Genomic DNA, 72,089 nt, shown 5'->3' with positions numbered 1-72,089 from the left:
GAAACGTTTTCTGAGTTCTTTGCATGCATGTTATAGAATTGTACAATATTTTCAATGATAATATTGTTAGTAAATGATTTACCAAAAAATATGGGACATGTAAGTGTCAAAAAGTCAGCCAATGGAGGTTGGTACGTGACAATAAAGCTAAAAGGCAAAATATAGTGTAGAAATCCACCCAATTGCAGAAAATGTAGTCTTGGTTTTCAACATTTACTTTCGGGGCTTGTGTGGCAGCACTTCTTGCCGATAGAAATTGTCCCCTTTTTTTCTCAAAGGTTGCTCACATGCTGAATCCTACATTTTGTTTTATCCTCTTGTAGGGTCTAAAAGCAGGCTCTCTACATTTTCCTGGCACAGCTGCTACCTACAAAGGAGAGATAGTGAAAGTGAGGAAGGTGGAACCTCGTTTCTATGACTATTCAAACGAGACAGAATGGAGGCGTAACATCGACAAGGTTATCGGAGAGTGGTTCCACCAACAGGACCTGGACTTTGTCTCCTTGTATTTTGGGGAACCAGATATGGTTGGCCACAAATATGGACCTGATTCCCCAGAACGCCGGGAGATGGTCCAGCAAGTGGATCGTACTGTGGGGTACATCCGAGATGAGATCTATTACCATGGTCTGGCTGACCGACTCAACATCATCATCACTGCTGACCACGGGATGACTAATGTCTTTCGGGGAGGACAAGTTCAGGAGATCATCTTGTCTCAGATCCCAGGTTTTAGCTTCAGGGATATCAAATTTCATCTTGTGGATTATGGCCCTGCTGGAATGCTGCTTCCGAAAGAAGGGATGCTGGAGAAAGTCTATCAAGCTCTGAAGGGAGGACACCCTCGCCTTCACGTGTACAAAAAGGAGGACATGCCAGAGAGACTACACTACAGTAATCACCCACGACTTCTTCCCATCATCCTCTTTGCTGATCCTGGATATGTCATCAATGGGGTGAGAAAATGTATTTATTTTGAAAATAGTTTTATACTTTTTGAAATCAAACTTGATTTCAATTTGATGCATGTTTTGTACAAAAGAAAATTCATGAGAATGTTTTTCATCATTAAAACATATGCAAACCTTCCTAACATAACTCTGACTGGGGATCAAACCCAGTAGGACTGCTTACAAGACCAGCACTAACACTGCCCGCCAGTGGTAAGATAATATGAGAAAAATGTGCCATTACTGTATATTATTATCCGTGATGGAGCAGAAACAGACTGGGAATATGTTAAAATTTCATACGAAGCACCTTAGTGTGTATTAATTTACATTTTATATGCACAAAAAACAGGGCCACTCACGCATCGCAGGGCCCTTTGCACAGTGCGTGATCTGCTCTGAATGAGAAAGTTGTTGGCTTAGTTAAAGTTAAAGTACCACTGATAGTCACACACACTAGGTGCTCTGCGTTTGACCCATCCCCTTATTCCACTCCATGGGAGGTGAGGGGAGCAGTGAGCAGCAGCGGTGGCCGCGATCGGGAATCAATTTGGTGATTTAACGCCCAATTCCAACCCTTGATGCTAAGTGTCAAGCAGGGAGGTAAATGGTCCCATTTTTATAGTCTTTGGTATTACTCGGCCAGGGTTTGAACTCACGACCTACCGATCTCAAAGCGGACACACTAACCATTAGTGATTCCTGTTCATAGTTATGCACTTTTATAACAATATGCCATAACATCATTGATTTATTGAAAAAGAAAGTCATGGACCCCTAAAAAGCCCTGGTATAATGAATATATAAATACATAAAATATTGTTGAATAATAAGGAATTATACATACAGGTGTAAAAATTGCCACACATGAAAGTATATTGTATAAATACATGCAGACTTTATGATTAGTTAAATTGTCCGACATTGAATTAATGAATTCAGGATAAATGATATCAGACACAATCTTCTCAGCATTTGACCTGATTTTCAATATACAATATGTGACACAATCAATGAATAGTCCAGCTGCACTTTGTTGGTGATATACACACAATCTTAAAACTGTTGGACCATTACAAGTATTTGCACGGGATTATGTTTCAAAATCATCTTGGTGAGTATTGCCCTCTACTGATCATTGTTGTTTTCTCTGCTTTTTCCCCAAATCTAGTTGTTTCCTGTCCAGTTTCACAAAGGAGAGCACGGCTTTGACAATGAAGGGTTAGACATGAAGCCCTTCTTCAGGGCAGTTGGGCCTGACTTCAAGAAAAATGTGGTCGTTGAACCCTTTGAGACGGTCAATGTTTACACACTGATGTGCTATCTACTTGGCATAGAGCCAGAGGTCAATGATGGGCACCTAGACAACACTAAACATCTGCTGATGCCAAAGAAAAACACAGGAGGAGACAATGACGGTAATAAATCTGACATGGCAGAATGCAATAGGTCGGTTATACTGTAATGTTACTGTTATACTGTATACCTGCATTAGGCAAGGCACATTTATTCATATAGAGCACAATTCGTACACAAGGCAATTCAAAGTACTTTACAGAAAATTACAAGAAGGCAATATTTTGAAAAAATCGTAAAAGTAATCATAATTCAAATCAAAAACCTACAATAAAATCATCATAAAAACTATTATAATTCAGATTAATATCAAAGAGTGTAGATAAAATATTTTCAGTTGTCATATGTATAATTAGATAAAAGTGTTTTAGGCTGGTTTTGAAAATTGCCAATTTTGAGGCCTGTCTTACATCTTCTGGAAGACTATTCCAGATTTTAGGGGGGGAAAACTGAAACACAGTTTCACCATTTTTGGTCCTGACTCTGGGCACCAGCAGAGGTTCTCAGAGCTCAAGATGGTTCATATGGTTCTAACATGTTTAGAGATGTACTTTGGCACAATACAATAAAAATACCTGTACACAAGCAGAGCTGTTTTAAAGTCTATTCTTTGAGCAACAGGAAGCCAGTGCAGTGACCTAAGCACTGAATTAATATGGTCATATTTCCTGGTTCTAGTCAGGACTCGAGCAGCAGCATCTTGGATGTACTACAACTGCCTTACAGCTCTTTTAGAGAGCCCAGCGAGAAGGCCCTTACAGTGGTCTAACCTGCTGGAGACAAAGTCTTTCTAAGTCTGATTTAGACATTAAAATCTTGACTGTTGAGGATCTTGCCAAAGTACACTTTCACAAAGTTTTGGCACGTGATCATGTTTATGTTGTCGTTTGTCCATCAAGGAACTACACAGAAAGATCTCCATAACCAAAAGTTACCAAAAGGCCGGTTTTCTTTTTATAAATGTTTTTGAATGATAATACACAATTAGTGAATGGAGAAAGAGAGTGTCTGATGGTCTCAAAAGTGTTCTTGCTCTTTACGACTGTTTCTTCAAAATATGACTGTTAAACATTTTTAAAATAGCAAAAACACAAGGCCAGCATGTGCCAATATTCTTGTCATGCAGGATTAGCATTTAAAAAGCTGATTTTCCCACTAACTTAAATAGATTGTCAAAACCTTCAGGGGCATACCACTTTAGAGATTGGTCTGTAATAGCGCTGTAATAGCAAATAACGTGGCCTTAAAAAGCTGCACATTTTGGATTAGATTTGAAGCTGCTGAAGTCAAGTAGATGCCAAACATCTCTTGAAAAACAAAACCAAAAATATGAGTCCTGTATTGTGCCGGGAAAAAAATTGTTTGTAAAACGTCAAATGACGAATGACAAGGTTTTGATGCCTCTGTCACTATTCAGAATAGAATGGCAAATTTCCCCAGACATGATCATTGTCCTGTGTGGTGCGCAATGTTAATGCTGGTCTTGTTAACAGTTCTACTGGGATTGAATCCTCAAAATAAAACTCTGTTTAGGGCCTTAGTTTAGCTGCTGGCAATGCAATGAAATGGAACATTTTGAGGCAGAGGGTGTGGTTTTCATCACTTGCCAGGGTTGTTGTGTCAGACCGGGTAACCAGTTGTTAATATTCTTATTTTTCACACAAAATTGTTTATTGATGAACCACAACATTTTCCATATATTCATATAACTCCAAAACATGTGTCTAATGAAATTCAGGTTTGAGTCAAATAGTATGAACATTTTTTCACACAAATTTGAAAAAAGTAGGGATAAAGATAATGGGGTCAGCTTGCTCTGACGGGTGTCCCTTATTTACTTTTCAGAGATTTGGCAACCATAATGATGTGAACATATTTATTGGGCAGCTCAACCTTTTTATCTGTATGAGATAAAAGCTTAATTTCTGTGTGTCTGGCCAATTCACATCATTTATTGTCTCCTTGAATGTGTTTCTTCTGCCTTTTTGCAGGTCAGAAACAGGATACTTTGTCACCGCTTGTGATTGGTTTATCAACAGTGACTGGGTTTCTGGCACTGGTGTTTATAGCAGTGACTTCCCATACTTTCTGGAAAAGGAGGCCAGCAGAAGAGAGGTAAGAAGAGGGAAGCAAATTCAAAATCCATCTCTTATTAGTTGGATTTTATAGATTCATGTTCATAATTAAATTTGATTACATTACGGTTTTAGTGCATTCATTAGATATATTAACTTGGCACCAAAAAAAAATGCTAATACCATTTGTTAATATTCCAAATATTTTGTGTTTACACCCAAACAGACAAATATTTTATTTGAGAACTGCATTCAAATTCTCACTTTCTGTGGCTTGTTTTCTTTTATTTCAGTTTTGAACAGAAGTACAGTGCTGATGAGAACACCACACACGACAAGCAAACCAGTTTTTGAGAGCTCACAAAAATATTATCCTTGAATGCAAATTGGCACTTTCCGTTCCTTTACATTGCACCAATTATATGATATACATGAGGTATTATCAATCATTCTTACCATAGAGTCAATGATTTGGTTGGTTTGTTCGTATAGGGAATGTTAAATTAAATGCCTCAATTGGGATTAGATTTTTTTTTTTAAGTATTAAAACATTGTGGGCAGTTTAATCATCTCAAGACAATTGTGTTTATTGACCATGATCATATGTGACATATGATCAATACGTCCTGCATTGTTCTGCTTTAGTGTAACTTCAACGCGTTCCTTTTATAACCACTTGGCAACGTCTTACCTAGATGAACCTTATCAAGCTTGAAATAAATCCTACATTTGAATCGCAAAGTCCAGTCTTTATTAAACCCATGTGAGAAAAGGTTGTTGTTTTTTTACTGGTCACAAGCTGTTTATGACAGCAAAATTTAAAATATGCACTCACTGACATTTCTCTATTACCTGCACACTTGTACAATAATTCCGCATGTGTGTGGATTGCATTTGTTAGTGACTAACTCTGGAATTACACTGCAAGTCTGAGAGTCTAATTCCTGTACATTATTCACCTACAGTATGAAAGGGGTGTCCAAAGTGGGTTCCTTTAAAAAAAAAAAAAAAAAAAAAAAGTACGAAATTAAAATAACTGCAAAAGTGTAAAAAAAAAAAAAAAAAAGAGCAAACAATTATATATAAATATATCTGTGCTGGCCCTGCGATGAGATGGCGACTTGTCCGGGGTGTACCCCGCCTTCCGCCCGAGTGCAGCTGAGATAGGCTCCAGCAGCCCCCGCGACACCGAAACGGACAAGCGGTAGAAAATGGATGGATGGATGGATACCACATTAGAGTAAGTACACACTATTAATCAATAATAAAGCAACAGTAAATTCAGAATTAATGATTTGGAAAGCATATTTCTGACATGAATACTAATTACTATGCCGTTTACAAACACAGTTATAGATACAACCATAAGAACATGCCTGAATACTGCATGTAGAATGTAAATGTATATATGTCTCGAGAGAATTTTAAAAGCAAAATGTCATGACGGGTTGTGAAGGTCATGTCGTGTGTTGTTTTTGTTGTTATTCTTCCTAATGTTAGTGATTTGTTCTTGTCTAGCGCTGCTGTTTTGGTTTCCTCTTCCTGTGTGTGTCATCTTGCTGTGACGTGGCCACTTATTGAGCGCTGTTCTTAACACCTGCCTTTGTTTATTGATTAGTGTCCCCACCTTCTGTCTACACTAATCATGCCCCCTTATATACGGCCTCGCCATTCACTTGGTTCGAGTACATTGTTCGCCACTGTGATGTTTGTTTCACGCTATGCTAATATAACTTGTCCATGCTACCCTTTTGCTACCTTCTTAGTTCCTGCTACTCATTTTGCTATGTTAAAATAGCGCTTGAAAGTGTGATCTGGAAACACATTGCATTGTGGGTCTTGCTCGACTCTGAATCGCCTATTTACACGGCTGAATGCAGGACTCTGCTTAAGTATTGTTGTTTTTTGAAAGTTTGAAACGTGCAGCATCATTAACTGCCACAATCGTGGTCATAATCGTTTCAGGGAATAAAAGGATTTTGTGAAATTTTTCTCATTTCCAGCGTGAACGCAAAAACGACACGGTCAAACATAACTTTTAATGTCATCACCTGGTACATGTTTGCGTTCACGGCATTTTAAGACTGGTAAGTTTGAATCAAAGCATGTTTTATTCAGTTACACACGTAGCATTTAGTAAGATCTTAGCGTTAGCCAAGATAGCTGTGGGCTAAAAACAATGTACAGTACGTTGAAAAAAAACATGTCTGTTTACTTTTTGTCTTGGGTAAGCACAAAAATATATGAGTATTATTTACAGAGCAGTAGCAGAGTGATCAAAGTATTTAAATGTATGGGCTTGTTTATTCAAGGAAACCTGCTCACTCCATCTCAAACACAGTAAGAGATGAAAGCCGTAGATTACGCGCAATTTGAATGGGGGCCTTAACGGACTTTGCATTTTGAAATTCTTCACCGGTAAAAAAAAAACTGACTGCGTTGATGAAATATAGACAAGTTGGGCTCCAACAATGGCGGCATCTTACTCAAATCTTTTGTGAATTGGACGTGCGCATTTGGATCAATTTCACCAATTTTGCTTTTTTTCGAGGTAGGAAGCCTTGGGTATAGGCAACAGTTTGTCTCGGTGTGGTCTCTTGACTTTTTTTTTGTTGTACGATCCATTTTAATCCAATTTGTTGCTCTCTCCCACATTACTGCAAGTGCAGTACAGCTATGTACACAAAACCTAAGTCCTGTTACGTGTGTACAGGGGAAGAAGACGGCACAGACAGCAGAGGCGTCGTTTTAGCTCTATATCTATTTATATAAATATATATACAATAGAATGGAGTGCGACTAATCCAGAATATGTGTGGTGTGCGACTATGTGTAGAACTGTAGTGTGTGACCAGTAGTGTTGAGCAAGAGGCGGAAGTCCAAGAGGGGCAAGGCTGGCTCGGAGGTCTGTGAACAGGCAGGAAGTCGGGGGCAATAGAGAGGCGTCAAAGTCCGTGTCCAGGGGGGAGGTCGAGATCCAAAAGGGGCAGCCAGAAAACCAGAGGGGAACACAGGGAGACAAGACACACTGATCGTAACGCGGGAACGGAGGAATGCTGCTGGAAGACGACAAGGGGGACACGAGAGAGAGTATGCATATAGCTTGGAGAATTTCGGCTTACTGTACAGGAATAGGTCGCTATGTTCTGGCCCAGGATAGCAGGCTGTGCTGGCTTAAGAAGGCAAGAGAGCTCATCAGCGACAGGTGTGTAGATTGCTGATTGGTGATTGAATGCAGCCGCTTGCTGCAGCCGGAGTGGCGCTGGCGCGCTCTTGGAGGTGCGCACAGCGCAGCGCACAGATGCATCCCAGGCCGTGACAAGTCCAGCAAAAACTGCTACCCGGCACCCACAATGCATTGCAAAATCACGTGCCCTCTCAAGCGTTATGGCCTTAAGTTTCCCATGCACTTCTCTGCGGCACGACCCTGTTGTTGTATTTTGTCTTGCTTAAAGGATTAAATAATCTATTTTGGGCTCTGGGAATCACTAATAAGCCGGAGTTCATAGAATTCAGATTTCTGGCCGGGACATATGATACAATGCAATCAGCAAGATAAGATGGAACCGACCTTTTAGTATTTTATACTTAAGTGAAAAAAACCTTGAAGTCGCACCTTAAGGGCACAGGAAGCCGGTGCAGGTGAGCCAGTATAGGCGTAATATGATCAAACGTTCTTGTCCTAGCAGCCGCATTTTATACAAACTGTAATCTTTTAATGCTAGACATTGGGAGACCCAAAAATAATATGTTACAGTAATCGAGAAAAGATGTAACAAAGTTACTGGAAGAATAAGTCCCTTGTTGGGTTAGAGCACTGGTCTCCTCACCTGTTCCTGTTTGCCAATCAGGAGGCAAGACAAGTTTATTTATGCTTGGCAATTCAAAGTACTTTACAGATGCATACAATTGCAAGAAGGCACATAGAATCATAAATAAATAGTGAAGTAATCATAAAATTCATCATAATTCAATTAAAATCAAAACGATGTAGGTAAAATACTTCAGTAGACGTATGCACAGTTTTAAAAAAGTGCAGCGTAGATTTCAACATTGCCAAAATTGAAGCCTGTTTCACATCTTCTGGAAGACCATTCCAGATTTGAAGGACATAAAACTAAAATGCAGCCTCCCCATGTTTAGCTTAGAGCAGGGCTATTCAACTACATAATGAAGAGGGCCGAAGTTTCAAGAGTCCAGGGGGTGAGGGGCCAGACATCGAAATGTGGACGTTTCGTCAATAAGTGCCTCCTCAGGTTGAATTTCTTTTGAGACTGCCTATACTTAATTGCAAAATAAACACATCGGCTTTCACACTGCACTGTCAATAAATTCATTATTCTGCCCTCGCTACTCGTTTCCTGCGTGTGCAGATAGTTAAAAGCATGAAGAAACAAAAGCTGCAGAAGTTTTGTTGAGGATTGATGTTCCTTCTTTTGAATTAGAATTGAATTATTTTCCTTTTTCAGTTTTATTCCTTTACAATTCTCCCTTCATTTATGTTTGTAAGCCTGAAAATATAAACATAAAATAAACATTACAATAGTATAACGTCCATTATGTATTTTACATAAGTAAAATAGAAGTTGTATTGTTAATATAGTCACACAATAAACTACAAATGTTTACGCATATAGAAATTATTCAACATCCTCATCAAACATTGCACACAATGAATGTGACTCATCACAATTAAACCTAAGGTGTAGTGTTATCGCCCTCTACTGGTCAAATGTAGCATTAGTATTAAACAAGCTTTGATCAGCAGAGTTACTCTCAGACAAATATCAACACGACCACGAATACAAAAGACACCACAAAGTCAGCAATTTCAATACAAAATAAACTAAATATCTTTATACACAATATCGCTTACAAATGTTTGACCAACTTTGGTGATGAAGCTTACAGGCTGGGATTTCTACCATTGTTGCTGCTTGTCTGGATCAATGTGTTAGTCGCTTAAAATGAAAACAATGACTCGAGAACTTGCTTGGGGCAGAACATTCATGCTTTGTTTTCCAGTCGTTGTTAAAAGTCCGATTTTTCCAATTTATTTAGATTTTTTTTCAGGGTTGAATGAGTAGTCTTCTTCTACTCATCCCACTGCTGCTTCATTGTGACACTTATGCCTCGCTGTCGCCACCTGCAGGGTGGCAGGTTTTTTTGATTGAGACTTTTATTAGTAGATTGCACAGTACAGTACATATTCCGTACAATTGACCACTAAATGGTAACACCCAAATATGTTTTTCAACTTGTTTAAGTCCACTTAGTACTGCATACTTGATCAATCCTAGTTTTAATGGTTTCATCAATTCTATTCGGGTGATGTTTGGCGGGCCAAATGAAAAGCTTTGGTGGCCTGAGGGCTGCCAGTTGAATAGGACTGACTTAGAGGGCTCTGATGTTGCTGAATAATTTCTTTGCTTCATGTTAAATTCTGCATGTTTGCTGTTTTCCACAAGCGAGTAAGTTCATGCCTTGCTCTGCATTTTCTTATTTATTTTCCGTTTCATGGTGCATTTTTTTTCTCCTTGCTACGCACAACCACTTTCTGTTGTAGCTTATTCACAAGATGAACCGAAATAACAGTGTTTACATGCACGCTTCTGTCTCTGCATCCTGGGGCCACGCCACAAGCTAAAGTATGTGCCCACCATGATAAACAAAAAGATAAGATGGAAAGCACACAATTTTCCTGGTAGACAGTGACACCATAAGAAAACAAGGTAAAACAATAATAGAGAAGATTAAGAGCAGCTCTTATCACAAGTCAATGATCATACTGCATCTGTTTAGTACAGCCATTATTACTTGAATCCCAAAAAGAGCTGTACCATTTTACAAGACATCTGGGCTCAACACAAAGGGATAGCTATACTCAGAACTTGTTGTATATATTTCATTATCTCCCTATATCAGTGGATTACATTGTAAAATTATAAAGTGTCTTTGCAGAGCGCTAACTGATATGCTAACCGACTGATTATGTAAATGGTGCAGCAGGGGTGTGTCCATCACAAAACCTAAAAGTGTTTACTCCTTAATCGTTAAGAGAACACACATTAGGGGTTTATACCAACCAGATACATGCTAATCGTATGCCTGGAGAGACTCTAAATGTATTTCAAACCAGCAGATTTTTAGTCTGAAAATGTCAAACGCCTTCCTTTGCCTTGTTATCACATACCACATTATCTGCCCAGCCTGTAATGCTGCTCCAGCAGGGACTTTAAGTGGGTCTCCAAGGAACAAGTTGCTGCTCATCTCCTTTGATGGCTTCCGTTGGGATTATGACCGGGATCTTGAAACCCCCAACCTGGATAAGATGGCCATGGATGGAGTGAAAGCGATCTATGTCACACCACCCTTTCTCACCATTACTAGCCCTGCTCACTTCTCGCTGCTAACAGGTAAAATGCAATCTCTTAAAACCATATATATATATACATATATATATAGGGCTGTGAAGTTATTTTTTTTTCCAGATTAATCACACTCTTGAACTGTGATTAATTATTTGCTTGCATACATAAAATTTGCTTATGAAAATACCTCAATATATGGATACAAATGTAAACGTTTTTTTTAAATGTTTTACTAAACTGCAAGTCATTGATTCACTCAAAACTTGGTGACAGTTAGTAAAGTAACAATTAAGTGCACATTATGAAAGCTTGGTACAGATGTACAGTAAATTAAAGGGGAACTGCACTTTTTTGAAATTTTGCTTGTCATTCACAATAGAAAAGAACACATTTATTTTTATTTTTTTGATGCATTCTAAATAGTAAATAAATGTGACTGATAGAATCGTGTTGAAGTCCTGTTTAGATGAAGAATGACTCATTATCCTCGCAAGGAAAAAAGGGGGTGGTACCAAGCGTCTTTTCATGTCGTTCTCACTATTCTCGGGTTTAAATTGGCTGTCAAAGTATACCAACTCGTCGGATTACCTCCTCATCCTTCTACTATCAAGGTGAGAGACATGTATCTGATCTAGAATAAACTTTCATCTGAATCGAGGCGAGGAAGCACCTCACCAGCCAGTATTCTAGGGAGTAATCACGGCGCTGCTATAAATCATTTACTGCTATAAATCATTAGGTATTACTGTAAATGGTAAGTTTTAGAGTCACACATATAAAGGCACACATATCAAAGCCCTGACATTAGGGTGCGAGGTATTTGCGAGCGGCAATAATCATCAAGAAAAGCCTGCAGAGAAACAGTAACCATGGAAACCGGAGTCAGAGGGGACAAAGACAACCCAACCCCCCTTTGGAAAAGAAGATATCAATCCTTGGGAGGAAAGAGAAGACAGACATTTTGCGATGAGCCAGAAGTGACAGGATGTCTCCCTGATTTGTATTTTTTTGCTTCAAACAATCACATTTTAAAATAAATCTAAGATGGTGAATCTGAAAATTGACAACGACTTGGTGAGCTTTATTACAGGTTTAACGAATATGCGTAGGAGAAAAACTTATCCTTCTTTCACTGTCCATTTCGAAAAAACATTGTTTCATTTATCTGTGGTAAACTCAGCCAGAGGAGTTTGTTGTCCTCTGTTTGCAGTCCATGTAGCCTTCATGCTAGCGACACCATCCTAATGTTTCGATCTTTGACCATCTGCCAAAGTGCTGGCCAGATACTGGCCAAAATTCCAGTCTTCTAAAATTGTTCTTTGACTGCAAAAATAAGTGTATGTTTAATGTATCATAAGATTTTCTGGTACATTAAAGCCAAAAAGTTTTGGGGTCCCCTTCAAATAAATTTTAGTACCTGTGCCGTTACCAAATTTTTGACATCAAGTCAACCCTAATACACACATGTCCTGAATGGTCCTCTTTTGTGGCCAGTAAGGGTACAAAATGGCCCAAACTGTCTCGGACTGGTTTTTGAACACTATCTCCCCGGCAATTTCATGTATTGTTACCAAAGTTACAGGGTGTTATTAGTACGTGCTTCTGAACCTACTGTAAAATTTGGGGCTTTTTTTAACAAAGGGGAGGCTGTTACAGTCTTGAAAAGGATCGCATGTCCCAAAAAGTCCCATGTCTTGCCCCAAAAGACCTGAACTGGTTTTGACACAGCGGGCCCTTTCTCTGAAATGATTTCCTTCTTTTGTTTTGGGACTTTTTTTGGTGTTTGGCTTTGCCACAAATGCTGACGCCACAAAGACTGGGCTTGCTTGTCCACCTAGCTTCATCAGAAACAGAATAAAATCATTAAAGGGGAACATTATCACAATTTCAGAAGGGTTAAAACCATTAAAAATCAGTTCCCAGTGGCTTATTTTATTTTTTGAAGTTTTTTTCAAAATTTTACCCATCACGCAATATCCCTAAAAAAAGCTTCAAAGTGCCTGATTTTAACCATCGTTATAAACACCCGTCCATTTTCCTGTGACGTCACATAGTGATGCCAACACAAACAAACATGGCGCATAGAACAGCAAGCTATAGCGACATTAGCTCGGATTCAGACTCGGATTTCAGCGGCTTAAGCGATTCAACAGATTACGCATGTATTGAAACGGATGGTTGTAGTGTGGAGGCAGGTAGTGAAAACGGAATTGAAGAAGAAACTGAAGCTATTGAGTCATATCGGTTTGAACCGTATGCAAGCGAAACCGACGAAAACGACACGACAGCCAGCGACACGGGAGAAAGCGAGGACGAATTCGGCGATCGCCTTCTAACCAACGATTGGTATGTGTTTGTTTGGCATTAAAGGAAACTAACAACTATGAACTAGGTTTACAGCATATGAAATACATTTGGCAACAACATGCACTTTGAGAGTGCAGACAGCCCAATTTTCATCAATTAATATATTCTGTAGACATACCCTCATTCGCTCTCTTTTCCTGAAAGCTGATCTGTCCAGTTTTGGAGTTGATGTCAGCAGGCCAGGGAAGCTAGGGTCGATATTCTTCTCTTGATCATCTTCGGTGGCATAAGGGACGGTGTGAGCCAAGACATCCAGGGGGTTTAGCTCGCTCGTCTGCGGGAACAAACCGCCGCCATTGCTTGCCGTGCTACCGAGGTCCTTTGTCCCTGAATTGCTCACACACTCCGGCAGATTCAATGGGGGTCTGGCGGCAGATTTCTTTGACTTTATCGTTGGAAATGCATCTGCTTTGAGTGTCGCAGGATATCCACACATTCTTGCCATCTCTGTCGTAGCATAGCTTTCGTCGGTAAAGTGTGCGGAACAAACGTCCAATTTCTTGCCACTTTCGCATCTTTGGGCCACTGGTGCAACTTGAATCCGTCCCTGTTCGTGTTGTTACACCCTCCGACAACACACCGACGAGGCATGATGTCTCCAAGGTACGGAAAACAGTCGAAAAAACGGAAAATAACAGAGCTGATTTGACTCGGTGTTTGAGAAAATGGCGGATTGCTTCCCGATGTGACATCATGTTGTGACGTCATCGCTCCGAGAGCGAATAATAGAAAGGCGTTTAGTTCGCCAAAATTCACCCATTTAGAGTTCGGAAATCGGTTAAAAAAATATATGGTCTTTTTTCTGCAACATCAAGGTATATATTGATGCTTACATAGGTCTGGTGATAATATTCCCCTTTAAATCCAAGGAAGATACGAGACAGGTCAGAGATAAAAGTGTGGAGAAGTCTAACCTAGGCTTAACAACCTAGGCTACAAAAATATTTCCCACGCTTTGCTCATCCTACGGAGCACTGTTCAAAGCATCATCCTGAAGTGGAAGAAGCTTGGCACAACTACAAACATACCAAGACAAGGACGTACAAATAAACTTACAGCCCGAACAAGGATGGCCCTGATTAGACATGCAGGCACTGGGACCATGGTGACTTTGGACAAACTGCAAAATCTACTGACCTACTCAGTGGCCTAGTGGTTAGAGTGTCCACCCTGAGATCGGTAGGTTGTGAGTTCAAACCCCGGCCGAGTCATACCAAAGACTATAAAAATGGGACCCATTACCTCCCTGCTTGGCGCTCAGCATCAAGGTTGGAATTGGGGGTTAAATCACCAAAAATGATTCCCAGGCGCAGCACCGCTGCTGCTCACTGCTCCCCTCACCTCCCAGGGGGTGAACAAGGGGATGGGTCAAATGCAGAGGTCAAATTTCACCACACCTAGTGTGTGTGTGACAATCATTGGCACTTTAACTCAGATAGGGCAATCTGTCTACCTGATGACTAAGAGTCGTGCACTGCACAAATGTAGTCTCTACGGGAAAAAAAATAAAACCATAACAAATCCTATTTGCAGTTTACCAGAAGCCATGAGCACACCACCCCCGCTGTCAAATATGGTGGTGGTAGCAGCATGCTCTGGGGCTGCTTTTGTGCAGCAGGGACAGGGAAGAGCGTCCGGATTGATGGGAAGATGGATGGAGCAAAGTACAGGGCAATCCTGTCGAGAAACCTGCTGAAGTCTGCCCAAAACTTTAAAACTGGGATACACCTTTCAGCAGGATAACGACCATAAACATAAAGCAAGGCTACAATTAAATGGCTAAAAAACAAACATAAATGTGTCCATCTAATCTGACTCAGCTTGAACTTTTTTGAATGATGCAAACAAGGCTTGGGAAAATGTGATGTGGTCAGATAAGACCAAAATTGAGCTCTTTGGCATCAACATTGACTCGATGTATTTGGAGGCAGAAAAGTGTCACCCAGAAAGATTTGTATTTGACTACCTCTACATGAGTAAATCCAGAGGTGCATTGGTTGAATGACAGTAAATTGCTCCGTGATATTTGACGTGAAAGTAGTCCTAATTATAGAGTTCAAAATACCGGTACTTCTTTTTAAAAAAAATCAGATTTGGATTAAACTTTCTTTCAGGTATCCTGGCATGAGTTTGTAAATCCCAGAGGTAGAATAGCTGAATGATCGCTGGTAATTTTTTGATAATTGCTTTCTGATGGTAACGACATGAATGGTCTTTTTGGCAGAGTTCAGAAGATTTTTTTTAATTCTAAAATGCTACATAGAATATGGATGAAACTTCTTAGGTGAAGTCCTGGAATGGTCTGTAGTACACATCAAATCTCAGAGGTGGAATGGCTGGAATTGTTATGATTTCATAACTTTATAAAGGTACCTGAGGGCCCTTTTTTAGTTACTGACATCAGTGACAGGCACTTGAGCTAATATTGAATGATGAAGAGATTATGATTATAGGCCCATCAAGTTGCTGGCAGGATGGCAGCAGTAAATATTATTCCATGTCTTCAAGAATGGCCATTTCCATTCATCTGACATTTTTTTTAAACTTCCCAGCTGATTCTCCCTCCAGTCCTTGATATCTGTAAATCCAATGACAAACATGAATTCATTCACCTCAGGGCATTCAACTGATCGCAAGTGGACTGTTTGGTTTGACTTAGAAGACGTTTTGCCGCTCATCCAAGTAGGCTTCATCAGTTCGTTCATAGGCTTAGATTGGTCGGATCTAGTCTTCTATGACAAACCAAATAGTCCAGTTGCGATCGATTGAATGCCCTGAGATGACAATGACCTGGATGAACGAGAACCTTTATAGACATGGATGGATTCAATTATTATGGTCAAAGGAAGACCATGGATGTGACTTCTTCTTCCAATGAGGCATTTTCCAACACAGACTCTGTCTTGACTTTATATGAGTGGTCAAAGATTTTCAAACTTTAGGTAACTGTGGATCGATAAGTAAATTATTCCTTCAAACAAAACAAACTAAACTCAGAGTTTTGTCACGTACATGCCTACATGAGACTTGTAATTCTGGCTGGTGTTTATTAACTTCAATGTTGAGGCTCTGCCTACTCCGGAACAAAGAGAGGAGAATAATAGAAAAAAATTTCAAGCCATGTCCCCGGAAATGTTCCGTATTATATCAGCAGTGCTCCAATTTGACAATTGTTAGACAAGACATTTAATGTCTGGGAAAAGTGGGTGTCTGCCTCTCAGGTACAATCCTGAGTTGGGAAGTTGTTATGTCTCATGTAAAACAGGACACTGTGGAATTGTAAAATATTTTCTCCAAAAACAACCTAAAAAGTAGACTGAGTGGTCTCTTTAAGGCACTAAATTGTGATGCTACACAAAATGTTGAGACCTTGACCATATCTTGGCTTGAAGATTATTTTTAAATAACGACCCCTGCTTTCAATACAGCTCAATACTGTATAATATTGTTTATCATAATTCAATTTCCGCATTTTGTTTGTTTACATTTCAGTTTGCAATCGCCCATCATATTGCATTTTAAATGCACCAGGCTCGGACTGAAACAGAGGATATTATTAGCGCAATACAGAGTGCTGCTGTGACCCATTCCTACATTTCACACAGAAATCAGGCATACATTAATGTTTATATTCATGTAAATAGCAATCTGTTCTCATTTCTTGTGTATTTTTGCCCCTTTCTCAACCCAGGAAATTTCGTAGAGAATCACGGGGTAATCCACAACATTTGGTTCAACACAACCACTCAGGAGAAGAAGCAGTACCATGCAGCTCAGTTTGTCGATTCCTATTGGGACAATGGCAGCTTACCCATCTGGATAACGGCACAAAGACAGGTTCATCCAGATATGTTTATGTTTCTTTAATACCTCATACAAAAGGTTGGATTTTTGTCTGATGAATTCCATTGGTTTTCTTCCAGAGAGTCAATGAAAGTAGGTTTGTGCCATTGCTGGTTCGTCACATTTGTCTTGTGTCATCAAAAAAAAAAAGTGAAGATAAGTTTTAGAGTTTACATTTGCAAGATACTGCATGATAACAGTTATACCTCTGAGGCATTTGAATTTCAATATACTCCGGATATTCAAACTGGTCGGTTCGGTTTGTCTTAGAACACATTTCAGTAGTTTTCATCAGTTTATGCTCATAGATTTAGATTGGTGAGATCTAGTCTATGAGCATGAACTAATGAGCAGCGAAACGTCTTCTAAGACCAACTGACTGATTGAATGCTCTGAGAATTAGGGATGGTAATCAAAAAACGGTTGTTTCATAGAACTGGCTCCCAGGGTTTCAATGCCTGGGAATGATTTGACAGTTTTGTTAATGATTCCCTTGTCGATTCCTGTGGGCACGCATGACATTACCGTGCACGGCACAAAAGTGGCACAAAGGCTGGAGTTATTTAACTTGACTTGCTTGTATTTGTCACTATTTGACTTAGTTTTACTTTTGAGCACTCAGCTCATACATCATTTAAACAAAATCATGTTACATAATATTGTGTTTATTTCTACCGTAGACAGTTAATTTTATTACTCTACTATAATAATTTTCAAAAAGTTTTTTTTCTGGGGAACCCCGGAGTCCTGACCATGGCACCCCATAGAGGTTGTCGGCCACTTAAGACCTGTACGTGTCCATGACCTAAATTAGTCCGATTTCTCAAATAGTTGGACTCGAAATCAGCCTCCTACATCTTATGATCGTGTTCAGTTTTTGAAAAGTCGGACTAACACACCTGGATTTTGCGATCGGAAACCAGATCTCTAGGGGGCGGAGGGTAGAAAGTACATCGATGGTAGAAAAAAGAAACATAGATTTATTTAAGAAGGTAGCTAAGAAAATGTAGAATACCGGCTTAATTCAGACTCTCTAACGAGATACGAATGAGATGAAATAGAATGAAGCAGGTAGATTAAAGGCGAATAAAAAAGCGTACACAAATCTCTTCACGCTGCATTTGTGCAAGCCAACTGATTCACTTTCAGCACAACTGGCAAGATAGTCCAGAACAATAGCAACCTTCATCTGGATATCAGTCAGGGCAGAAACGGTCTTTTCCTTCAGATTTAGAACTCCTTCTATCCGTCCCGATACATTCTTGGTAGTAGCCTTATGCTCATTTCTTGATACTGTCTGCTATTTAACATCAACATAGCCATTCAAGATGTAATGTTTGTAATCTGTGCCAATATTACAGCGGACATCACTTAAAACAAGTTGTATGGATCCGCAGACGGCTAGTGTGTCGTCATAGGTCAACCGGAAAAGGAATTCCTTTATCTGCGCTAGAAAGAAATAGCGCCCCCCCAGTGCACATGGCATATGACGAATAGTCGCATTAGAGAGTGTGCATGGACACTTGGACTCCATACGTAGATAACCGATAATGACCGGAATCGTTAAGCTGAATCAAAAGTGGAATTTTATCAATTCCCATCCATAATAAGAATAAAATTACCTGGATGAATGGAAATATCTGTAGATACATTTCACAACCCTTTCGTCCTCCAACAATAAGCCTACAACAAGGAAGGTATTTGTCCATACACTGTACTTCCAATCTTTTAGTTTCCCACGACTCTCTTCTTTCATTGTGTTCATTCTATTTAACAACACTAAAATTTAAAAAAAAATGTATTCTTTGTTTATTGGAGCATGGGAACATATGGCTATGTTAAACACAGGAAGTGAACAATAACAGTCATTGCTGAGACACGGAGGTCTAATGTATTAACCTGTTAAGCATGTTGGAAACAAAACTATGGCTAATTACATGTTATGGGCAAATTCTAATTGATTCACCCTCCAAAGAGTGTCTGCTCCTGGTGCCCCAACAAAATTTCAGGTGTGAAACATGTTGAATATCATTCCACCCGGAATAAAGAATGGTTCAAATAAATAAATAAAATCCAAAAATCAATTATTGCCTATGACGTCTGGACTAAAAAACACTGTACTGTGTGGTTCATGCTCTTGGAACCAAACAAGAACTACAAGTTAAGCACTGTTGTTTGTGTTTGAACTTTTAGGGTTTAAGAACAGGGTCTCTGCATTTTCCTGGCACAGCTGCTACCTACAAAGGAGAAACAGTGAATGTGAAGCAGGTGGAACCTCCTATCTATAATCATGGAAACGAGACAGAATGGAGACTAAACATCGATAAGGTGATTGGAGAGTGGTTCCACCAACAGGACCTGGACTTTGTCTCCTTGTACTTTGGAGAACCAGATTTAGTTGGGCACAAATATGGACCTGATTCCCCTGAATGCCAGAAAATGGTCCAGCAAGTGGATCGTACTGTAGGCTACATCCGGGACAAGATCTTTTTTCACGGTTTAACTGACAGACTCAACATAATCATTACTGCTGACCACGGGATGACTAAAATCTTACCTGAAGGACAAATTCAGAGGATCGTCTTGTCTAAGATTCCGGGCTTCAGCTTCAAGGATATCCAGTTCCAACTTTTAGATTATGGGCCTGTTGGAATGCTGCTTCCAAAAGAAGGGAAGCTGGAGAAAGTCTATCAAGCTCTGAAGGGAGGACACCCTCACCTCCATGTGTACAAAAAGGAGGACATGCCAGAACGACTACACTACAGTTCTCATCCACGACTTCTTCCCATCATCCTCTTGTCTGACCCTGGATACGTCATCAGTGGGGTGAGACTTTCCAGTGTGCATGTATTCAATTTTTTTTACATTTTGATGGTTAAGACCTTGAAGCATGTCAAAGAATTACAGTATATAAAAATAATAGACTGAAAACCGACTGAGATATTTGCCTAATTGTGGAGCGCTGTAATTTGTGTTCAATATTAGCAACCATTCCCGCAATCAGAAGCCTGTGCTCTGACAATAATGAGTACCTATACATTAGGGCTATTCATGGGTCAAATTCAGCTCGCGAATGACACCATATCGGCCCCAAAGTACAATTTAAAACTTGGTGGATAAACATTTTTGTGGAAAATTTGTAAAAACACTATAGTTATCCTGTTGTATGGGGAACTTGGACCACAGTAAACACATTGGAAGATCCTTGCATTGACATTTTTACACTTTTTTGGGGGTTTTGTTTTTTAACATCCGAGCAGGTAAAAATAAGACTATCACGAATCAAAACAAAGATACGTTGATTAAGACGACAACACAATTATCGGACATGTTAGTTAACGTGTAAAAACATCACAAAAATGTTGACGGACACAAAATCCGATCATATCTAATTTTGTCTTGTCGATGGGTGGAACAAGTTCGGAATATAACCAATCACAGCTCTTAAATGGCGACATTGAAAGAGGGGTGGGGGTTAGTTATGAAGGACAGCCAATCAGATGCTTTTCATTGCGAGATTAGGAAGTCGCCGATAAAAACCAAAATGTGTTGATTTTAACATGTTCCACATTGTAACATGTGTACAACCGGAATAAAGTGAAGAGGATACATTTCCTTGTTACTGCTATGATGCCATCAGCAGGCAAGTCATCTATCGTGACATCGACACAACTGTAAATTAAATCTAGTATTTTCTGCTTCTGTGTTTTGCCAAAAACTGATTCCCACCACGTGAGTGTGCATCGCTCGATAAAACTGCACTGCTGGGGCTTGGTCTGTCCACAACTGATTACTACATGTAAGACAAACACTTATATTTGTGGTTATTGTAAGGATACATGTTTGAAATTATTTAAGCCTTTATCGGGTCCGAAAAATTAAAGAGTTGGCCAATTTTATGGTATTAATTAGATTGTAAAGGACTGTTATTGATCAAATGCTACATAAAATAATAACTGTTATTCATTCATGCACATAATATATATTAATAAAGTGTTTGAATGTATTAATGCTTGCCAAAAATATATTCATTGTAATACTTTGACACATCCTATCTGTGCATACTTTATTAGTTTACCCCAAGACAGTTACATGTATGATAATAAAGTACGTTATGTACTAATAGTGTGTTGAACTACCCTTTAACCTTTGCCAAAGTGATTCAAAGTAATATTTTGATATTGACACATCGAATCTGTAAATCTTCTAAGGTTAGTCTAGTAAATGTATGCACATATGAGATGTGTCATTATCAAAAGATTACTTTGAATCCCTTTTTGCAGGCAAGAATACATTGATTTAATAAATACATCCAAACACTTTATTAATATTGATTATGTGCTTGCACAAATAACAGTTAATATTGTATGTAGCTTCTAAACAAGAAAGATATTTTAGCACATCAACATTGTATCAATAACAGTCCTTTACAATCTCATTAAATACCATAGAAATGGCCAATCTTTAATTTTTTGGACAGGATAAAGGCTTAAATAATTTCAAACGCGTATCGTTACAATAACCACACATATAAGTGTTTGTCTTACATGTCGTAATCAGTTGTGGACAGATGAAGTCCCAGCAGTGCAGCTTTAACAAGCGTGCACGCTCACACGGCGGGATTCATTTTTTGGCAAGGCTCCCCCCTGAAAAAAAGGTAATGCTGCCCCTTAAATATTTTTCTGCATGTGACTAAGGTGTTACTGTAGTCTGTTTACTTCAGATGCGGTCAGTAGTCATTTGTTCAACTTCTTTGGTTATACTAGTGGTGTTCCTCAAGGTTCCGTTTTAGGTCCTCTCTTTTCCATCGTTTGGGCTTTTCAACTGGCGACCTGCGAATTCACTTCAAAAAAATGGTGAGAGTCTCACATTTTTGCAGAAGGTCCTGCAACGTTGACAAAATAAATACACCAAAATCTAATGTCTACTGTAGCTGGTTCTCTGGAATTTACAAAATAAAAGTAATAGTGAAGGGAGATGTCTGGCCTCCCGATGTTTAGCTTTCTGGAAATGTGACCCTCAAAACACTTTGGTTGAATATTCCTGCTATACGGCATTGAATTTGCTTTTATTGTGAAGACGCAATAAAAAAATGCAAATATGACCCCTTGGCATGCTTCAGAGCAAACTGTCTGTTTGATAACTGCATTAGTCAAATGTTTCATTGGTGTAATTTTAATGCATTATTGCTACACTATTTGTTTGACTGACATTCTGTCAAAATTAAAAAAGTAAATCTTACGTTTCCTGACTAGTCGATCCAAAACAGTAGTTGTTTCCTGCTTCTACGTCTTATCTTCCCTTGGTTAGAGCAAGTAAAACTGCAATGTTTGTCATAACACTTCTCATTTTTGTGTCCATCCAGTTTGCACCATTGCAATTCAACAAAGGAGATCATGGCTTTGACAACGAAGTCATGGATATGAAAGCCTTTTTCAGGGCGGTGGGGCCCAATTTTCAGAAAAACCTGATTGTCGATCCGTTTGACCTGGTTAACGTGTACCCACTAATGTGCCATCTCCTTGGGATACAACCGGAGCACAATGATGGACACTTGGACAATACCAAACACATGCTGACTCCCAAGAAAAACACAGGAAGTGACCATGAAGGTAAGTTTATTAGGAAGCACAAACCTTTAACAATGACCTTCACACCTATGATGGCCTTCTTCACATTGAAGCGCAAAATAGTTTAAATGTTGGATGTGTTTGGAGAGCACTCAAACTACAACATATGTTATATTTAGGGCTACAGCTGTCGATTATTTTAGTAATTGAGTAATCTATCCATTAGTTTGTTCGATTAATCAAGTAATCTGATTAAACACTTTATGGCCTCAATGTGTACCGTATTTTTCGGACTATAAGTCGCAGTTTTTTTCATAGTTTGGCCGGGCTCCAGTGCGACTTATATATGTTTTTTTCCTTCTTTATTATGCATTTTCGGCAGGTGCGACTTATACTCCGGTGCGACTTATACTCCGAAAAATACGGTATTTTAGGGGAAATAGTTGAAATAAACAAAGATTTTTCTGCTTGCCAAAACCTTCATTCTTTTAATTAATGCACTTGAAATTCAAATTGCACTTTTAATATGTGCGCATGAAGAAAAATGTTAAATAAAAACCTGTCAATTGTGTATGAGGGGGCGTTAGGGACATTATTCAGAATTACCTCTAATACACACTACTGAAATGCTCTGACATAAACAACTGAAATGTTTTTCTCTCACACACACTACTGAAACACTCTCATTCCATGCGGTCTGGATTTGATACATTTTTATTAGTTATTGAAGCAACAGAATATGGATCAAAAGTTTTTTTCTCATCAAATTAATCGATTAGTCTATGCAGCGCTAATTGTATTTTGTAATAAACAGAAGAAGTGAATGTTGCCATTTGCAGCTGCTGTATGATAATGCTGTTTCGAACACAAATAGATTAGTTGTTTCATGTTCAAACTGAATCATTTATTTATTTCAGTATGGCATGGAGCGGCTGCATTAATGTGACACTTTTTTATTTGAAGGAGCGGACCATGAGTTTTGTGGAGAGTCATTTTCAATGTGCACCATGTGCGAAATTGATACACCTCTGTCCTGAACCAAGGATTTCTTAATCAGTCCAGTACTTTCTGTCCAGTGCAGAGAAACTCACATAGACGTAAACAACCACGAGCAAAAACACGTACGGATAACTTATAACACGCCTGACATCACACAGCACGTTAATTTATATAGCAGCTGTAAATCCATATCTTATCGTCATGGTGAAAGGTTGCAAGCTGTGTGGTGTTTAGTCTATGAACCCATCAACACTTTTTTTTTTTACTTACACTGTATTTTCTTGTCTGTCCTTCCAGGTGCAGAGGGCAACACTCAAACGGAGGCGCTGATAGGACTGATATCCGTGACAGGGTTTCTTGTCCTTGTGTTTATCGTCACCGTCTCCTACAACACGTGCAAAAGGACAAAAGCATGAGGTGTTATAGAAGTCCGATATAAATTATATTTAGGCATAAACCTTATCTGGAAGCCGCAGCACCCGCATGAAAAACGTGCCTTTCCGGGAGTCAAAGAAAAGGTATTTGCCGTGAATCCATCAAGTGTCTCTCTGCAGTGCAATGTTTCAGTCTTCCATAAAGTCAAGTTCATTCAAATTAATATGAAGGTATCTATACCGCATCTTCTCTCAGGTCTGGATCTCGTATTAAACATTTTGAAACATTTACAACAGCTACTATACATTTTAAATTAGGACTCTATAAAATGACATGATTGTTATTATCATACAGGTAATATTGTGAATAAATGAACTCGTGCACCAAACAGTACATGGAGGTAAATGATACATGAACTGGGGTCAATTATTAATAACTACTAGTCATTACTATACAGAGGAACCCGCGTAGGTGCTGGCCTAAGTCGACTTTGTCATACATGGTTCTGTTCAGTGGCTTTTGTCGACATAAACATGGAGAACCAAATGAATAATTCCTATGGACATTGTTCCAAATTAACTGTATTGTATATATGTTATAGACATAATATAATATATCTGTATATATATATATATTATTCTGTACACATATTATGTATATATTCGTATATTTGTTAGATTTTGTATCGCTATAGTAGTCTATTTATACCTGCATTGTCCTTTCCATCCTTACACTTTCCATCATTGTAACTGAGCTACTGTGTTGAACAATTTCTCTTGTGGATCATTAATGTTTGTCTAAGTCTAAGTCTAGTACTGTAAACGTCCTCATGATCACTTTAGCCACAACATATACTTTCTACTTACATAGCGGTAAAACATGAACACTATGACAAACTCTTTTTTTTATTTTATTTTTTTTTAAACTTTGCCACCTAATTTACAAAAGTTTTGCACATGTATGAATGTTTATTTTAGTCAAAAAAGGCTAAAACTAATTAGCCTTGTTATTGGCATCTACAAAATATGCAAGCCTTACTTCTTGGGCTTAACTCCTACTTGCGGGCAAACATCACTGCCTCCTATAGCCCAACACCTGAATCACAGGTAACCACAATAATCCCGTCCATAAGCACGGTGGTTTTCAAACTTTTTTTTCACCTCAGAAAACACTTGGCTCTCCAAGTACCACCATAATGACCAACATTAAAATACAACAGAGTAGTGGGCCTACTGTAAGTATTCAGAAGTTTTATTTAACAAGTGTATTGAATATTTTGGCCATCGTAACAGTACACACAGTTTGAACAGTAACACTGTGTTTGAAATTGAATATAGAAAAAGATGAAGCCAGCGTATCATTAGTCAGGATATAGGGGGAGTATGGACAAGCCGGTTTCAAACTTGGTCCCACAGATGGCGCCCTGTAGTCACGCGAGGGGCTTTTGACCAATCATTTAAGAGATAGTCTGGCCATACTTTCTCTGAATGGTCAAAAGCCCCTCACGTGACTACAAGGCGCCGTCTGTGGGACCAAATCTGAAACTGGGTGGTCCATACTCTATACACAGCTCTGACTGGTAGTACACTTACCACAGTTTAGGGATCACTGCAACAGCGTATGAAAACAGCAATATCTAAATACAAATAGTCACAAGTGAGAAAAATGATATCAACCAACTAGGTTAAAAAATCCTTTATTTCATCATTAATTCTCATATTTCTGGCAAAAGTCACGAGTAAATGCGCAAGCAATGGCTAATTTCTGTTGCAATATTGGCGATATTGACAATCATTAGTTAATTAGAGAAAATAATATTCATGCTGTGTGGTTTAACCACAATTTTTTTATAATTCGGATGCCTTTTCTATACTTTTTGTTTGATAAACTCACCACACATGTACAGGAAGGATGCAGCCATTTTTGTTATCCCTCTAATTATTTTTTTTTAGTCAATTCCTAGCATTTTTTGATGGGCCATTGGGCTCCTTGTGCTGACCTTGCTGCTCCTATGTGGCCAGGATTCTGATCAATGAGACAGTGCTGTTGCTATTATTGTTAATTTTGATCCAAAAGAAACCATTTTAGTTGAAGATATTCTCTGGTAATAAAACTTGACATATTTAGATGAGTGACTATGTGGGAGGGTAAGGGTTATTTTGGAGTGTACAAAAGGTTTTGGAGGATATTGTATATTTATGAAAATGAATACAAAGACCTCTGAAAGAAAGACAACCGCTTGTGTCGACGCCAGTCCAAGCAGTATCTGCTTAATACACTCTTAACATATAAATAATTAGACAAATACATGTGCTTGTATATGTATATGTATGTATATATTTGTTATACTGTATACTAGGGTTGTACGGTATACCGGTATTAGTATAGTACCGCGACACTAATGAATCATATTCAGTAGTATACCGCCTCTAAAAAGTACCGGTTCCAAACCGGTAAACAAATGCCATTGGTGGATCTACACCTGACATCCACTGTAATGATACCAAGTACAGGTGCGTATCTAGACGATACTTCTATGATTAGGTCGATATTTTTTGGCATCACAACATCTTCTTTTGTTTTTTTAAAATGTATATTATGTTTATAAACTCAGGAAATACGTCCATGGACACATGAGAACTTTGAATATGACCAATGTATGATCCTGTAACGACTTGGTATCGGATTGATACCCAAATTTGTGGTATCATCCAAAACTAATGTCAAGTATCAAACAACAGAAGAATAAGTGATTATTACATTTTAACAGAAGTATAGATAGAACATGTTAAAAGAGAAAGTAAGCAGATATTAACAGTAAATGAACAAGTAGATTAATAATTAATTTTCTACCACTTGTCCTTAATAATTTTGACAAAATAATAGAATGGAAAATGACACAATATGTTACTGCATATGTCAGCAGACTAAATTAGGAGCTTTTGTTTGCTTACTTACTAATAAAAGACAAGATGTCTTGTATGTTCACTATTTTATTTAAGGACAAGAGTGCAATGGGACAACACTACTGTATACATATATATAAGTATATATATATATAATTTTGTATATATATATTTATTTATTTTTTTTTTTTATACATATATATCTCTTAAAAACAAATATTAATTTGAATTAAAAACCATCAAATAGTGTAGACCAGTGGTTCTCAAACTTTTTTCACCAAGTACCGCTTCAGAAAAAACTTGGCTCCAAGTAGGCCTACTCCAAGTACTACCATGACGGCCAATATTAAAACACAGTAACATAGTGAGCCTAAGCATTCATTAAAAACAAGGAAGAGGTTTTATTTAAAAAGCATATTTAATATTTTTGACCAATTTACACACAGATTGAACAGTAACACTGTTCGAATAAAGGAAAATAAAACACTCCACTTGAATCAAGTGATTATTTGGCGTACCACTAGGTGAAGCCTGCGTACTATACTAGTGTTACACTTACCACAGTTTCAGAATCACTGGTGCAGATTACCGTGGTAGAGGAGTTTGCGTGTCCCAATGATCCTAGGAGCTATGTTGTCTGGGGGCTTTCATGCCCCCTGGTAGGGTCTCCCAAGACAAACAGGTCCTAGGTGAGGGATCAGACAAAGAGCAACTCGAAGACTTCTATGGAAATGAAACAACAAAGACTCAGATTTCCCTCGCCCGGACGCGGGTCACCGGGGCCCCCCTCTGGAGCCAGGCCCGGAGTTGGGGCACGATGGCGAGCGCCTGGTGGTCGGGCCTGTCCCCATGGGGCCCGGCCGGGCACAGCCCGAAGAGGCAACGTGGGTCACTCCTCCAATGGGCTCACCACTCATGGGAGGGGCCATAGAGGTCGGGTGCATTGTGAGCTGGGCGGCAGCCGAAGGCAGGGCACTTGGCGGTCCGATCCTCGGCTACATAAGCTAGCTCTTGGGACGTGGAACGTCACCTCGCTGGGGGGGAAGGAGCCTGAGCTAGTGCGCGAGGTAGAGAAGTTCCGGCTAGATATAGTCGGACTCACATCGACGCACAGCAAGGGCTCTGGAACCAGTTCTCTCGAGAGGGGTTGGACTCTCTTCCACACTGGCGTTGCACGCAGTGAGAGGCGACAAACTGGGGTAGCAATTCTTGTTGCCCCCCGGCTCAAAGCCTGCACGTTGGAGTTCAACCCGGTGGACGAGAGGGTAGCCTCCCTCCGCCTTCGGGTGGGGGGACGGGTCCTGACTGTTGTTTGTGCTTACGCACCAAACAGCAGTTCAGAGTACCCACCCTTTTTGGATGCACTCGAGGGAGTACTGGAAAGTGCTCCCCCGGGTGATTCCCTCGTCCTACTGGGTGACTTCAACGCTCATGTTGGCAACGACAGTGAAACCTGGAGAGGCGTGATTGGGAAGAATGGCCGCCCGGATCTGAACCCGAGTGGTGTTTTGTTATTGGACTTTTGTGCTCGTCACAGATTGTCCATAACAAACACCATGTTCAAACATAAGGGTGTCCATATGTGCACTTGGCACCAGGACACCCTAGGCCGCAGTTCCATGATCGACTTTGTAGTTGTGTCATCGGATTTGCGGCCTCATGTTTTGGACACTCGGGTGAAGAGAGGGGCGGAGCTTTCTACCGATCACCACCTGGTGGTGAGTTGGCTGCGATGGTGGGGGAGGAAGCCGGACAGACCTGGCAGGCCCAAACGCATTGTGAGGGTCTGCTGGGAACGGCTGGCAGAGTCTCCTGTCAGAGAGAGTTTCAATTCCCACCTCCGGAAGAACTTTGAACATGTCACGAGGGAGGTGCTGGACATTGAGTCCGAATGGACCATGTTCCGCGCCTCTATTGTTGAGGCGGCTGATTGGAGCTGTGGCCGCAAGGTAGTTGGTGCCTGTCGTGGCGGTAATCCTAGAACCCGTTGGTGGACACCGGCGGTGAGGGATGCCGTCAAGCTGAAGAAGGAGTCCTATCGGGTTCTTTTGGCTCATGGGACTCCGGAGGCAGCGGACAGGTACCGACAGGCCAAGCGGTGTGCGGCTTCAGCGGTCGCAGAGGCAAAAACTCGGACATGGGAGGAGTTCGGGGAAGCCATGGAAAACGACTTCCGGACGGCTTCGAAGCGATTCTGGACCACCATCCGCCGCCTCAGGAAGGGGAAGCAGTGCACTGTCAACACCGTGTATGGTGCGGATGGTGTTCTGCTGACCTCGACTGCGGATGTTGTGGATCGGTGGAGGGAATAATTCGAAGACCTCCTTAATCCCACCAACACGTCTTCCTATGAGGAAGCAGTGCCTGGGGAGTCTGTGGTGGGCTCTCCTATTTCTGGGGCTGAGGTTGTTGAGGTAGTTAAAAAGCTCCTCGGTGGCAAGGCCCCGGGGTTGATGAGATCCGCCCGGAGTTCCTTAAGGCTCTGGATGCTGTGGGGCTGTCTTGGTTGACAAGACTCTGCAGCATCGCGTGGACATCGGGGGCGGTACCTCTGGATTGGCAGACCGGGGTGGTGGTTCCTCTCTTTAAGAAGGGGAACCGGAGGGTGTGTTCTAACTATCGTGGGATCACACTCCTCAGCCTTCCCGGTAAGGTCTATTCAGGTGTACTGGAGAGGAGGCTACGCCGGATAGTCGAACCTCGGATTCAGGAGGAACAGTGTGGTTTTCGTCCTGGTCGTGGAACTGTGGACCAGCTCTATACTCTCGGCAGGGTCCTTGAGGGTGCATGGGAGTTTGCCCAACCAGTCTACATGTGCTTTGTGGACTTGGAGAAGGCATTCGACCGTGTCCCTCGGGAGGTCCTGTGGGGGGTGCTCAGAGAGTATGGGGTATCGGACTGTCTGATTGTGGCTGTCCGCTCCCTGTACGATCAGTGTCAGAGCTTGGTCCGCATTGCCGGCAGTAGGTCGGACACGTTTCCAGTGAGGGTTGGACTCCGCCAAGGCTGCCCTTTGTCACCGATTCTGTTCATAACTTTTATGTACAGAATTTCTAGGCGCAGTCAAGGCGTTGAGGGGATCCGGTTTGGTGGCTGCAGGATTAGGTCTCTGCTTTTTGCGGATGATGTGGTCCTGATGGCTTCATCTGGCCAGGATCTTCAGCTCTCACTGGATCGGTTCGCAGCTGAGTGTGAAGCGACTGGGATGAGAATCAGCACCTCCAAGTCCGAGTCCATGGTTCTCGCCCGGAAAAGGGTGGAGTGCCATCTCCGGGTTGGGGTGGAGACCCTGCCCCAAGTGGAGGAGTTCAAGTACCTAGGAGTCTTGTTCACGAGTGGGGGAAGAGTGGATCGTGAGATCGACAGGCGGATCGGTGCAGCGTCTTCAGTAATGCGGACGCTGTATCGATCCGTTGTGGTGAAGAAGGAGCTGAGCCGGAAGGCAAAGCTCTCAATTTACCGGTCGATCTACGTTCCCATCCTCACCTATGGTCATGAGCTTTGGGTTATGACCGAAAGGACAAGATCACGGGTACAAGCGGCCGAAATGAGTTTCCTCCGTCGGGTGGCGGGGCTCTCCCTTAGAGATAGGGTGGAAGCTCTGTCATCCGGGGGGAGCTCAAAGTAAAGCCGCTGCTCCTCCACATCGAGAGGAGCCAGATGAGGTGGTTCGAGCATCAGGTCAGGATGCCACCCGAACGCCTCCCTAGGGAGGTGTTTAGGGCACGTCCAACCGGTAGGAGGCCACGGGGCAGACCCAGGACACGTTGGGAAGACTATGTCTCCCGGCTGGCCTGGGAACGCCTCGGGATCCCCCGGGAAAGGCTGGACGAAGTGGCTGGGGAGAGGAAAGTCTGGGCTTCCCTGCTTAGGCTGCTGCCCCCGCGACCCGACCTCGGATAAGCGGTAGAAGATGGATGGATGGATGGATGGATGGATGGATGGATGGATGGTGCAGATAAAATACTTGCAGTTTTCACATGGACAAGTAAATAAGTGTTTTCAGCCTTAACATGAAGGAGTGATCAAAATGCTTGATATAACTTTATTGTAAGCAAAATGTAACTACTAATTATACAATTAGTACAGTTGGCTTACTTGTTCTGGGCTTAATACTAACAATAAATACACATTAGACATATAATATAAGAAAATACAAATTTAGGTAGTAGCTCAATTGATAACATGTAAGGGTTTGTGGATAACTGCACTAACTGATCATTTGAAGTCATAACTGGCAATAATAGTGGAGTTGTATCTTGAAAAACACCGCCCTCTTGTGGCTGAACGCGTGTATTGCATGAACACAACAATGGAAGCTGAGCACGGAAGGATGTCGTCTTGCTCAAGCGCGGGCTGCCTACTTGACACAAATATTTACCTCAGCTGCAAGCACAAGTGACTACTTCTGCGGAACCGAGAACCCGACAGGAATTACACGGTACAAGTAAACGCCGACCAAATATAATCAACATTTGCGCAGTTTAGGTGTAATGGAATATCCTGGACTCGGCAGTCTGCATCCTTTGTGGGTTAGTTGCTGATATTCTTGGATGTCAAAACAATCAAGTGAATACGATGTGTTCAATTTGTCTGCAGTAAACAAACCTAAGGTAGGCTAAAACCATATTTTTATTGTTTTAAAGCTAAATATTCCGCTCAGGTGTATATTGTGGAACAGCAGAGAAGAAACAAGAGATTTTGTGTGGCATACGCAGACATGTTTGTAGCGAAAATAAACCACCGGATGTTTTACCTTTACTTTCACAATAAAAGCGGTGTTTTTGACTTCCAGTTCGAAAGAGCGCACGTTTTAAGCGACTGAGATGTCCACCGACGTCTTTGTAGGCTTTTAAAGGACCTGACTGCACTAAATTATGGACACAAAGGATACAGAAAGTGTTCCCCGCCCGTCCGGCATCACCAGCGCGGCTTGTTTTAGTCTTCCCGCGAGCAGAGGACTTCCTGGCCTTGGTCCCGGAAGTGTCTCCTCCCCCACTACTGCCAGGAGGCTGACGTCCCTCCGATCGCGGGACCTAACACTAGGAGGCGCCATAAAGAAAAAGAAGGTACTTTTCTTTTTTTCCATTCATCTATTTTCTACCGCTTGTCCCTCTCGGGTTGCGGGGGTGCTGCAGCCTATCTTAGCTGCACTTGGGCAGTAGGTGGGGTACACCCTGGACAAGTCGCCACCTCATCACAGGGTCAACACAGATAGACAACATTCACACACTAGGGACCATTTAGTGTTGCCAAGCAACCTATCCCCAAGTGCATGTTTTTTAGTTCAATAATATGAATATTTACATTTTAAAAGTAGAAGCCATTCAGTATGTGATGGCTGCGTTTCCGACGGACCTGCAATCAAATTGTGGCGGGGGAGGCTGTTGCGGTGTCATACTTGTATAACAAATGTATTTAAAAAAAAAAAAATGTTTTTAAGGCTGAAGAAAGTTATACTTGTATTTAAAGACATATATGTGTATTTTTTTCTTGTTATATTGTTTTGCTGCTTATTTTTATTACTACAATGTTACACAGGCTGCACTATTTTATTCACTCCTGGTTTGTTTACATATAATATCTTGCCCTTCCTGAATGTCCAACTCGCTGCTGAGTCTCTACAGTGAAGTCGCTGTAAAACTAAGCACACAAAGGAAAGTACATTAATATACATATGAAGTACACATACATGTAGGAATCATGTTACATAAAAAATACAGTTTGGTATAAACAAAAAAAAAAGCAATAGAATTACACAGGATAAAGGTTGGTTCTTGCTCCTGTCTTCACTGACATTTTTAACACCTCTGGAGCTATGCCGTGTGCCGTCCTGCTTCAAGACCTCCACCATCGTCCCTGTCCCCAAAAACAACGGATCACAGGACTTAATGACTACAGGCCGGTGGCGCTGACGTTTGTGGTCATGAAGTCTTTTGAGCGCTTGGTCCTGCCCCACCTCAAGGACATCACCGCCCCCCTCCTGGAACCCACTGCAGTTCGTCTACAGAGCCAACAGGTCTGTGGATGATGCAGTGAACCTGGCCCTCCACTTCAACCTAGAGCATCTGGACTCCCCAGGAACCTACGCCAGGATCCTGTTTGTGGACTTCAGCTCTGCCTTCAACACCATCCTCCCTGGACTGCTACGAGACAAGCTCTACCAGCTCAGCGTGCCCGACTCCCTCTGCAGTTGGATCAATGACTTCCTGACGGACCGAAGACAGCACGTGCAGCCGGGGAAGATTGTCTCGGACAGTTGAACCACAAACACTGGTACTCCTCAGGGCTGTGTACTTTCCCCTTGGCTCTTCTCCCTGTATACAAACTGCTGCACCTCCAGTCACCAGTCCGTAAAGCTGCTCAAGTTTGCGGACGTCACCACCCTCATTGGGCTCCTCTTGAATGGCGATGAGTCCGCCTACAGGAGAGAGGTGGACCGGCTGGCGTCCTGGTGCAGCCGCAAACCTGGAACTGAACGCCCAGAAAACAGTGGAGATGATCATGGACTTCAGGAAAGTCAAAGCCCCACCATCCCCCCTAAACTTGATGGATTATCCCGTCTCCATCGTGGACTCCTTCCGTTTCTTGGGTACCACCATCCCCCAGGACCTCAAGTGGGAGCCGACCATCAGCTCCCTCATCAAGAAGGCCCAGCAGAGGATGTACTTCCTGCGGCACTAACCACGTTAAACCCAGATTCCGAACTAACAAAGATCTTAACTCATTCTCTTTCTATGCCACATCAATATGGAATGCGCTCCCAACAGGTATAAAAGAAAGTGCATCTCTATCCTCCTTCAAAACCGCAATAAAGGTTCACCTCCAGGCAGCTACAACCCTAAACTAACACCCTCCCCGGATTGTTAATAATCAAATGTAAACAATCAAATGCAGATACTTTTTCTTATGCCTTCTGATCTCTCTCTCTCTCTCTCTCTCTCTCTCTCTCTCTCTCTCTCTCTCTCTCTCTCTCTCTCTCTCTGCCCACTACTTGCTGTCAAAATCCTACCAAGTCAGACCTACACTGTTCCAATATCCATTTCTCTGTTCTCAATTGTTGATGACTGATTATAACAACCAAACCTATCAAGAGAGAACCCGTGCAATGCCCTATAAGAATAATGTGATATTATTATTCATTTACAACTAATCATTTTTTAACAGATCTCTTTTTCTGTTTTCCAAAGAAAACATTTGAACCGAACATTCACGCTGTGAGGAAAAGCAAAGATGAGTAAGTGGTCATCATTATGATTAATACAGAACTGTGAACATGTCGTATTGACATCAAACATAACGGTTGATTCCAGTTTGAAGGAAGAGGTCCGAGTTGCTCCAAAAAGAGGGAGTAGACAGAGGGACGGGAGGAGAAGAGAGAACAGAGGAAGGAGAAAAGCAAAACCTGAGACCATCCAGTCTCACTCCATCTTCGAGCAGGGTCCTGCTGACACGCTGCGAAAAACAGGTGCATGTCTATTGAAAATTTCACATTCACTCCTTTTTACTGGAACGTGTGAATGTAAATATTATTCGGCTCTTACAGGCTGGATTGCTGCTTCGGACGTGTGTGACTCCGACGTGTCTCCTACCTGTAAACCTGTGAAACAAGAGAGGAAAGAATCTGACGAAGACGAGTTGCTCAGAAAACTACAAAGAGACGACGTGAGTTAAAAATCACTCCAAAATGAAAGATCCAGGGGCCTTGTTTAATAAAAGTTGTGGGGATTTCCTACTAAAAATAGACGTTTGTTCAAATCCAGAAAACGACGGATGCATGTAAGAATTCAGATGTATGCAAAAATCAGACCCTACCCACTTATAACTATGCAAATAATATTGAAAGTAGCCTTGTGCCTGAGCGTGGCACATGCTGCCCAATCAGGATTTAGTATGCGTCAGTGGGAGGTGCTTGTTTTTCATTATTTCAACGAATGGTCATTGCTCGATGCTCTCCGAGAACTTAACACTGGCTGGAATAAAAAAAGGAGTGGTCGGGTCAGGAAGGAAGAAGGTGAAGAAGAAGATAGATGAGCCTGGCCAAAACAGATGAATGGACCGGAAATAATGTAGTGCTGCACCCCGTTTAAAAAAATAGTCGCTGCAATGATACGTCAACTTAAGCACAGGTGGGTGACTCGGTTTACTCCCTATTTAAATATAATTTGTGTACTTTACAACACAATGTGTTCATACTGCTTACAGCCATATTAGAGTTTCATGTGAAAATGATGTAATATGGATAGGCTCCAGAAGTTACCGTGAGGCAGCGCACATTTCCACATCAACGCAAGTCTTGATACATCTCAACTTGGCTGCGAAAAGGAGCGTACGCCAGATTTTTGTGCGTAATCCCATTGTTGAGAAGTGTAGGTTTGTCTGCTCGAATTGGGTTCATCTCCAAATTTTTTCAATACACTTTTGCCAAAGCAAAAAGTGGCCTGATCCGATATTGACAAACAATGTCGGTTTGATATCAGCAGAAAAACAAATATCATATGATACCAGTTTGCATTTAAAATCTTGGATATAAGCGCTGATACAAGCAGTCGTGCAGCATGTTTATTTGTGTCCTCCAGTGAGCACACTAGTTTGATCTTTTCTTGTTTTTACCGAAGTCATTTATAAAAGGTAAACATGCTCGGTTTTGGCTACTGGGATCTAGCAGCTACACAACAGCCAAGCACACAAGCTAGATATACGTAACAAGCGTCCTTAGTGCATTGCTTCTCAATTATTTTCTGTTACACCCCCCCAGGAAGAAGAAAACGTTTCGCACACTCACCTCCCCCTGCAGCAAACTATAAATTGTATAATTTGTCGATAAAATTGTTATAAGCACGCCTCTTTGAAACATTGTATACTTATTAAAGTAAACAAAAACAAACTATAGGTCAACTTACAAAATAATAACTCTATTGACATTGTTTTTAGTCTGTAACAGAAAATATTTAAAGTGCATCAATTTGCTTGAAATTAAAATGAAGATGTATCCTTATTTAAACTGTAAACATTTTCGACAGCATTTGATAGTGAAAAACAAAATTAAAGAAACTCAATGAATAATAATAAATCTAAATTGATCAGCCACATTAACTCAGGAGCAGATTATATAAAACACTAACCTACAAAACAAAAATGAATTAAAAAAAAATGTGTGCAGATTTTTTGTCATTTAATAAAATGAGGAAGTCTGCATTAAGGGCTAAAAGGAGTATGATTTGTAGTGCACAGCTTTTCGAAGCGGGTTTTGAAGCATGATACTGCGCGATACTGACACGTGGTCCCGGGGGGTCACACGTGCCCCTCTGGCACTGCATCGGTACCAACCAATACTCGAGACTCCAATATCGGTATCATATCAGAAATGAAAAAGGTGTATCGGGACACCCCTTCTAAATATCACATAATATTGTCCATCCATCCATCCATTTTTTTCCGCTTATCCGAGGTCGGGTCGCGGGGGCAGCAGCCTAAGCAGGGAAGCCCAGACTTCCCTCTCCCCAGCCACTTCGTCCAGCTCTTCCTGTGGGACCCCGAGGCGTTCCCAGGCCAGCCGGGAGACATAGTCTTCCCAACGTGTCCTGGGTCTTCCCCGCGGCCTCCTACCGGTCGGACGTGCCCTAAACACCTCCCTCGGGAGGCGTTCGGGTGGCATCCTGACCAGATGCCCAAACCACCTCATCTGGCTCCTCTCGATGTGGAGGAGCAGCGGCTTTACTTTGAGCTCCCCCCGGATGGCAGAGCTTCTCACCCTATCTCTAAGGGAGAGCCCCGCCACCCGGCGGAGGAAACTCATTTCGGCCGCTTGTACCCGTGATCTTGTCCTTTCGGTCATAACCCAAAGCTCATGACCATAGGTGAGGATGGGAACGTAGATCGACCGGTAAATTGAGAGCTTTGCCTTACGGCTCAGCTCATTCTTCACCACAACGGATCGATACAGCGTCCGCATTACTGAAGACGCCGCACCGATCCGCCTGTCGATCTCACGATCCACTCTTCCCTCACTCGTGAACAAGACTCCGAGGTACTTGAACTCCTCCACTTGGGGCAAGATCTCTTCCCCAACCCGGAGATGGCACTCCACCCTTTTCCGGGCGAGAACCATGGACTCGGACTTGGAGGTGCTGATTCTCATCCCAGTCGCTTCACACTCAGCTGCGAACCGATCCAGTGAGAGCTGAAGATCCTGGCCAGATGAAGCCATCATCCGCAAAAAGCAGAGACCTAATCCTGCAGCCACCAAACCGGATCCCCTCAACGCCTTGACTGCGCCTAGAAATTCTGTCCATAAAAGTTATGAACAGAATCGGTGACAAAGGGCAGCCTTGGCGGAGTCCAACCCTCACTGGAAACGTGTCCGACTTACTACCGGCAATGCGGACCAAGCTCTGGCACTGATCATACAGGGAGCGGACTGCCACAATCAGACAGTCCGATACCCCATACTCTCTGAGCACTCCCCACAGGACTTCCCGAGGGACACGGTCGAATGCCTTCTCCAAGTCCACAAAACACATGTAGACTGGTTGGGCAAACTCCCATGCACCCTCAAGGACCCTGCCGAGAGTATAGAGCTGGTCCACAGTTCCACGACCAGGACGAAAACCACACTGTTCCTCTTGAATCCGAGGTTCAACTATCCGGCGTAGCCTCCTCTACAGTATACCTGAATAGACCTTACCGGGAAGGCTGAGGAGTGTGATCCCACGATAGTTAGAACACACCCTCCGGTTCCCCTTCTTAAAGAGAGGAACCACCACCCCGGTCTGCCAATCCAGTGGTACCGCCCCCGATGTCCACGCGATGCTGCAGAGTCTTGTCAACCAAGACAGCCCCACAGCATCCAGAGCCTTAAGGAACTCCGGGCGGGTCTCATCAACCCCCGGGGCCTTGCCACCGAGGAGCTTTTTAACTACCTCAGCAACCTCATCCCCAGAAATAGGAGAGCCCACCACAGACTCCCCAGGCACTGCTTCCTCATAGGAAGACGTGTTGGTGGGATTGAGGAGGTCTTCGAAGTATTCCCTCCACCGATCCACAACATCCGCAGTCGAGGTCAGCAGAACACCATCCTCGCCATACACGGTGTTGATAGTGCACTGCTTCCCCTTCCTGAGGCGGCAGATGGTGGTCCAGAATTGCTTCGAAGCCGTCCGGAAGTCGTTTTCCATGGCCTCACCGATCTCCTCCCATGTCCGAGTTTTTGCCTCTGCGACCGCTGAAGCCGCACACCGCTTGGCCTGTCGGTACCTGTCCGCTGCTTCAGGAGTCCTATGAGCCAAAATAACCCGATAGGACTCCTTCTTCAGCTTGACGGCATCCCTCACCGCCGGTGTCCACCAACGGGTTCTAGGATTACCGCCACGACAAGCACCAACTACCTTGCGGCCACAGCTCCAATCAGCCGCCTCGACAATAGAGGCGCGGAACATGGTCCATTCGAACTCAATGTCCAGCACCTCCCTCGTGACATGTTCAAAGTTCTTCCGGAGGTGGGAATTGAAACTCTCTCTGACAGGAGACTCTGCCAGACGTTCCCAGCAAACCCTCACAATGCGTTTGGGCCTGCCAGGTCTGTCCGGCATCCTCCCCCACCATCGCAGCCAACTCACTACAAGGTGGTGATCGGTAGAAAGCTCTGCCCCTCTTCACCCGAGTGTCCAAAACATGAGGCCGCAAATCCGATGACACAACTACAAAGTCGATCATGGAACTGCGGCCTAGGGTGTCCTGGTGCCAAGTGCACATATGGACACCCTTATGTTTGAACATGGTGTTCGTTATGGACAATCTGTGACGGGCACAAAAGTCCAATAACAAAACACCGCTCGGGTTCAGATCCGGGCAGCCATTCTTCCCAATCACGCCTCTCCAGGTTTCACTGTCGCTGCCAACATGAGCATTGAAGTCCCCCAGTAGAACGAGGGAATCACCCGGGGGAGCACTCTCAAGTACTCCCTCGAGTGAATCCAAAAAGGGTGGGTACTCTGAGCTGCGGTTTGGCGCGTAAGCACAAACAACAGTCAGGACCCGTCCCCCCACCCGAAGGCGGAGGGAAGCTACCCTCTCGTCCACCGGGTTGAACTCCAACGTGCAGGCTCTGAGCCGGGGGGCAACAAGAATTGCCACCCCAGCCCGTCGCCTCTCACTGCCGGCAACGCCAGAGTGGAAGAGAGTCCAGCCCCTCTCGAGAGAACTGGTTCCAGAGCCCTTGCTGTGCGTCGAAGTGAGTCCGACTATATCTAGCCGGAACTTCCCGACCTCGCGCACTAGCTCAGGCTCCTTCCCCCCCAGCGAGGTGACGTTCCACGTCCCAAGAGCTAGCTTCTGCAGCCGAGGATCGGACCGCCAAGTGCCCTGCCCTCGGCTGCCGCCCAGCTCACATCGCACCCGACCTCTATGACCCCTGCTATGGGTGGTGAGCCCATTGGAGGGGGGACCCACGTTGCCTCTCCGGGCTGTGCCCGGCCGGGCCCCATGGGGACAGACCCGGCCACCAGGCACTCGCCATCGTGCCCCACCTCCGGGCCTGGCTCCAGAGGGGGGCCCCGGTGACCCGCGTCCAGGCAAGGGAAATCTGGGTTCCTTGTTCGTTTTCTTCATAGAGGTCTTCAAGCTGCTCTTTGTCTGATCCCTCACCTAGGACCAGACATAATATTGTTTGCCATGCATTTCTAAAATTACTAGTATTATTTAATTGCTAATATAAAAATATAGTTTTGAGAGTTGTTATTAAGGCCAAAAAAGAAAATAACTCATATATATACATATATATATATATATATATATATATATATATATATATATATATATATATATATATATATATAAAAAACTAAAAATAGTTAATTATATATATATAAAAAAGAAAATAACTATTTATATATATATATATATATATATAAATAAAAAAAAGTATTTTCTTTTTTATATATATATAATTAACTCTTTTTATTTATATATACATATATATATATAATATATAAAAAAGAAAATAACTATATATAGATATATATATAAATATATATATATAATGAAATTAACTATTTTTATATATATATATATATGTATATATATAAATAGTTATTTTCTTTTTTATATATATATAATTAACTATATATATATATATATATATATATATATATATATATATATATATATATATATATATATATATATATATATATATATATATATATATATATAATAAAGCATTTCTGATTCTGATAGATATATATATATAATAAAGCATTTATATATATATATATATATATATATATATTATTTTCTTTTTGAAAAGAAAGAGAAGAAAATAACTGGATGTTTTACCAAATACATTTTAACATTTTTAGTTTGGAACAAGTTTTTGACAACTAAGATATTTATGTTTTATTACAGAGGCTCTAATAACTGTGTTAAGCACTGTACAATGGATTGAGGTGTGTTTATTTATTTTTTTAAAGGTATATTAAGGTGACTTTTAGTGTAGCCTTTATGATCTTTGTCACGCTTAAAAACATAATTTTAATTGCAACAAAATATTAATAAATAAACTGAACAATTTTTATGAAATTAAGATTGTACTTTGGCTCACATCTTCATTGAAATGGACAAACTATTAAATTGTTCTATACTTTTGCTCACCCAGTTCATATGTGACCCAAGTTTGAGGAATGACGCCAAGCTGAAACCCATCCAGTTGCCTCTGTGTCAGAAAAGCACAGAATGTGAGAGAACGACTTTGCTATTTGCATGTGGAGTCACAAAGAGCTGCTGTTATTATGCGGGGGAAAGTAAGACGTCTTTCTCTTCTGCAAGCAGGTCAAGAGAAACCTCCTCTTCTCAGACCGCCATCCGGTGGACCTCAGGTTAATACAGGTCATAGCAACATCGAGCAGCCTTCTTTGGTGAAGAAATTGGAGGATCTGCGCCTGTCTGACAGGGAGGAGCTCTTCTTCATGCAGTTGCCAGACTGTATGCCTGCCAGAGCAAAAAAAGCTGACTGTGCTCCTGAACCCAGGTTTGAGAAAGTCAGTAAAAAGTCTGAGGACAAGAAGCCCGTGCAGGTAAAAGAACAAGTGAGTTATGAGGACAACACATATTTAGACTTCAAGGTATTTGTTTTACATTATAGTTGAGAGTATTTCTCCAAGGTTTTGATTAATTATAATATCTCGTCTAACCAACAAATATGTATACATATTCTAAAACCTATCTCAAGAGAAACAGCCGGAAGGGCGACTAGCAACAGGTTGAGAGCCATTATCAGCAGGAATGGGTACCAAATTTGGTACTCTAATAGGTATCGACCAAAGTCCACCTGTACTACCGGATACTGATTTACGTAAAATCCAACGGTGCCATATTTCGATATCTTTTGTTGCATGTGATGTCACACGTCTGGTTGCAAACTAGGCACCGGCTCAAACACTTGGCGGGGAAGCAAGCAGTCAAGCACTCAAGAGTGCTCAGCCAGACTGGTAATGTTACCTACTCAGTGGCCTAGTAGTTAGAGTGTGCGCCCTGAGATCGGTAGGTTGTGAGTTCAAAAAACCCCGGCCGAGTCTTACCAAAGACTATAAAAATGGGACCCATTACCTCCCTGCTTGGCACTCAGCATCAAGGGTTGGAATTGGGGGTTAAATCACCAAAAATGATTCCCGGGCGCGGCACCGCTGCTGCCTACTACTCCCCTCACCTCCCAGGGGGTGATCAAGGGGATGGGTCAAATGAAGAGGACACATTTCACCACACCTCGTGTGTGTGTGACAATCATTGGTACTTTAACTTTTAACAATTTCCCATGCAAACAAAATAAAAATAGGATGCTGACAAGTACAGTAAGTCTCTGCTTTTCAAAATGTGCTAAGTCGATGCTAATTTGTATTGGAGTTGACATTGACATGCTGAAGATTAGCATTGGCAATTTTTGCATGGGGATTTCAACACCTCCAAATTTGGTGACGAAAACTACAACTAAGATAAACGTTAAAATTAAACAGCTAGTGTGTAATAACTACAATACTTACAGTATAAACACTTTTTAGGGTTCAAGAAAAGACACACATTCAGCCTAATGGCAAAGACTCTTCCTAGCTAAGGCCACACACCGTAGTCTGTACGCTACTGCCATCTAGCATCTTGAAATTGCAACTGCATGCATAGTCTACAATATAATACAATACAGTACTTAAAAATGAGACCCAGAAGTCTAAGAAATTAAGAAAACTGCACAGCACAGTGTAAAATGTTGAACTAAAAAGATATATATATTTTTTTAAACATAATTTATGGACACATTTGAACACACACAAAAGTACAAGAAATTGGTACCCTTAAGAGTAGAAAGCTGCTGCTTGCTGATTCGTTGAAAGTTTCAGAACTAATGATGGAAAGTGCTTGTTGAAACAGGACAGTATGACGTATATCGGAACGTAAGTGTAGTACATACGCCCGCCCCGTTTGCGAACGTCCGCAGTAGGTTTATGAAAACCGCAAGCGGTCGTTATAGCTAGTTGTGGTTATTTATCAAATTATTAAACTTAGATATCATGATAGAAAGCAATTCATATCATAGCAAGTTTATCCTAAAAATAATAAATTAAATAAACTTAAACAGAGACTCCATGTATCAACATCATGCATAATTGCAGCAAATTTAGATATTAGTAGCCGCTATATGGAGTAAAAAATAAGTATTCTGGGGTGTAAAATTATTATGCAGATGGCCTTATAGACACAACATTCCTTTTGCAGGGGAAATTTGTCTACAGCGGCCACTTGCTAACACGGGTTTGACTGAAGTTAGTGTGATTCTGTGACATTTTACATTCAAAATAGGTATGGTGATTGTTTTCAAGTCAGAATTTGACCCCTATTTGCATGTAGGAACTCCAAATTTAAACACCATCTAATGCAGATTTGCTAATCTAATGTCGCAGATTTCCGACTTCCTAGTTTTCTGGAAAGCCGCATTTAACCCTCACTAACATCACGCTCACTAAATTACAAACTTAATTTTCGTCTGTAAGCATGAGACTGGCTGGAGAAGTCGTTACAGCATGCCAACACACCATGTGCTCAATATTGGCGGGACTTGTCTCAACCGCTTGTAACGTCTAACGACATCGGCAGTGTAGGTGATTAACAATCTCTCTGTTCTAAAAACAAAACATGTTAATTTTGGCTGCATCCACGCCAAAACAACATTAGCAAACTTGTCTCTCCTCTCTGCACAAAATCACAAAACTTTTTCTGACACAAAACAATATTTAAAACAATTAAAGCATAGTGTCACAACAGGTCATGCCTTGTTTTGGTTTTGTGAGCATTTTTCTATGTTTAGTGTTTTGGTTCCTGTCTAGTGCACTTATTTTCTATTTTTTTCCTGTTTCTGGTCTTAGCTGCACCTTTCATTTGTCTACCAGCACACCTGTACTCAGTTTGCATTTTAGTCTATTTATATGGTTTTTTGAATGCTTTTGTATGTTGTTTGTATGTAAACTGTTGCTGACCTCTAGCAATCCGTGTAGTTTACTTCGTAGCCATTTTAGTTTTGTTTTTGTATTGCATATTTTTCCCTGTTCTTCAGGTGCACTCAAAACTGCACTAGTCTTTTGTTTTGTTCTCATATTGACTACCTTTTACCTGCTTTAGGCAGGGTTGCGCTAACCTTTGCTGACTCAGCACTACATAAATACAACAGAATTATATATTTGTATATAACAATATTTTGAGTAAGAGTACCAAACCTTGTGTACATGTTGACTGATAGCAGTGATGAAATGATTGTGTGTCATGTTGTCTCCCCAGGAGTCTCGTTCGGTCAGGTGCTCTCCCGTGCTGTCGGAATTCCCTGAAGGATTTCTGGGTAAACTCCAAATACGAAAGTCAGGAAAGGTGGAGCTGAAGCTGGGCGATATTATCATTGACGTCACTGATGGAGCTGCATTCTCGTTCCTCCAGGTATGTGTATGGATTTATCTTAAAAGACAAATGTTGTTTGTGATATGAACCATTTAGCAATATGGAGTATAGAGAAGGTTTGAAATTTTCTCCATGAAGCCTTTAAACCCTAACCTGACTCTCGCCAGACCCTTATACCGTATTTTTCGGACTATTGGGTCGCAGTTTTTTTTATAGTTTGGCTTGGGGTGCGACTTATACTCAGGAGCGACTTATGTGTGAAATTATTAACACATTACCGTAAAATATCAAATAATATTATTTAGCTCATTCCCGTAAGAGACTAGACGTATAAGATTTCATGGGATTTAGCGATTAGGAGTGACAGATTGTTTGGTAAACGTATAGCATGTTCTATATGTTATAGTTATTTGAATGACTCTTACCATAATATGTTACGTTAACATACCAGGCACGTTCTCAGTTGGTTTATTATGCGTCATATAACTTACTTATTCAGCCTGTTGTTCACTATTCTTTATTTATTTTAAATTGCCTTTCAAATGTCTATTCTTGGTGTTGGGTTTTATCAAATACATTTCCCCAAAAAATGCGACTTATACTCCAGTGCGACTTATATATGTTTTTTTCCTTCTTTATTATGCATTTTCGGCCGGTGCGACTTATACTCCAGGGCGAATTATACTCCGAAAAATACGGTTGTTTGCTGAGCTCCACACAAGGATCTGGGCTCGAAGGCATTGCAAACTCCTTCCAGATAGCAAAAAATAATGAACCAATCAGAATCGCAGGGCAGGATTTCATAGATGTGACGTAGCGTCGAAGCGACTGTTGATTCAAACAGTGGCCTTGTGGTTAAGAGTGTCCGCCCTGAGATCGGTAGGTTGTGAGTTCAAACCCCGGCAGAGTCATACCAAAGACTATAAAAATGGGACCCATTACCTCCCTGCTTGGCACTCAGCATCAACGGTTGTAATTGGGGGTTAAATCACCGAAATTATTCCCGGGCACGGCCACCGCTGCTGCTCACTGCTCCTCTCACCTCCCAGGGGGTGATCAAGGGGATGGGTCAAATGCAGAGGTTAATTTCACCACACCTAGTGTGTGTGTGACTATCGGTGGTACTTTACTTTACCTATTTACAATGGCGGCACGCAGCGAGGAGTCGTGTGCTGACATTGATTCTGCTATTGCAACTGTTTTGCGACATCGATCGAATATTAATTTATTTAAAAGATGAACAGAGAACGGTTTTGAAGGCATTTATAGGTGGCAAGGATGTTTTGGCTCTTCTTCCGATCGGGTTTGGATTTCCCAGCGTCGCTCTCATCAGCGTCACGGGTTGATTTGGATGTGAGTGGTTGAAGTAGCACGTCATTCAAGATAACGGACAAGTGGTTTGTCCAATCACATACAATGATTTTTTTACAAGGCCCCGCCTTCTGAAATACCTGTACATCTTCTATTGAGAACTCCCAGATCCTTGTGTAGAGCTCAGCGAACGACAAGGATCTGGCAAGAGTCAGGTTATTTAAACCCTCAAGTTATTTTAAAGTGTTGCATCTTGTAATGATGCAGTGTAAAGATGAAAGAAAGGTCATGAAAGGCATTGAATTCTAGTGAAAACATATTTGCGGGGGGATTGTGCATTGTTGACCACAGCTGTAAAAATTATCGCATCTTTGACTGTACTGTAAATAGCTATATACCGGTAGGTTACATACAGTGGAACTTCATTGGTTCTTCAACATGGTTCACCAACCGAAAAATTTAAATAGTGAAGCAGAGTCCCCATAAGAATCAATCAACCAATCATGAATAATTGGTTCGAGCCGCGACAAAAGTCCCTACTTTAGTATAAAAATATATATACACATACCGTATTTTCCGGACTATAAGGCGCACTTAAAATCCTTTTTATTTTCTCAAAACTCGACAGTGGGTCTAATGGGAATAATTCTGGTTTTGCTTACCGGCCTCGAAGAAATTTTATTTGGTACATGATGTAATGATAAGTCTGACCAGTATATGGCAGTCAAACATAAGAGATATGTGTAGACTGCACTATGATGGCAATATGACTCAAGTAAACAACACCAACATTTTATATGTTCCATTGAAAATATAGAACATTAGACACGGCACTCAAAAATCTGTCAAAATGTTTTAGTAAGACTTTGGTAAGCTATGAAGCCTCACCGCATGAAGGATTGTCGGCACATTAAACATACAAGTATTATTATGGTGTGTGTATAAGGTAAGACATCAGGCGTTTTGTTTCGCAATATTATGCAAAAGCAACTTTTCTTACCATCTGGTACCTGCTGATGTGTATTTGGGATCTGCATAAATCCTGAAAAATTGCGCCCGTCCGCTTTTGTAGTCCGTGTGACACCGTAGTCTATAAGCTTCTTCTTTTTCTCTATCTTCTTGTTATGTGACATTCATCCTCCGCTGTTGCCATTTCTAACATAAAGTAGTGTAAAGTTCTTACTTGTATCTGTCGGTAAACTCGCCATGAAAGCAAAACATACCGGTGTAGTGAGTTTACATTATTCACCCAAGGAACTTTAGTTATTAGAGAGTTCCGGTCGGACAGTTTTTCACGGACACATTTCCGGCGCGGTTGTTTCCGGATGAGAAGATGCTGCTCCGTTATTGATTTAAGTAAAGTCTGAATGTCATTAAACAGTTAGCTCCATCTTTTGACACTTCTTCCTCTCCCGTCCTTGCACGCTACACCGCTACAACAAAGATGACGGGGAGACGACGTTGCCGAAGGTTGCGCCACGTAAATAAGACTGTCCACAAAACGGTGCATCCGGAAGCGACTGTCAGAAAGCGACTTGAAGATGATCTGTAAAACATAATCTATGCAACATTTTGACCAAAGAACCACCATTACATGTTATGTAGACCACAAGGACGTGTTTTCCATTTAGAAAAAAATAAATAATAATATGACTCCTTTAATGCGCCCTATAATCCGGTGCGCCTTGTATATGAAAACAATCGAAGATAGACCAGTGCGCCCTATGGTCCGGAAAATACGGTATATATACACATATATATGACTGTGAGAGTTTGGACACATTTAAAGTTTTTCTGATCACACAAATTGATCTCTTAGACAGGCTCACACAGCTCTGACCGACACAAGGTACGACAATTGTGGAAATAAAGTGCTGCCTCCTAGCTCTTTGAAATGGCCGCGCCAGTGTGTACAGGATGTAAACAGATGTGGCGTAGGGAGCCCCGTCTCTTCAAAGGACGGAAGGACTTTATTGTCATTGCACAAGTACAACAAAATTTAATTTATTTCAAAGTGGCACTGCCCGTGTGCACAGAAGGCGATGTCATCAAAAAGGCAGCCACCATTGAGCTTCTCGCGTCCACAAAATGACTGAATAAATGCATGACGTGTTCGTACGTTGAGACATGGTGCGTGCACAGAGGCATATTTGGCGCAATGTAAACATTCGTAAATCGGAAAGGATGCAAAAAGAGGCGTTTCGTGAATCGAGATTCCACTGTATATGTACATGATCTCTTATTTGTCCATCCATCCATTCATCTTCTTCCGCTTATCCGAGGTCGGGTCGCGGGGGCAGCAGCCTAAGCAGGGAAGCCCAGACTTCGTCCAGCTCTTCCTGTGGGACCCCGAGGCGTTCCCAGGCCAGCCGGGAGACATAGTCTTCCCAACATGTCCTGGGTCTTCCCCGCGGCCTCCTACCGGTCGGACGTGCCCTAAACACCTCCCTAGGGAGGCGTTCGGGTGGCATCCTGACCAGATGCCCGAACCACCTCATCTGGCTCCTCTCGATGTGGAGGAGCAGCGGCTTTACTTTGAGCTCCCCCCGGATGGCAGAGCTTCTCACCCTATCTCTAAGGGAGAGCCCCGCTACCCGGCGGAGGAAACTCATTTCAGCCGCTTGTACCCGTGATCTTGTCCTTTCGGTCATAACCCAAAGCTCATGACCATAGGTGAGGATGGGAACGTAGATCGACCGGTAAATTGAGAGCTTTGCCTTCCGGCTCAGCTCCTTCTTCACCACAACGGATCGATACAGCGTCCGCATTACTGAAGACGCAGCACCGATCCGCCTGTCGATCTCACGATCCACTCTTCCCTCACTCGTGAACAAGACTCCGAGGTACTTGAACTCCTCCACGTGGGGCAAGATCTCCTCCCCAACCCGGAGATGGCACTCCACCCTTTTCCGGGCGAGAACCATGGACTCGGACTTGGAGGTGCTGATTCTCATCCCAGTCGCTTCACACTCGGCTGCGAACCGATCCAGCGAGAGCTGAAGATCCTGGCCAGATGAAGCCATCAGGACCACATCATCTGCAAAAAGCAGAGACCTAATCCTGCAGCCACCAAACCAGATCCCCTCAACGCCTTGACTGCGCCTAGAAATTCTGTCCATAAAAGTTATGAACAGAATCGGTGACAAAGGGCAGCCTTGGCGGAGTCCAACCCTCACTGGAAACGTGTCCGACTTACTACCGGCAATGCGGACCAAGCTTTGGCACTGAGCATACAGGGAGCGGACTGCCACAATCAGACAGTCCGATACCCCATACTCCCTGAGCACTCCCCACAGGACTTCCCGAGGGACACGGTCGAATGCCTTCTCCAAGTCCACAAAACACATGTAGACTGGTTGGGCAAACTCCCATGCACTCTCAAGGACCCTGCCGAGAGTATAGAGCTGGTCCACAGTTCCACGACCAGGACGAAAACCACACTGTTCCTCCTGAATCCGAGATTCGACTATCCGGTGTATTATGTCTTATCTGCTTTTCTTGTGAGTCATTCAAGACAAAGTACAGTACATGCAAACAAAATTCCCACACGTTACAATATATCACTGTCTGTGCAGGGTATTGTTGTTATATACTTTTCAAAATAAAAGGGAACACACAAAATTTCATAATTGGCTTTTTAACATCAAATCTTATGATAACACCAACTTGAATAAAGTAAAGCAATGGCATTAAACATACTGGACTCTCTTATTGCACTACAAACAATTTTAGAATGCTGAAATAAAATAAATGGCATTAAAAATAGTGGACAGCTTATCTTTTTCAAAGTAACTGTGCACACCAAACAACCTTGAAATTCAGTCCATTCACTTGAATCAGACTGTTTTAACCCCGCTAATATGCTTATATTTGGCAATGGGCCAATGTATTTACCGGTATGTCTGTGGACATGTCAGTCTTTAAATCATTGTGCAGTTCTGGATGCTTGTCTTTCAACTGATTACATATATTATCTTCACCGGACTATAAGACAGATATATACAGTTACCAAAGATTTTGTAAATGTTTATTTCAGTAAAACGGCTGATCAAACCAAACAGAAGTCATGGACCCACTGGCTGCGGAAGGTAGCTCTCCAATCAGCTAAACAGACTCAATAACTCCACAGTGACGTTTTGATGAATTTACAAAACTGAAACGATACAAAAAGAATGCTATTGTAAGTTAATGATACTAACACAGACACTTGTAGATGTGTTAGCATATTCGCTAATGCTAACGACGCAAGCTTGATTACATTACGATAGCACGTACAAATATGCATGGCATCACACATGGAACAGTTTAGTAAGTATGAATTGTTTTAGTTATATTGTAAAACTTACAAATGTTGCTTGGGGCAATGAATTAAGAATATTTTCTGTCAAAAACGCTATGGACGGTTTTACTTTCGGGTTAAGGCATGAAACAGAAAGGACATATCAGTGTTAATTTTGTTGACTAAAAATTAAAATAACTATAAAGGTTATCTTTATGCAAACTGTTGCTGGGAGTGTGTATTTCAACGAGTAGTAGTAAGCAATGCAAAGTTCTAATCTAAAAATCTGTTCCCAGGGAGTAAAAAACTCGAACTTTTTTCCAAACGTCTACTCCTTCACCTGACAGTGTTTCGTCTCGTTGTTTACAGCAACTGGTGTCTGTGAGTCTGAGCGACGGCAAGAACGGAGACATGATGGTGTTAGGAAACGTCCAACACAAACTGGTTTTATCGCCCAACTTCCAAACTCTGGTGGAACAGTCGACATCACAACAATCGTGATCAAGGCTCGTCTTCAGCGGACAAAGTGACGTGTTGGGGAAGAAGCACTCACTTCTGGCAGCTCGGAAGTTACGCTCAACACACAGAACCTATGTCACTGAGCAATTGTACTTGTGGTCCTGAAGAAAGGATGAATTTAAAATTAATAGGTGTGTTTTCTAATGTGCCATTCATTTTAGTAAATGTTACAAATTAAAGCCTCTCAAGAGGATTGCACCAGATAATAGGTTACTATGGAGAGATTACAAGGTAGACCATCATGTTACTTAGCACTGATAATAGGCGTCTCAAAATGAACATGTAAAGTAGTTCAAGTGTAAACACACAGTACAGTTTTGACATTCACATAAGTCCTGTTTTATTTGTACTTTTTATATACATTTTATTCTTACATGTTTGTGTATTTTTTTCTGTATTGTCATAATGCTCATTTTTTATAGACGACGACAAGATTCTAGTGATGTCACTGCCAAAGCATTGGGATATTGTACACTTTATGGAATTTTTACAATAAAAAACAACAAAAACAATTTAATTATTGTGAATATTTCATAATGATTCCCACCAATACAGTAATATTGGTATACATTTGAATGATTCTAAATCCACTAAATGCTACCAGCGATTGTTCCCTTAACAATAATTTTAAAAGGTGAAAATATATACAGTAGGAAGGAAATTAATGTGGCCTTATTCGTCGCAGTTTACCTGACACATGAAACGTGACAAATTGAGGGAGTGCACTTTCCACTTTAGCCGCCAAATGGCAGTCGTGTTGAAAATCCCAAAATGTGTATTGTGGCAATTCCAACTTTGACCACTGTCAGTTTCTATGTAGAGTGGCGCTTTCCATCGTTTCCAGCAGACTGCATTGCAAAATGATTAACGCCCCTCTTCTTCTCCCACGAGATTCACCCAGGAATGAGGCCATATGAATCCCTTCTGTAAATAACAACAGGCCAGTCTTTTGAAAAGCTGCTTGAAAGATAAATAAATCCCATGTCTTTAAGATCACAGGACCTGTTGCCATGGAAACCCCACTTTAGATGGGACAAGGACAAACTCCCCGTCTTGAGGAGTATGCCTGTTCTTGGGACAAAGCGGCAGTTGGACATTTTGAAAAGGAGCCATGAGGTAACGGGAGGTCCTTTCTGTGACAGCCACCTTTGTTTCGATATTTCAAATAAGCACGCTGTTAAATAAACCTAATAAATCGAAATAATAAATTTTCATTAGACAAAGTTTGAGGACAGCGGGGGCTTTTTTACACATACCCAAAAGGCAACATAAATTTTAAACAATTTGAAAGCCCAGAAGGAGCAAAAGCATCTACTATTTGTTACTATTATATTATTATTAAAAACGTCTACTGTACTTAAAACTCAACTTTTAGATGGAGTTCATAGTCAGGCATGTCCTGGCGTGACAGAGGCCAGTCGGTGTGGCTGTGCACGAGTATGTTGGTAACCCTCACTCCCTTCCATCTCAACCCAACCACTGGAGACAAACAGGATGTTGTTCAAGGTCTTTCCTTTTTAATTTCACAATGTTAGGAGAAGATATTTGCACGTGTTTATTCAAATCATCGTCATGGAGTATCAGGCCTGTTCTCTGTCGTCCGCTCTATGTATGGGTTTCATATTATTGATGTTTCCGATCAAATTACTTAGGCTGTTGATACATGTTCATTGTCAACCTGGAGCTTTCTTCCCTACTAGTTTTCCTAAAACATCAGTTTTTCTCAGCTGTCTTTTCTAATCATATGTTCGAGGAATTTTAGCTGCAATGGAAGATCTTCTTGTTTTTGCCCACGCCAATACCTCTTTGTTACTCTTCTTTTCAGTCCATGATATGCAGAGTATTTTTCTGAAGAACCACGTCAGTTGCCTCCAATTTTCACAGTTGTTGATTATTTAAAGTTCAGTATTCACAGTTGTAAAGTAGGACAGACCATAAATGAGTTCTGAGGGCTGAGTTTGGTGTCAATTGAGATGTTTCTCTTTCTAAATATAAGACTCATTTTGTTGACATTGCAATCCGTTTGTCTCTTGTTCACACCTACTATCAGATGTTAATGTGTTTATTCCGACACACATTACAAAAGCAAAGGTCACCAAGGTAATGTACTACTACTGTCAACAGTGACTTGAAATCATACACAAAGACTACAAACATAAACAATAAGTTGAGACAGTAAAAAGGTTAGGTAACGACGTTGTTTGATGTGAAAAGTAATCTTCTTTTGGATTATTTGGATGGAAAAAGAACTGGGAAAGTAACAAGACATGTGTAAAGCTGGGGATTTGGGAACATTCTCATGTTTCACTGACATTTTACAATGCGAGAAGAAGAGATTTAACTCCTACTGTGAAGTTTCAAACTAGCTGCAGACTTGAAAGTCCTGTGAAGGGCCCCAAAAAATACAATGTGTTGGTAAATAACTTTGTCACTACTCACTAATTATTTCTTATTTCTCTTTTTAAATGTTATATACATTTTTATGACAATAGTGTGCTCTAAAGATATTATTTTCTGTCATTTATTTAAATGTTCTGTGAGTGTAAAGTAAGGGAGTTTAAGTCCATTTCAAAATCCCCATCAAAGTAATACATTTTGATGAAAAAGAAAATATTTTATTGGATAACATTACACTGTGATGTGAGTAGTGTAGTCTCATCCAATAAGATATTTTTTAAATTCTAATTTCAGTGACTTTCAGGGGACACATTGGGATACACAAGCCTATCCTAATCAGATCCACTAATTGCAAACATCGTACCTCCGCAAAGACTGCAAACGCCTCAGCAACTACTGGAGTGAGGTAATTGTTACCTCTGCCAGGAGGTTATGTAATTGTCGCCGTTGGTTTGTTTGTCAGTCAACAAAATAACTCAAAAAGTTATGGCCGGATTTTCATCTAATGTCCAAAATGAGATGAATAAGCCATTACATTTTGGGGCTGATCCGCATCATCTCTACTACGTTAACCTTACGATTATGTTATGAGCTTGTGTGTGTGTGTATGCTAGCGGCACCGCCTCACCCACACATACAAAAACAGTGGATGACTGACATGAGGCCTTCATTTCGGGAAATGTCCGAAATGGGATAAGAAACTAGTGATTACATTCAGGGGGTGATCTGGATCGTCTGATTGTTTTATAGACCCTGGACAGTGACAATTTGGGTGCGTCTTGCTTTTAATTTATATTGAAAAGAATACAAAACAGGTGTTAAATTGGCTTTGTCTGACAACGTTGGTTACGTTAGAAGTCATAGAATAAACAAAGACCATCAAGAGAAAATCTTTACTATCAGAACAATAGTAGTCTACAACGCCTCCAACCACTGATAAACAAACCTTAAGTCTTTGATTGAGGTTTTGAAGCCTTGCTTTTTGCCTTCGTCTTCTTCGTGCTTCTTGTCGTCACGGCTCTGGCAGTGGGACTTTTTTTGGCCACTTTCTTTACCGCCTTGGTCTGTGCCGTTTTCAAAGCTTTTTTCTTGGCCGACAAAGTCTTGTTTCTGATCAGGTCTTCTCGTCTGATTTCGAACATTTGATCCTCCCACGACGCCATCTCTTTGTTGTAACGGATTTTGTCGTCCATGGCCAACTCTACGAATATCTAAGATGTGGAACAAATAGATGAGAGACGTGTGTATTCTATCACGTACTTTGAGACAGGTTTGCACAAAGAGACCAACCTTCCTGCAGTTGACATCATATTTATGCAAGTATGTAAAGGTCGATATTTAATCACTGGAGCTGCAGCTAGGGTTGGGCATCGAGCATTGATGGGAACCAGGTCTTATATTCTGATCAACCCGGAATTGTCAACATTTTTAAACATTGATTCCTGTTTTCGATGCTTAGACTTCCAACGAAGAATTACCTGCCATAGAGTTGGCTTGTGGCTAACTGTCTATCTCCACACACCATGTGGGGCTGCTCCTCTAGGTCAATAACCCTCCAGTGCAGAAAATAGGACTCAGTTCTTAAGTTTTATTATCACTGGAGGACCAAGCTAAACATGTTACACACAGAGAAAGAGCGCGCAAGCAGGCTAATAGCCAAGCTAGCTGCTAGCTGCTAGCTTGAAACACAATAAATAAGTGTTTAAGTCTAGTAAGTGTAGATGGAAGTGTGTAGCAGCAGAAATTAAGCAGCTATTAACAAGAATGAGTAGATTATTAAGAGTTAGCGACAGGACAATACAACAACTGTGTGAGGCACACACGTAAAAAGACGACGGATGGATCCTTAAATGGATGGTGTTCAGTGTTTCCCCCAAATTGCTTTGTATCTGCACTGCAACCACATCACTTCCTCATTGCGGGAGTCTATCCGATCCTAATATACTTGTGGTGGTAGGGGTGTGGTCTGTAGGACATCGTCTCATTTGCATAATTGGCAAATATGCATATAATTTCTTTAAAATGGCTAAAAACATGGTGTACATTCTTTTAAAAATAAATGTGTTATTAGTAATTAGTATTGTACTTTTATATCGTTGTGCTTTATTTTTCAATTGTTGCCGCTGTACAATGTAACACAGGCTGTATACCAGTGGCAGCTGCAGGTCTTTCAAGTAGGAGAAGCCCATTTTCAGCTACTTCCAAATACACAAATATAGTCTCCACTAACAGATAAAAAAAGATGCTCCATTTTACAAAGAAAATGTCGCTTAGAGATTGTAAAATTCTCCATTACACGGAAAAATGGAATGAAACTTGAAAAATGCTTGTGCAGTGGTTTATATTTCAAGATTGCCGATTCGCTCATCTTTCTGTCAAAGGAAAAGGGATTCAGCCTCAGACAGATCATCCAATCATGCGGAAGCCCGGCGACCAGGCCAGGCAAGGCCGAGCCCGCTTCTCATTCACTTCCAGGGACGCTCGGCATCCGTGGGGAGGACAAAGCCAAGTATTTCCCCCATGGTTGTCTAGTTGGGCTGCTGTGGAAGAACCCACTCTATGCTCCCCCATTTAATTCAATTGACGCGAAAGTAGAAGATTCTGAACCAATGTTGAATGTATATTTAGTCAATGAACTGTAAAAACAAAAGTACATATTCAACCACTTTTGTATATTTTAGGAGAAGCTGACCATCCCTTGTAGTCTGAGAGCAATCGCCACTTTCCGAAGCATGTCGCCAAGATGAACAGCGTCTGGCATTTTTACATATGCACGCTGTAGCAGGGTCTCTGCAAGTTTCAACAAGTCAAATTTAAGACTTTTTAACACTTTAAAGACAAAAATTAATATAATTTAAGACCATTTCACATTCATATGGACAAAAAAGTACAAAAACATGAAGGAAAATCCGAGGGCCAGAATGAATTGTAAGTAATACTACCACCACCAGTTTGACGGTGGGGATGGTGTTCCTGGGATTAAAAGCTTCACCTTTTCTCTTCCAAACTTTTTTTTTATTGCTGGGTATTGTGGTCCAACAGCTCAATTTTTGTTTCATCTAACATCACATGGACAAAGATAAGACCTTCTGGATAGAGATGTCCGATAATGGCTTCTTTGCCGATGTCCGATATTGTCCAACTCTTAATTACCGATTCCGATATCAACCGATACCGATATATACGGTCGTGGAATTAACACATTATGCCTAATTTTTTTGTGATGCCCTGCTGGATGCCTTAAACAATGTAACAAGGTTTTCCAAAATAAGATACCAACTTCAACTCAAATTATGGAAAAAAGTGCCAACATGGCACTGCCATATTTATTATTGAAGTCACAAAGTGCTTTTTTTTTAACATGCCTCAAAACAGCAGCTTGGAATTTGGGATATGCTCTCCCTGAGATAATCCTGATACCCACTGCAACTATGGGAACTACTATACTTTGACTTTCACAAAGCCTAAGTCTAAGTCTAAGTCTAAGAAAGTGCATTATTCTTTTTTTTTTTTAAACATGCCTCAAAACTACAGCTACACAAACAATGAAGGCACACAGCTTCAGTCCAGAATATACTAGAGTAATAAAGTAAACAACAACATAGTCCTCATTTAGTGCAAGACTGCCTGGCATACTGTATAACAGGAAATTATAAACTGGGCTCAATCTGCCCTGCTCTAACGGATTTGTATGAGTAACACAAATGTGCTGCAAGCTAGTGGTGAGTGCTTGGAGTGGCCAAGCAGTCAGCCAGAGCTTCTGAAATGCTGCGTTGAGACAGGGCATCTCCGTTCACTGCAAGCTGCAAAGTGTGCGCCATGCAAGGCAGACAGCCACACCAAACTCCACCGTCGTGCGTTGTCCCTGACCACAACGTGAGCTTTTGCCCTGGGGTGGTTTTTGTTGTATTTTTGTTTTTTCTCGGCGGAGTCTTTAAGCGACAACTGTGTGGTACTACTTTTTTTCGGTGTTTGCTTTTCATCCATCTTCCGCTTGTATTCATCGTGTATCTCCTTATGATTGTTGAAGAGGCGGGAGATCAAATTGCTCGTATTAAAGGAAGACGTCTTGGTTCCTCCTCGCATAACCAACTTTTTGCAGTCATTGCAAATTGCCAGTTTTTTATCCGTCAGACACACTTTAAAATAATCCCAAACCCAAACTAACTGTCGTTAGTCAGTCATTGAGCGAGCTCGCTTGTTAGCCACGGCTACAGCACCGGCAACAACACACTCTTGTTGTTGTTATGCTGTGCTCGCAGCGGTTTGAAGAGGTCATCAAGCGTCGCCAGTAAACCTCTCATGCTGCAGTCGTCAACTCCTCTGTTGTGTGTGGGAGAGGGGAGAGGGGAGGGGCTGCTGACTGGGTTTATATCCGTGTTTTACCAGATATGTACCGCTCCGTACAACAGCGTTTTAAAAAGTCATTAATTTTACTTTTTGAAACCGATACCGATAATTTCCGATATCACATTTTAAAGCATTATTGGACATATTTATATATGTATACATATATATAATGTATAAATATATACAGTATATACAGTATATACTTATATATATATATATACATATATATATATATATGTATATATATATATATATATATATATAAGTATATACTGTATATATTTATACATTATATATATGTATACATATATAAATAAACACAAACATACATACGCATATACAGACATATATATTTACACATACATCATATATATATATATATAGTACACACAGACACTCCAGACACATTTTTTCTTTTAATGTGGCCCCTGTGTCAAAATCTTGACTAAATTTGATACTTAACATTAAATGAATAACATTTGAAGTTGTTGACGCTTACCTGTTTCTGATTGTTAGAAAGATTCCTCCAGTCCTCCAACAGAGACTTCATCCTTTCCTAATATGAAATTAACATCCAACATAGAAGATGTTATGTTATGCATTAACATGATAGGAAGTTTAAAATAAACGCTGCAAATAAGAGTTGTTTGAGATTAATTATAGCAGTCGTAACTATTGGATTAATTAAGACATCTTATGTCGTAACATGTACAGTAACTCATTACAGCCATTACATGTTAAAATGTTGACCCAGACTAATCAAATATCATCTTTTGTCAAATGAGAACCGTTATATTTAAATGCTGCTGATTACTAACCGGTGTGTTGGTTCCTCTGGCTTCCTTATAATGTTCAGACATGAAGATGTTGAATTGTGAGCGGGGGCGTTTGGGCTTCCCCATCATGGTTAACATCTAGATCACAGAACATAACTGTTTATGCTTCACACATTCACACTGCAAAGCACTTTCCTCCTCACTCGCCCCGCTGATTATCAATAATCAGCCACGCAGGAGAAGCGATCACATTCATGAATTGACTTTTCTTTTGACTGGCTGCTGTTATCTATATGAATGTACTGTGGAGTGAGCAAGTGTGCCATGTTTTTGACTTGATGAATTATTTTCAGTCTTTCCATTCAGTTCAATTAAAAGAAGTCCCCTGTCAACTGTCTTTCCAGAACCTCATATGAAGAATGGCAGAAAAACAATGGGAGGGTTCTTTTAAAACAGAATACTGTTAATGATAATAATAATAGAAAAACAGGTGATTTCTTGAAAACATAAGCACACAGCCCTGAACTGGTAACGTGTGTGCTTGTGTGTATGAAAAAAATCACCCCAAAGAATCATGATCTCAATTCTGATCCAGAAAATTGTGATTTATAATTTTTTGCATATTTTTGCAGCCCTAATTGAGACTTTTTCATGAGTTTGTTTCTGAAAAGCATTGAAATAGAGACACACTCTGAAGCGCGCAGGTTTCTTACCCGCTTCTTGCGAATGGCCTTCTTCTTGGCCATCCTCTGCCTCTTCTCAATGACTTCTTGTTGGATCTCTTCTGGGGTTAACTGGGCCCTATAGTCCTTCAAATCAATATTGAATTGTTCCTTTTCACGCAGAAAGGCATCTTCAAACGGCTGTACAGAAGAGGCACAAAATAGGTGCTTTATTACTTCCTTATGTAAAATGTTTGTAAGAAATACAGTAGAACTTCTTAGGTTAAAAGTCCCTGACTTTGTACAAGTCGAAATTAGTTCATTCATTTTGAGGGATTGGGGGGTTAAATACACCTTTCTAGACTGATTCTATATGTCTTTAACCTGCTACTGCACAATGGCCTCTGAATTAACAGACCAGTTAGATATAGACAACTGCCACTCACTGTAGCCTACCGACAAGGGCTGGGAATCTAAGGTTGACCTCACAATACAATACAATATAATATAATATGCGATACATGGCTCACAATTAAAATAATATCTCAATATGCCGATTATCCTAGAATATTTCAGAGTGTTAAGATGTGAAACAAAAACAAACAAATGACATACTGCAGTGCAAAGTCCTTATCCATACTATAAAAAGCCAAAGTCCACACATTTGATTGAACAACGCAGATGCATCAATTTAACTTCACAACTCAAGTCCGCCGTATTTGCGCCTTTGTTTTCTTCTTCAGCCTAACTTTTAACCACACTAAGGACCGCCCCCTGAACAAGTAAAACTGTGACTCGACTTACTAAAGAGTAACGACAAAATAGTTTAAAGCGGCAAAAAACAGACAAAAGTATCAGAATCTTATCAAAACCTTAAATATCGGCATAGTTTACAATATCGATATTTCATCACACTCCGAGTGACCAGAATGACAGAGAGTAATCGCAATAACACCGAGTTTAACAGTCCTACTCCTTATTCATACTTGAGACCTTGTAACGCTAACATGTCACATGACACCAGGGAGAGAAACCAATTTGGACATGTTCACTGAGGTTTGTACTCATTTTGTTGCCTATGGTTTAGACATAAATGGCTGTGTGTTATTTTGATAAAACAGTAAATTTACAATATTATACAAACTGTACACATGTTACATTTTATCCAAGTGTCCTTTCTCCAATGTTGTCCAATTGTTTTTGTGAGATGTATACAGAAGAGCTATGAATCTTTGGGAACCACACAATTCGATTTGATTCTTCGGGATAACAATTTGATTCACAATCGATTGTCGATTCAAAAGCAATACTTTTTTAATAACATTGGGTGCCAGTTGTATGATTAACTACATTCACCCTTAAAATAGATAAACAGCTGTTATACATGTCTATATTAGTTACAAGAAAATTGGTTTTGTTTAAAAAAAGTTATAACTAAACATCTAATAAATTAAGATAAGTGTTGGATACTTTTCCTGCCTCACATGCAAATCTGTACAGCAGATATAATCATATTCATCAGCAAAATGATTTGCCTGAGTGGCTGGACAGGACAGTTTAATCGATTTTTGATTTTTTTTTAATCGATTAAGAATCATTACAAATAAGAATCGCGATTAATTTGAAAATCGATATACAGTACAAACAATAAAAAGTATGCTTTCCATAAAATGCTGCTTTGACAGTAAGGAGCATTTGCAAAATGTATTCGCAATAAGTCATAAATCAAGACCAAGTGCTTTGTTTTACATTTTAGTATTACGAGTGATCAAATTACTTTTACACTTGACTTTGCTTAAAACTAATGCTGTCAAATGATACATTTTTAAAATCAGATCAATCACACTTTTGAATTTGGAATAATTGTGATTAATTTAAGGTTATTACTCACATGCATAATTCAAATTACCGTATTTTCCGCACCATTAGCCGCACCTAAAAACCACAAATTTACTCAAAAGCTGACAGTGCGGCTTTTAACCCGGTGCGCTTTATATATGGATAAATATTAAGATTCATTTTCATAAAGTTTCGATCTCGCAACTTAGGTAAACAGCCGCCATCTTTTTTCCCGGTAGAACAGGAAGCGCTTCTTCTTCTACGCAAGCAACCGCCAAGGTAAGCACCCGCCCCCATAGAACAGGAAGCGCTTCTTCTTCTACTGTAAGCAACCACCCGCCCCCGGAAGAAGAAGAAAAAACGCGCGGATATCACTGTACGTTTCATTTCCTGTTTACATCTGTAAAGACCACAAAATGGCTCCTACTAAGCGACAAGGATCCGGTTCATGAAAAGACGCAATCTCTCCATCCGCACACGGATTACTACCGTATTTCACAGCAACTGATATTCCTGTGAACCGCACTGTGGAACGGGAGCACGTACGGTGAATATTCGCACCACAGGGAATGAGAAGTCATCCTTCACTGTGGTTCTAGCTTGCCATGCTAACTTCCACCCATGGTGATATTCAAAAGGAAGACCTTGCCAAAAGAGACCTTTCCAGCCGGCGTCATCATAAAAGCTAACTCGAAGGGATGGATGAAGAAAAGATGAGCGAGTGGTTAAGGTAAGTTTAAGTTTACGCGAAGAGGCCGGGTGGCTTTTTTCACGCAGCTTCGTCCATGTTGATATACGTATGTTTGTGATTGCACATTTGCGTACATTTTGGGAGTGAACAGAGTTGTTAGAACGCTGGTTTTTAATATATTATTAAAGTTTGACTGACCTATCTGACTGTTTTTTTGACATTCCTTTAGCGCAGTTAGATGCGGCTTACAACATGGGGCGGCTTATTGGTGGACAAAGTTTTGAAATATGCCGTTCATTGAAGGCGCGGCTTTTAACCCAGGGCGCCTTATGGTGCGGAAAATACGGTAACATGAAAAATACCCTAATATTTGGACACAAATGCAATTTTCCTGTCAGAATGTCATCCAGGATTTTTTTTTTTAAGTTTTACTCAAATGCACGTCATATAGTTGCTCAAAACATGATAACAGTTTAATCTAAAGTCCAGTCAGATTGCATTTTGAAGTAAAATTTGCCAGCAAGCCCGCCCGTCAGAGTCTGCTTACTTATTTTTGGACTGGCTTATGCACTGATCTGATCACTGACCGTATAACAACCTGACTTTCACGTAACAATTCGTGGTTAAGGGCATGTATGGTCTAAATAAATGTTGTAATTAATCTGCTTATATACTGCACATGATTAATGCAATAATTATTTGTGAATAATCACATTAGTTAACTCATTATTTTTGACGGCCCTACTTAAAAAAAAATGCTGACAAGTGAAGGTTATATGATGATGACTAGGGATTACCGACTCAGTGGCCTAGTGGTTAGAGTGTCCGCCCTGAGATCGGTAGGTTGTGGGTTCAAACCCCGGCCGAGTCATACCAAAGACTATAAAAATGGGACCCATTACCTCCCTGCTTGTCACTCAGCATCAAGGGTTGGAATTGGGGGTTAAATCACCAAAAATGATTCCCGGGCGCGGCCACCGCTGCTGCCGTCTGCTCCCCTCACCTCCCAGGGGGTGATCAAGGGTGATGGGTCAAATGCAGAGAATAATTTCGCCACACCTAGTGTGTGTGTGTGTGTGACAATCATTGGTACTTTAACTTTAACTTTAATAAGATTTTTCCGGTTCAGATTCCACTTTCGATTCTGCTTAATGATTCGGTTCTTTATTGGTTCTATAATCAATCCTTATTTGGGTAAAAGGATAACACACAAGATGATCAGTGTTAACTTTGTTTACCGTAGTTTAGAAAAGACATGAATGTACAAACTCAACAGTGAGAACCTCGATGAAGTGTCAGGAAAATGTTTTTATTGAAAATAACTAATATAATAATGAAATAAATAGTATACTATAGAAATAAACTAAATGATTATTTTAGAAGAATATATGAGTTGACCACACAAAAGTAAAAGTATGTCAGCTAGTGACAAATACAAGCAAGTAAAGTCCAATAAGAGTGTGCATTGTGCAATTCTGCAACCATCAGCTATAAACATTAACCATTATTTTGCAGAAAAATAAGCATATCTGGGGTTTGTTCAGGAAGGATATGAGATTTTTTTGGACCAATTACAGTGTCTTTACTATGGAGAAAAATTCTCAGACAGGAGGAGGCGCGTGCAGCCTGCCAGTCAGATGCTGTTTTGACACAATTTGCATAAGTATTCAATTCATGTGTACAGTTAACAATAGCAGCTTTTACAACAAGACCCTAACACGACAGGCAGTGTTAGTTTGTTAATTACCAGCAGTACATCGCTGGCATCGTCGCCGTTGCTGCTGGTGGAGATTCACTTCCAACTTGGGTAGGATGCATGAAATTAATTCAAAGGTTTCACATGCTGTGTGTGCTAATGTAGTGGAATTTCTGCCCTTTTCACCTATTCTATTTTGTTGTTTGATTGATGCATAATAATGGAATAGGTGAAAAGGGCAGAAATACGAGAAAAAGAGGAAATACGAGCAGAAAAATTGTAGTGGAATTTCTGCCCTTTTCACCTATTCTATTTTGTTGTTTGATTGATGCATAATAATGGAATAGGTGAAAAGGGCAGAAATTCCACTACAATTTTTCTGCTCGTATTTCCTCTTTTATGAAATAGCCACTTTGCAAATCGCTCTGTTGTCTTCATTTCTCGTGAATAACTCCAGCATTTGTGCCGCTTCTGTGCCGTGCATGTTGACGTCATGTGCAATCACAGGAATCAATAAGGGAATCGTTAACAAAAAATATATACTGTATATATTTTTACATATTTGAACTAGGGTTGTACGGTATACCGGTACTAATAAAGTACTACTGTACCAATGAATTAAAAAAGGTACTATACTGCCTTTGAAAAATACCAGTATTTTTTTTTCATCCGCATGCTGCGGTGACTTTGCTGAGCCGAGGAGCATGTTGAGTGTGTCAGCACGCACACACTCATGGAGCGCACAAACAGAAACAGTGAGGAGTGGAAAACTGGCAAATAACGGCACCTCAACTGGTTAATAAAGAGGGTGAGTGACGCGCAATATGGAGATGTTTGGGCTTCAAAACTATCAATCAAGGTGACGCTTTAAACACTGAAGCCCCACGCTGCAAGCAATGCATTAAAACATGCCTTGCCAAAGGTGGCAAGACCACCTGCGCTTCAAACTTAGGTAAACATTTAGCGGAGTCCAAACCACCCACATAGCGCAAACAAATGCAAGTGAAACAACTGAATTTTGTTACAATTTCCTACAATTTGTGTTTTATCTTTAACAATCTGTGTTTTACTTGCTACATTTCCTATCTGTGTACTTTGAGCTATTGTATTAATTTGAGTATTTACTATTGATTTTATTTGTAATCATGAAACATTTAATTACATTTCAATAATAATTGATATTCTATTTGAACCTAATCCTAGATTATGACATACAACATGTAACATCAGCACCTCCAAGTCCGAGTCCATGGTTCTCTCCCGGAAAAGGGTGGAGTGCCATCTCCGGGTTGGGGAGGAGATCTTGCCCCAAGTGGAGGAGTTCAAGTACCTCGGAGTCTTGTTCACGAGTGGGGGAAGAGTGGATCGTGAGATCGACAGGCGGATCGGTGCGGCATCTTCAGTAATGCGGACGCTGTATCGATCCGTTGTGGTGAAGAAGGAGCTGAGCCGGAAGGCAAAGCTCTCGATTTACCGGTCGATCTACGTTCCCATCCTCACCTATGGTCATGAGCTTTGGGTCATGACCGAAAGGACAAGATCACGGGTACAAGCGGCCGAAATGAGTTTCCTCCGCCGAGTGGCGGGGCTCTCCCTTAGAGATAGGGTGAGAAGCTCTGTCATTCGGGGGGAGCTCAAAGTAAAGCCGCTGCTCCTCCACATCGAGAGGAGCCAGATGAGGTGGTTCGGGCATCTGGTCAGAATGCCACCCGAACGCCTCCCTAGGAAGGTGTTTCGGGCACGTCCGACCGGTAGGAGGCCACGGGGAAGACCCAGGACACGCTGGGAAGACTATCTCTCCCGGCTGGCCTGGGAACGCCTCGGGATCCCCCGGGAGGAGCTGGACGAAGTGGCTGGGGAGAGGGAAGTCTGGGCTTCCCTGCTTAAGCTGCTGCCCACGCGACCCGACCTCGGATAAGCGGAAGAAGATGGATGGATGGATGAACATGTAACATATACAATTGCAAATGGTTCTTTGAGTGCAACAAGAAAAGCCCAATGTATATAATGCCTTTTAATTTGTGTTTTAATCTTCTAAAATTGTTCTTTGAGTGCAATAAGAACCATATGTTTAATGTATTGTAAGATTTTTTGTTAAGATGAAGCCAAAAATGAAATGTGTGTCTTTATTTTGAAAAGTATCGAAATACATTTTAGTACCCAACCCTAATTTGAACAAGTTAATCAAATAGCATCCCAAAACCAATTGACAACTTTATAAATTCCATTGTACTAAGATGAAGTACCTGTTTCTGCTCTTGGCTCATCGTTTTCCACTCCTGGGCAATCTTACTGATGATAGTCGTTGGTTTTAAATCTGAGGAAGACAAAATGATTATATTGAACAGTTTGTTAACATTGAACAGTGTCAGTTTGATACTTGCAATCTGAGCTTTCACATAATGCCCAGACAATTCCTAAATGGTTTTAGTATGATTTCACACTACACTTTTCCTGCTTACATATTTCCAAATGTTGCTCTTACCTGGGTTTTGCCTCGCCATGTGTGGCTTCTGCTGCATAGCATATCTCATGTATCCATTGAGAGGCCTCTTTGGACGTCCATAGGCTTGGGTACACAGACATTTTACTGGGTTGCTGTAAGCAGCCTGGACAACTCTGGCACAACAAAAATAAAAAATAATATATGCAGAGATTAGTAAAAGAATAAACTATTGGTGTATTTATTGATCATTAGGATTTCTCCAACTGGGGCATAAGTGGTAGTTGATTTTTCACATTAGAAGTGCTGTCCTTAGCTTTACTATTTGTTACACTGTAATTAATACTTAATTTAATCAATTAAAACTGAACAAAATATTATTCTTCAAATATATATATCTATGAGAAAAAAAATCTTGGTGTTTTCTGGTTGATAAGTCACCTGTTTGCCCCCAATCCAGCAACACAGACAATTGCAGTTATGTGGGAAACATTGAAATTAGGACGATAGAAGGCAGCAAAAAATTTCACTCTGGCTGAGAAGCTGGCGCTCAGAAATAACGAGGGACGACAAATTACGGAAGTGCTCGAGGTAATAAATACACATGACATAGACCAGCCGTACTAAATATTGAGTCAAATATTTTCTATGTCACCTGGAATGGTGCATATATGCGCCACATCATATTGAGAGTTGGGCCAATATTTTGATTGCCTCATATTTCTACATTTGAGAGTCAACAACCACCTTAAATTCAGAGTTGTTGTGGATAGATATAATTAGATTATGCAAAAAGTCAATGTAGCCTGACACATACGGTACATTAAAGTGTTTCCTTTTGAATCATAGAAGTCAATAGCCACATACATGCAAAAACAAATTAGGATTAAGCATTATCAATTCTGCATCTATTTTTAACGGAAATTTACTATAAACAAATACTGTTTTGTTTGCAAACTTAACTGAATATATTTTTCATGACTTCAACTTAGTATTGCATCTTCATGCGTAACATACAATTGCCGACAGATGCAAATGTAGAGAAACGTCCACACCTTCCAAACACAGGCATGATCCAAATCCATAAACACCATAACAAATAATTGTGCTTTGTTCACAAAACAGCTGTCGGTTTTAAGAGACTCTTCCCCCCCAAAAAATATTTATTTTCTTTCTTTAGATTTTCAAGAAAATGCACTGAGCAGCAGTTGCTCATTACCGTTGGAAACTAGACAACTTGTTATGACTGGACTTTCCAATTTTGTGACGTCAAAAATTCTAATGATCTCGTGGAAATCTCATACCAAATTGTTCAGAAGTGGCTTAAAAATGAAACCAGGGATAACTTATAAACAAACCTCCACAAGAGAACAACATTTTCAACATACTGTTTACATACAGTAAGTCTAAAAAAGTTGCAAATGTAGAACACAATGCCTTTAAAGACCAGGAGGAAGTTGGGGGAATGAAAAGGCAGATTTTTCATTATGTTGTTGTAACCACTTGTTCGTAAAAATTGGTTGCTCTATATTATTTGAAAAATGTTATGCCTGAGTCTTTACAGACCAATATCCCTCAGGTCTGGCAATCTTGGGAGCCCCGTGTCCCGGAAAAATTTGCTACCCATAAAAAGTTGCTGCTCAACGCTACTGAGCATGCGCACTCATGCACATGAACGCGAAAGGTTTTCTTGGACAAAACAACCATAGCAATTAAGGTCAAACAAACGAAAACAAAAACGATATAAACCTTGATTAACCGAAAATGCATGGCTGGATGTTTGTCCATACCAGTGATTCTCAAAACTGTGGGTTCTATCTAGTGGTATGCCAAAGAATCACTTAATTATGTGAGATTAATTTTATTTGATTGATTATTTAAGTAGTGTTTTATTTTTCCTATAATTCAAAAATAGTGTAACTGTTTAAACTGAGTAATGTTACAGTTGCCAAAAATATTAAATATAAAATCTCTGCCTTGTTTTTACTGAATACTTAGGCCTATTACGCTACTGTATTTCAACATTGGTCATTATGGTGGTACTTGGAGAGTCAAGTGTTTTCTGAAGTGGTTTTTGGTGAAAAAAGTTTCAGAACCACTGGTCTACACTGTATGGTGACAAAATGAATGTCAACAATAAGTATTTTGACAAGCTCATACATCAATAATAATAAAAACTAAAAAAGCACTTGTTTGAGGACCTAATTCGGACATTTTCTGAAAATGTCATCCAAATCCGTCCATTACTTATGTTGCTAAACTATTGGATTACGCAATTGGTTGCATTTTTTATGAAGCATCACATTTTTTCAGAATACTTGTCTAGCATCCATGTATGCATGGCTGGTTGTTTGTCCATACCAGTGATTCTCAAAATGTGGGCTCTATCTAGTGGTATGCCAAAGAATCACTTGATTATCTGAAATTAATTTTATTTGATTCATTATTTAAGTTGTGTTTTATTTTTCCTATATTGAAACATGGTGTAACTGTTCAAACTGTGTAATGTTTCAGTGGCCAAAAATATTAAATATAAAACCCCTGCCTATTTTTTACTGAACACTTGGGCTTATTACACTACTGTATTTTAACGTTGGTCATTATGGTGGTACTTGGAGGGCCAAGAGTTTTCTGAAGTGGTGCTTGGTGAAAAAAGTTTCAGAACCACTGGTCTATACTGTATGGTGACAGAATGAATGTCAACAATACGTATTTTGACAAGCTCATACATCAATAATAATAAAAACTACAAAAGCACTTGTTCCGAGGACCTAATTCGGACATTTTCTGAAAATATATGGTGACAGAATGAATGTCAACATTAAGTATTTTGACAAGCTCATATATCAATAATAAGTAGTGTTTTATTTGTCCTATAATTCAAAGATAGTGTACCTGTTCAAACTGTGTAATGTTTCAGTGGCCGAAAATATTAAATATAAAACCTCTGCCTTGTTTTTACTGAACACTTGGGCCTAATACGCTACTGTATTTTAATGTTGGTCATTATGGTGGTACTTGGAGAGCCAAGTGTTTTCTGAAGTGGTTCTTGGTGAAAAAAGTTTCAGAACCACTGGTCTATACCAGTGGTTCTCAAATGGGGGTACGCGTACCCTTGGGGGTACTTGAAGGTATGCCAAGGGGTACGTGAGATTTTTTTTAAATATTCTAAAAATAGCAACAATTCAAAAATCCTTTATAAATATATTTATTGAATAATACTTCAACAAAATATGAATGTAAGTTCATAAACTCAGTGAAGCACAAGCTCAGGTTTCTCACTAAAATGTCTGTCAAAAAGAACCGTGAAAAGAAATGCAACAATGCAATATTCAGTGTTGACAGCTAGATTTTTTGTGGACATGTTCCATAAATATTGATGTTAAAGATTTCTTTTTTTGTGAAGAAATGTTTAGAATTAAGTTCATGAATCCAGATGGATCTCTATTACAATCCCCAAAGAGGGCACTTTAAGTTGATGATTACTTCTATGTGTAGAAATATTTATTTATAATTGAATCACTTGTTTATTTTTCAACAAGTTTTTAGTTATTTTTATATATTTTTTTCCAAATAGTTCAAGAAAGACCACTACAAATGAGCAATATTTTGCACTGTTATACAATTTAATAAATCAGAAACTGATGACATAGTGCTTCTTTATCTCTTTTTTTCAACCAAAAATGCTTTGCTCTGATTAGGGGGTACCGGTACTTGAATTAAAACAAATGTTCACAGGGGGTACATCACTGAAAAAAAGGTTAAGAACCACTGGTCTATACTGTATGGTGACAGAATGAATGTCAACAATACGTATTTTGACAAGCTCATACATCAATAATAATAAAAACTACCAAAGAAATTGTTCCGAGGACCTAATTCTGACATTTTCGGGAAGTTTCATCCAAATTCGTCCATTACTTATGTCGCTAATCTATTGGAATTACGCAACCGGTTGCATTTTTTAACGAAGCATCACATTTTTTCAGAATACTTGGCTACCATCCATTTTGTCCCGTGTACTTGCAGTCTTGCAGCAATTCTGCCATGAATGTTTTTGGGGTTTGTATGGTTTTTGTTGGTATTCGCAGCATTTAACAATTGCATGTTTTAGTCCTGCAGCTTTTACGTGATTGCATTTGTTTTTAAATTTGCAGCATTTACCGTTGCACGTGTTACGGTGTGTGTTTTTGGTGTTGGGCCATACGGCCATTGCAGTTCCATACAATGCATTCAAATAACCACACACAACAATAACGAGATTATTTTAGTTACAAACACATTCTGCGGGGAAGTTAATTTGTGGTTACATTCCACGCACCATAATAACTCTGCAGTAGCGATATCATAATTCTGCACAGCATGCAAAGTATTTACAATAACGTTTTGTTTTTTTAACTTTGTATCAATAACCAACACATCAAACATGAAGATGTGCGTCAAATGCTTGGGTTGTTTTGCCATGTCGTCCCTCGTATTACTACTTTTACTACTAGCAGGTAAGTAGAAGTAGAAGAAAATGTAGCTACCTTGCCAAAGAAGTGCTTGTGCAGGAGAAGACATTGAAGGACTTCGCCAAAAGGCTAACACTTGCTGCCATGAAGCTAAATGGAGCCATGTCGGCGTCGCTTGGCCGTAAACTGAAGTGAAGAAGAACAAACAAAATAAGTTTGGTCCAACAATATCACAGCGTTATTGTTTTCATGCATGAGGAGTCCTTCAGTCCTGCCAGACACGCAGCCACACTTTTAGCAAAAGGCGCCCTCAACCTCCACAAGCGGTGGATTGTGGGTAATTACTCTTCTTCGTCTATAATTGTCCATGAGCAAGCAATGTTATGGTGCCTTATCGCCACCAACAGGAAGGAAGGAGTATTTTTACCGGACAGTACAGTAATACATTGCGCTATATCAGGGGTCGGGAACCTTTTTGGCTGAGAGAGCCATGACAGCCAAATATTTTAAAAATGTATTTCCGTGAGAGCCGTTTAATATTTTTTAACACTGAATACAACTAAATACGTGCATTTTTAAGTAAGACCAACATTTTTAGAGTATGATAAGTCTCTTATTCTTTTTAATAACATTGTTATTCTTAAGGTAACCAATAATTAATACATTACTTCTTACCATTAATGCGACTTCTGGTGCTGCATGGTTTTGTTGATGGCTTTGTAGTCTGGTTGGTACGTGGTTATTTTTAACACTGTGATTACCAGCGGAATTATTGATTACTTATCGTGTTAAGCAATGTCAGATAAGATTTATCCGAGAGCCAGATGCAGTCATCAAGGAGCCACATCTGGCTCGAGAGCCATAGGTTCCCTACCCCTGCGCTATATGGTTGATAAAATATGATATATTTGCACGTTATATTGTATTTTATTATAATAAACATGTTGAAAATATCTGTTTTGCTTGTTATTTTCAGACAAGTTTTAAGTATATTGTGTTCTATTGGTGTTTTAACTTGCCATGTTCACTTGTTTTTCTTGTTTCTTGTTTGTTTGATTTTTTTGTCCATGGTCCGTGCTTATGGTATGCTTGCAATGTGTAATGTATTGTGATTCATGTATTTTTTTTGTATCATGACCTGTTGAATGTTTACTGTACTAGCCTCGTATTACTACTTTTACTACAAGCAGGTAAACTTAAGTAGAAGAAAATGTAGCTACCTTGCCAAAGAAGTGCTTGTGCAGGAGAAGACATTGTAGGATTTCACCAAAAGGCTAACACTTGCTGTCATGAAGCTCTGCGCTGCTGACCTGTCTCCGCTCGGGATGGTCTCCTGCTGGCCCCACTATGGACTGGACTCTCACTATTATGTTGGATCCACTATAGACTGGACTCTCACAATATTATGCTAGATCCACTCGACATCCATTGCACCGGTCACCCGGGGGGTGTCCCCACATTTGCGGTCCCCTCCAAGGTTTCTAATTGTCCTATTGGGTTGAGTTTTTCCTTGCCCTGATGCGGAATCTGAGCCGAGGATGTCGTTGTGGCTTGTGCAGCCCTTTGAGACACTCGTGATTGAGGGCTATATAAGTAAACATTGATTGATTGATTGATTGATTGATTGATTGATAACCTGCCTTAGGACAACGGATGAAAATTAGCTATATAACATTGTTGCTGTATGTTCATGAATATACATTGTCCTAATTCAAATAAATAAATAAATGTTTGAGAGGGGTCACCTACAGCCTTCCTCAGAAGGTTATACAGAGGTGAAGAAATGATAATATGGTGCAAAATGTATTTGATTTCAGCAGTTCAACTAAGTTAAACTGACAATTTAAAGTCTTGAGCTGGAGTTTTTGCAGTTGTTTTTTTAAATAAAGCATGCCGGTATTTTAGAAAAAAAAATATAATTTTATTAGATATAAAAGGAGGTCAACCTATTTGATTCTGTAACGGACCTCCTGACCCTAACACTTGAATTTCAAATCAACGTCGCCCACTGAAATGAATTAAAATAAATGTAATCGATGTTGGCTCCCAAAAGAGCTCAATTTTAACATGTAACATGCCTTTAAAAAAACTTTCGATAAGAAATATTGTATAAAAACATTACAATGTAATACAGTACAAACAACTACAGTAGTTGTATGAAGTAAAGCAATAATAATGTACAGTTTTTACCTTGGAGAGTGGAGAGTGTCAAACACATCAGCAGCAGCTTTTCAATATTTTTATGAATAAATGTCCGCCTTTTATATATTATTTTACAGTCCTTGGCTGGCCTTAGACGCCTCCTGCTTCAGTATGGTGCAGACAAACAGTGATTTGCTCGTACTGCTTTGCCAAATTGACTACACAATCTGTCATGTTTTTGATGATTTATTTCTTTAATTCATTGAAGATTATTTGCTTCTTCTCAGCAATGACCTTTACACTCACATTCTTCATTCCAAAGGTTGGAAAACAATACATTATGGCAATCTTGAGCTAGTGAATGTTTTGGGCGGATATTACAGGGTTCACTGTGACATTTGCTAAGCCAACTAATGGCCGGGATGTTTGTAACTCAAATTTTGCTTGCAACTTAAGGTATAACAAATATCTGAAACAGCTCTTATCTTAAACACTCTCGAGATGGGCCGGTACAAATAAAAAAACAGAAGGAGAGTTTCATGATGAAGACCTCCTATCTGCCATAATGAATAGATTTATTGCAATATTGGGCAACACAGCTATTAACACAGTTCCCCAATATGCACATACTGTCTTGAATCATTACATCTACAACATATTAGAAATAGATGCACTCAAGAACTGTTATTGTCAACCGCTACAGCAGCGTTTCTTAACCATAGCGCCCATTGTTGGGCCTTGAGCGTCCCCTGGAGGGCCACCAAAAATATATGTTTCTCAGCTGTG

The 72,089-nt window shown here is 40.5% G+C and overlaps 4 protein-coding genes across 12 annotated transcripts in view; 3 read left to right on the top strand and 1 right to left on the bottom strand.

Moving 5' to 3' along the window:
• The window catches only part of LOC133611025 (ectonucleotide pyrophosphatase/phosphodiesterase family member 7-like), a 12,012-nt gene extending 7,277 nt beyond the window's left edge, over positions 1 to 4,735 (top strand). The window contains exons 3-6 of the mRNA XM_061967871.1: positions 324 to 956; positions 2,122 to 2,368; positions 4,298 to 4,421; positions 4,675 to 4,735. Of these exons, the coding sequence (XP_061823855.1) occupies positions 324 to 956; positions 2,122 to 2,368; positions 4,298 to 4,421; positions 4,675 to 4,735 (1,065 nt within the window). The remainder of the gene's footprint in view (positions 1 to 323; positions 957 to 2,121; positions 2,369 to 4,297; positions 4,422 to 4,674) is intronic.
• Positions 4,736 to 10,538: 5,803 nt separating this feature from the next.
• LOC133611026 (ectonucleotide pyrophosphatase/phosphodiesterase family member 7-like) lies at positions 10,539 to 24,282 on the top strand. Its single transcript, XM_061967872.1, has 5 exons — positions 10,539 to 10,797; positions 16,811 to 16,956; positions 19,156 to 19,788; positions 22,328 to 22,574; positions 23,829 to 24,282. Exons 1-5 carry the CDS (start codon positions 10,539 to 10,541, stop codon positions 23,945 to 23,947), a joined length of 1,404 nt encoding a protein of 467 aa, XP_061823856.1. The 3' UTR covers positions 23,948 to 24,282.
• A 6,777-nt stretch (positions 24,283 to 31,059) lies between these two features.
• LOC133610633 (DNA-directed RNA polymerase III subunit RPC4) lies at positions 31,060 to 50,370 on the top strand. 8 transcript variants are annotated; one of them, XM_061967078.1, is made up of 9 exons: positions 31,060 to 31,253; positions 31,661 to 31,881; positions 34,003 to 34,049; positions 34,126 to 34,280; positions 34,359 to 34,477; positions 40,467 to 40,545; positions 40,637 to 40,896; positions 43,631 to 43,783; positions 49,704 to 50,370. In XM_061967078.1, the coding sequence occupies exons 2-9, from the start codon at positions 31,690 to 31,692 to the stop codon at positions 49,833 to 49,835; spliced, it is 1,137 nt and encodes a 378-aa protein (XP_061823062.1). In that variant the 5' UTR covers positions 31,060 to 31,253; positions 31,661 to 31,689; the 3' UTR covers positions 49,836 to 50,370. The 8 variants fall into 8 exon arrangements, with proteins under 8 accessions (XP_061823062.1, XP_061823058.1, XP_061823061.1 ...); XM_061967074.1 differs by having other exon boundaries at positions 31,608 to 31,881; XM_061967077.1 differs by having other exon boundaries at positions 31,060 to 31,344; positions 31,608 to 31,881.
• On the bottom strand, positions 49,108 to 69,511 carry tfam (transcription factor A, mitochondrial). Of its 2 annotated transcripts, XM_061967082.2 has the most exons (8): positions 69,237 to 69,511; positions 64,750 to 64,883; positions 64,511 to 64,581; positions 58,090 to 58,239; positions 57,419 to 57,514; positions 57,100 to 57,156; positions 53,197 to 53,461; positions 49,108 to 49,208 (listed from the first exon to the last, which is right to left on the bottom strand). In XM_061967082.2, exons 1-7 carry the CDS (start codon positions 69,323 to 69,325, stop codon positions 53,198 to 53,200), a joined length of 861 nt encoding a protein of 286 aa, XP_061823066.1. In that variant the 5' UTR covers positions 69,326 to 69,511; the 3' UTR covers positions 49,108 to 49,208; position 53,197. The 2 variants fall into 2 exon arrangements, with proteins under 2 accessions (XP_061823066.1, XP_061823065.1); XM_061967081.2 differs by lacking the exon at positions 49,108 to 49,208 and having other exon boundaries at positions 53,129 to 53,461.
• Positions 69,512 to 72,089: the final 2,578 nt, after the last annotated feature.

Source organism: Nerophis lumbriciformis, linkage group LG11, assembly GCF_033978685.3.
Source record: "Nerophis lumbriciformis linkage group LG11, RoL_Nlum_v2.1, whole genome shotgun sequence".
Lineage (NCBI taxonomy): Eukaryota > Metazoa > Chordata > Actinopteri > Syngnathiformes > Syngnathidae > Nerophis > Nerophis lumbriciformis.
Note: the sequence above shows the minus strand (reverse complement) of the source record. Positions and strands in the feature narration are given on the sequence as shown.

Coding starts and splice junctions, on each gene's coding strand:
- LOC133611026 (XM_061967872.1), top strand. CDS start 10,539: ATGTCAAACGCCTTCCTTTGCCTTGTTATCACATACCACATTATCTGC. Junction 10,798..16,810: donor TCACTTCTCGCTGCTAACAG/GTAAAATGCAAT, acceptor TTCTCAACCCAG/GAAATTTCGTAGAGAATCAC. Junction 19,789..22,327: donor CTGGATACGTCATCAGTGGG/GTGAGACTTTCC, acceptor GTGTCCATCCAG/TTTGCACCATTGCAATTCAA.
- LOC133610633 (XM_061967078.1), top strand. CDS start 31,690: ATGGACACAAAGGATACAGAAAGTGTTCCCCGCCCGTCCGGCATCACC. Junction 34,050..34,125: donor GTGAGGAAAAGCAAAGATGA/GTAAGTGGTCAT, acceptor GGTTGATTCCAG/TTTGAAGGAAGAGGTCCGAG. Junction 40,546..40,636: donor GTGTCAGAAAAGCACAGAAT/GTGAGAGAACGA, acceptor CTCTTCTGCAAG/CAGGTCAAGAGAAACCTCCT.
- tfam (XM_061967082.2), bottom strand. CDS start 69,325: ATGGCTCCATTTAGCTTCATGGCAGCAAGTGTTAGCCTTTTGGCGAAG. Junction 64,884..69,236: donor ACAAGCACTTCTTTGGCAAG/GTAGCTACATTT, acceptor TTGTTGTGCCAG/AGTTGTCCAGGCTGCTTACA. Junction 53,462..57,099: donor TTTCTAACAATCAGAAACAG/GTAAGCGTCAAC, acceptor TCCACATCTTAG/ATATTCGTAGAGTTGGCCAT.